The following is a 72,089-nucleotide window of genomic DNA, read 5'->3' as shown; positions in this document are numbered from 1 at the left end:
CAACTAGCCTTGTTGTGGAAAAATGAACCATCCTTGTTAAGATTTTTCCTGTACACCCATTTTGTACCTATAATAAATTTTGAAAGCAGTCTTAGAACTAAACTTCAGACATTGTTATGAGTAAACTGATTTAACTCTTTTTGCATAGCATTTACCCAACTGGTATCAGCTAGAGCTTCATCAGTTTTCTTAGGTTCTAATTGAGATATAAAACTAGATTGTACAAATAAAATAAACATCTGTTTTCTAGTATCTACCGGATCGGATTGATTACCTATTACAAATCATGTGGAATATTTTTGCTCCATCTGTATTTTTTATTTGTTAAATTTTTCTGCGAAATTGGTTTATTAAACAACTGACCAGTTTCTTCTGCTTCAGTTGGAATGACTTCAGTTTGGGATTGGATATCATCTTGATGTTCCACAAACTGATCATCAGGAACTGCGTCTAGTCCAACTGATCGATCTACCACTTCGGGTTCTGGTGTTTGAAGGAAGTTTCTGACATCAAGAACTTCATCATCACTGTCATCCTCCAAACTGATATCTGTTAAGCGATTGGTTAGCTCAACTGAATTAGTTGACTTATCAGTTAGTATAGTTTCATAAAAAACATATATTGATTCTTCAACATTGAATGTTCGCTTATTAAATACTCTATAATCTTTACTAATTGATTAATAACCGAGAAATATTCATTTTTTTCTGATTTAACATCAAAGGTAGTTTGACAGGATCGATTTTGGGCACCTTCCAGGGTGCTTCAAACACAAAATTCTCAAGAGCTCCAATAGCTCGTGTTCTATGAATGTACACACCGATAAATTAAATCGAGTTTGGTTTTAAGTCAAGCGAAAAATACTCGAATTAATCCCTCGATAATAAATCTGATCTATTTAAAGCTTTTAACTTGTGTGAACTAGGATAACTTAAATAAAGGGGATCGGTTCAAGCTTGTATCAGTTCAGTTATGGTGAAAACTGAATTGATATCAGCTCAAATAATCAAATCAGTTTCAAAGTAATAGGTAAACAGTTAAAGACACAAGATATGTTTATGGATGTTAGGAGACTTCAACTGCTCCTACGTCACCCCTTCTACCACCTCAGGATAGGTTCCACTAGAAGACTTTGATTTATACAACACCTTCTATAAACCCACTCAACTTAGGACTTACGCTACTGCCTAACTGAACTCCTATTCTAGACTGAAGGCAGCACCTTCCAGTCAATACTTGTTTAACGTCTATGTGTTAAAGACTATATACACAAGTTTAATGTCTTTGTGCAAAACTCACTCAGCTATTAAATAGGCTCGATGCTCTATGTCTGTGTGAGTGATGGGGTGTGTGTGAGAGAGAGAGAACTGATCTATGAATACAACACGAAAGTGTTCTCACACACTGAGGAAATTGTGCTTCTAGACTAAGCTGATAACACGTTGAAGTGTTCCTTCAAATCTAGGTTGGTTGCTTCTTGTAAACTGATATGCATTATACATGCCCTATCTTCCTCTCTTTTCTGTTCTTCACACGCTCTTTTTGATGGTCTTGATCTTGTATTTATAGAGGCAATGTGACCATACATCAAAACTCATCACATATGTTTGTTGCAATGTGAATCTGTTCCTCGAAATTTGTGTCTTGTCCTTTTTAACAGCCATTTTGGAACATCTCAACTTTAAGCTATGCTGCAACGTTCATTATTGTCATTTGATCAGACACTTGCTTTTATACCGTTGTGCACAGCTGGATTCCACTTAGATAAGCTTGTCGTGTTCTGCAAACTGATTGGCATCTAACTGATGCTCTGAACTGGTGTTGTGAAATCAGTTGGCTCGTCAGCTGAACTGATTTAACTGTTTCAGTTGAACTGGTCATCTGGGCTCTTCATCAGTTGAACTCTTCATTATCTGACCGGACTTCTGAAGGTCTTCTGCTGAACCATCTATCAGCTGAATGGGTCTTTAATATTTCAATTGGACTAGTTCAGTTTAGGCAATCAGTTGGTACTTTCAGTTTGCGTTTCGATAGCTTTAATTTTGGCTCAATAATTGATCAGTTTCAGCTTTACGCGCACTTAGGTAAACGCGTTAGAAACAATATAACAAGTTTTGTTAAAATCAAATTCAAGATTGCAAACCTGAAATGTTCCAACAAATTTAAGTGGTTTTTATTGTGAATGAAGAAATTACACCCGAATATTTTGAAGTATGAAACCAAAATTTTCTTTCCATGCCAGATCTCATAAGATGTTTTGGAATGATTTTTATTAATAATCGATTTGTTCTGAGTGTAATACACTGTATTAACTGCTTCTGCCCAAAACCTTTGAGAAATACCAGAATCAGCAAGCATAGTTCTATCTGCCTCCTTAAGAGTATGATTTCTTCGTTCAGTTACATCATTTTGTTGTGTTGTTCTTGCAGCTGAAAACTCATGTCTGATTCCCAAATTTTCATTTTTCTAAAATCAAATGATCAAACTCTTTAAAAGACTTTTAAATGAAAAATCAGTCGGGATTGACAGAATAAGAGTCGAGAGAGGAACTGAGTTTGTCAATCAGACTTTGTCTCAATATCTTGAAAATTCATGAATCAAGCATGAGTTCTCGGCTGTAAGAACACCACAACAGAATGGTGTAGCTAAACGGAGAAATCGAACTCTTAAGGAGGCAGTGAGAACAATGCTAATTGATTATGGTATTTCTCAAAGATTTTGGGCAGAGGCAGTTAACACCACGTGTTATACTCAAAACAGATCAATGATTTAAAAAAATCATTTGAAAATGCCATATGAGATCTGAGAACTCATCTTTCAATTTAGATGGTTATTCAGATGCAGACTATGCAGAATGTAAGCTTGATCGAAAAAATACAAGTGGATCATGTTAGTCTCTAGGAGACAGACTGATCTCATGGTTCAGCAAAAAGCAAACATCAATCGCCACTTCCACAACTGAAGTAGATTATTACAACCTGTTGTAATATATCAAAGTCTTATAGTGAAAATCTAATTTCGTTAGAGAATGAATGACGTAGGAGCATTTCAAGTCTCCGAACATCCAGAAACATTTCATGTGTTCATTTCAGTTATCATTTTAGTTTACACCAAGTATTTAATCTATGTTTCAGTCTTATTCCGCACTACTTTCAGTTGACTAATCTATATTGACAAAGAAGATTCTAAGATCAGTTTCTCAAAGAACTGATTCACATTTCAGAAAAGATTACAAAAATCCTAAGTGTTTATTCAACCCTCATCTACACTTCAACTACTTTAATCAATCCTATCATGTACCATAACTGATTTAACAAACTGAATGTATTTTCCTTTGTACTTATTCAGTTCTGGCTTAGTACCGCTTGTTGAGGGTTCACTTTGGCTATTGATGCCTAAACAAGTTTTGTCTCCAACTGATTTTTGTAAAACTTGCATCTCAGTTAACCTGACTGATGACTTATTCCAGACTTGAATCAGCTGAGTTAGTCTAGAGTTCTCGGACTTCAACTAATGAATAATAGATTGGTTCTCATATTTCTTCGCTTTGAAATTCGACGTTTCAACTGATTGTGAACTATTTGTTTCAGTTTTGTCGTTTGTAGGATCAGTTTGCTTTGCTTTAGCTTCCTCAATGGAGAGAGCAAGTTTATGGTCTCATTTACCATGTAATCCAGGGTCGAAATAATTTCTTCACGTGTAAAATCAGTTGAACTTAAATCAAATACCTGCTCACTGTTGGATTCCAGTTCAGCATCATTGTCAATGAGGCATTTCACCTCTTCTTCATCACTAGGGCTGCTTGAGCTCTCATTTTCTGATGCATCGCTGTCGGTTAATGACCATTTAACTTGCTTTCTTCAGCCACCAATTTTTGATGCGTCGCTGTCTGTTACTGATTTCCTGCTGTCCTTATTTGGCTTAGGAGAGTCTGCTATGAAATGACCAGTTTTTCCACAGTTGTAGCACGTGTTCGGTTCTTCCTTTGATTCATTCATGTGGTAATTATTCTGAAATGATCCTTGATTGTTTCTCATAAACCTTCCGAACTTTCTGAAGAACAATGACATCGCGTCATTGCTAAGCTGTTCAGCAGTCTTCTCAGCTGGAACTGTTGGTTATAGTGTCAGTGAAACGTCTACTACTTCGTTTTCTTAAAAAGTACTAGAATTTTTTTTAAAAAAACTTCACATAGCGTTCGGTCGAACCATAAAATATTTTTGACATTATTTTAAAATAAAACACTCAACTAACATTTAAAAATCAAAGGAAATAATTTAGCATAAAATTATCCAACATTTTACTAAACCTAAAAATAACATTTGAAAAGTATAGCACATACTATAACCTCTCAAAAACCACTCATAAATCAATTGTCATAAAAATATCTTTAACATCACTTAAAATCATAAATCATAACTAGTGCGGAAAACTAGCGTCGGTCATCGGGTTATGTGCACCTTCAGTCCAGCAAAGTCAACCATCAAGACCTCCATTAACATTATTATCATAATCATCTACATCAATCACACCTAGTGAGTCTAAAGACTCAACACACCATAATCTTGATAACAAGTAATACATATACAGATCACTTACAACAGTGAAAAATACTCGTACTTAAAATATCGTTTTCGTGAAGATGCATAAACTTTATACAATAACATTTTCGTAAACATTTTCATGATGCATGAACTTTAAACAAAAACATTTTCATAATGATGCATCAACTTTAAACATAGACATTTTCATAAGCTTTTCATAAACATTTTCGTAAATTTTTCATATTATCCTAATCATATTCATATGAACATGCATAACATAAACCTCAACTTTTTCCTTTCCTTTTCCTCAACATGACATGACATTAAACTTTTTTCATGATCATAAACATTTTTCTTTTATTGAATTCAGATCGTTAATTGTGACTTTCCTCAATCCTCAAAAGTCGATGGATCCATCTACATGAAACCACAGTACTGGGCGGCGGTGACATCAGCGACATAAGATCGTCAACTGAGCCTTGGCCTATCCTCAATCATATCCTCATATCCTCATTTGTCGATGGATCTATCTACATGAAACAACAGTACTGAGCGGCGGGGACATCAGCGACATAAGATCGTCAACTGAGCCTTGACGTATCCTCATTGAATGGAAATACGATCGTTGGGGCTCCCTCGGGGGCCTTCTCCCATAGACGGGCTCCCTCTGAGCCCTTTTTCCCATGCATAGGTTCCCTCTGGGGCTTCTCCCGAAAATGGGCCCCTCACGACATCCCCATTCTTATCCTCATATCCTCAATAGTCACAATTACTTCACTTCCTTCAATGTTTTACATTTTCACCACTTTATAAAAATCATGCATTTAATATCCCTTTTCCTTTTAAAAACAAGCATGCAACATATCTTTTAACGTTATCATTTCCTTATAGAAATCCATGAACGTTTTCAAAGAAACCTTTTAACATATAAAAATCTATAAATATTTTAAATTAAAATTTCAACATCATAAACATTTAAAATAACATTTTGACATATTAAATCATAAACATTTAAAATAAACCTTTTGAAATATTAAGTCATAAACATTTAAAATCAACACTTTAACATCATAAAAATTCATAAACATTTAAAATAATTATTTTAACATATAAAATTCCATAAACATCCATAACCATTGAAAATAATCATATTAGAACATAAAATAACATTCAGGGCACTGCCATGACGTTTGCTAATTTCTAGGTGTAAAATGATCGTTTTACCCCTAGCCGTAAAATTTCACGTTTATGACATTTTCTTAATTTCATTGACTCTAACATATCCCAAAAAATTATTTAAGCTTACATGAATTTTCCTCATATTTTTATTTGGCTTAAATCGATGACTTTTAAATTAATCTTTAAATAATACATATCAACGTGTTTTAATCCCGAATTAAACCAAACATTAATATAAAATTCTCAAATTAAAAACTTAGCCTTTTAATAATTATTTGAGCTTAAATATAAATTTCCATAATTTTAGAAAGCTTAAAACTAGGCGTTTCAATTAATTCGTTAATTAATGTTTCGTGCGGCGATAAAATCCCGGATAAATCCAAAACTCGTTATTTTGATCCCAAACTTTAAACATAGCATTTTTATTATTTATTCTACCCTTAGATACCATGAACCACACCCGTGGACCCATGGTTCTAATTTTTGTTCTTAAAATCTCGAAATTGACACACATACGAACATACCGAGCCATCTCCCGATTTACTCGAGCCATGCCCGAGCCACCTTGAGCCAAACCCAAGCCAACCCATCTATGAACCCTATTGACCAGCCCCAAGCCCAAGAACTAGCCCCTAAGTCGCTCAAAAACCTTCTGGAACTTGTCCCAAAAACCTGCATGTGTGCAGGTGTGACTCCTACCCATCACCAAGACTCCTAGCCAACTAGGACACCTCCAGCTGGTTAACCCTCGACCCAACCTGACCCTAACCTTCCCTGGACCACGCCCAGGCCAAGCCCAGACCAGCCCAAGCCCCTAAACTCAAGCAGCGAACCCCTGAAGCTTGACAGCAACCTCACGCACACCCTTGCTGCCATGCACATTTCTCACGTTTTCTGATGCTAGGTTTCTAACCATCGAGCCACCCCTTGAACCAGCCCCTCAAGCACCCTCCTAGGACCCTAAGGACCTAACCTAGCCTAGCCCAGACCCCCTGGCCGAGCCCCTCTGTAATGCCCGAGATATGAGTTGGTAATCAGCAATTATTAATGCATGATTTGATGTATTTATCGAAGGCCAAAGAAGCGACATTGCGATTCGATTTTAGTTGCAAAATATATTGCTGAGACAGCAAAGACAGTGCACCCGCGGTCGTTTATCATGAAATGTTGAAGGTTTACAGTAGGCGTACTGCACCCGCGCCAGAAAAGCCACCGCACCTGCGGTAAATGAACAGAGACCAGACCGCACCCGCGGTAGAAAAGATAGCGCACCTGCGGTCGTCGCTTCTGCAATTTTGGAAGTGTTACAGTATGCTCGGCGCACCCGCGGTGCAATGTGTGCGCACCCGCGGTGGGACGTGCAGAATGAAGAATTAGACACTTGTCCTTGCCATGCATATATCATGTGTTGTCTTCATTCTTCAGCTTGATATGGACGAGAGAAAACCAGAAAAGCTCCAGAATTCCTTCAAGTTTCTTCATAGCTTAGAAATTAGCTTGTACAAGATTTAACCACCCGAATTCCGATCCAACTTCGGTTCCGTACTCCTCTTGTTACCAGCTACAAAAGGATGTAAGTATTTCTACATTTCAACATGTTTTGAAGTTGAGATGTTGGGAGAAATCAGATATGATTACTATTAGATGTTCTTGAGATTATAAGCAACATATATTCGCAACCGGATCGAAGAACGGACATCGTATGATATTGTTATTATTTTCCAGCACATATATGAATGAGATTATACAGATTTTGAGATTATGGAACATATTGGTGATGATTATGAGTTATTGTTATGATTATTGAGGTTTGAGATGACCGGTATCGCGAGATTACGCTATTATGCCGTCAAAGTGTACCGAGATTGAATATTGATACGTATATGTATTGGTTTGATTTGAATGTTGATCTTGTATCTATTCAATATGTCATTTCAGATTGATCTCGACAAGCTTCAACATCGAGACCTCGACATTGCCAAAGACTGAACAACGAAAGGTATAATTCAATGTTTGATTGGGGAGATATAACTCGAATCAGATCCGGTTTGAGTTTCCCACAAATCACATACTAGATTTCTATACCTTGCTATGGTTGTGCTTTATATTGATTTATATACAAGCATTGAGATATGAGAGTCATTGGTAGATATGCCAAGTTCTAGACGTTCGGTGGTATCGAGGCATATGAGAAGATCGACTCCGATTGTAGATATTCGATATAGACAGGGCCGAAGTCTAGGAATAAGACGTACCGCTACCCCAATTGGGAGAGTAGGTGGGAGACTTGTTACGTCTTATTCACACCGGGATCCCTAGATTTAGATACGAGTCGAGTCAAAGATATGAGTTTGATTTAAGTTGCTTGCCTCATATTGATTTCATTCATGATAGTATGTTCATGATTTATATTGTGTATATGCATGTGTACATGTTTTATACTGAGATTTATTCTCACCGGAGTTTCCGGCTGTTGTTGTGTCTGTATGTGTGCATGACAACAAATGGGACAGGATCAGGGTCGAGACCAAGATGAAAGATCGAAATAGTGTGGTGATTACGGGCGTAGAAGATGGACTAGTAATTTTTACATTTGATATGTAATGTGTTTCAAATACTAGTTTATTTAAGTATGAAATGGAACAAGACATGTACTTATGTTTGTTGAAATAAAATAGAGATATCATTTGTGTATGATTCATATACAATTGTTTTGATATTAAAAGCAAAAATTTGACCCACATTTTCTAGCAAAGATCAATTAATCCCAAAGACAATTGAGTTAGAGCCCGGATCCCCACAACAGGTTGTATCAGAGCGATAGATTCTTTAGACTGAGATAGAATAGAATGAGCGTGGGTAGATTGAATTCTCTTCTTTGCTTTTATTGTGCTAGCATGATTTATTGCTTTCACTATTACATGTTATATTGTTATCTGAGTTGATTACAGCATGTAATTGCAAAGACTGAATTCAGAACCGATTCTAGATCAGAGGTATATGATCAGAGGAGGACTGAGATAGATTGTATAGATTGTGTACTAATCTGTTTGATAATCAGATATGCCTCCTCGACGAGTACTGCAACCAGTAGCAGGCCGGGCACCAGAACAGGGCAGTACATCCAATGATCCGATGGATGTGACCGCAACACCGATGGAGACTTTGCTAAAGAGGTTTCAGTCGTTTCGACCACCGACACTGAAGGGTACATAAAATTCAGTTGAGTGTGAAAGTTGGCTAGATGACATCGAGATGCTATTTGAGTCCCTTGACTACACTGACGAGCGACGAGTTAAACTTATTGGGCATCAACTACAAGAAGTTGCAAAGAATTGGTGGCTTACCACGAAGAAAGCATTGGAGCATCGTGGCACAGAAATTACTTGGAAAGTTTTTAAAGCAGAGTTTTATCAACGCTTCTTTCCCGTGTCCTACCGAAAAGACAAATGTGCTGAATTTGCAAATTTGAAACAGGGACAGTTAAACATCGAAGAATATGTGGCAAAATTTTCGACATTGCTCCGATTTGCTCCTCACGTGGCAGAAAATGACGAGGCCATTGCAGATCAGTTTATCAATGGCCTAAATCCGGAAATTTTTACTTTGGTGAATACAGGTAGACCCAACAACTTTACTGATGCATTGAACCGTGCCAAGGGGGCCGAAGCTGGATTGCTTAGGCAACGAAGCACTTCCTATGTCGCTCCGACTCCTAGACCGCCACAACCCTCTATTCAACCCCTTCCCAGATTTGAGAGCTGTGGTAGTAGCAGCGGGAGGAAAGACCAATTGAAATCGAATGGCAAACAGTTCAAGAGATCAGGGAGCAGTTCGTCGAGCTCCAGTGGATCACGACAGAGAGGTCCTGGCCAGAGTACAGAGTATACAGGTATGTATTGCAGTTCTTGTGGAGGCAGACATGCCACAGAGCAGTGTCAGGGTGTGATGGGGCGATGCAATATCTGCAGACAGCAAGGACACTTCGCCAGAGTTTGCCCACAGAAAGGGGTACAGCAAGCTCAGAGTGTATGAGCATCTGGTTCAGTAACTCAGCCTGAGAGGCAAGCTTCATCTGTTCATTCTTTCAGCCAACCCCTACACAGAACCAGCCCCGAGCTAGAGGTAGCCAGACAGTGAGCCAACCTCCCAGACAGCAGGCTCGAGTATTTACGCTGACAGAAGAGCAAGCCCAAGATGCACAAGACGATGTGATAGCAGGTAACTGTTTTCTTTGCGGTTATCCTGCTTATGTATTGATAGATACAGGTGCATCTCATACATTCATTTTTGAGCGCTTTGCATTGATGCATGCTTTACCTGTCGAGTCATTATCTGCTGTAGTATCGATTTCTTCTCCTTTGGGGAGTGGTTTGATATAAGTGACATCGGTTAGACATTGCATGCTACAGTTCGAAGGTCACGAGATTGATTTAGATTGCATTGTGCTTGGGTTATCTGATTTTGATTGTTTTGTCGGTATCGATATGTTAACCAAGTACAGAGCCACTGTAGATTGTTTCCAGAAGATTGTAAGATTCAGACCAGAGATGGCTGATGAGTGGAAATTCTACGGTAAGGGTTCCAGAGCTCGGATTCCCTTAGTATCTGTTTTGACGATGACACGGTTGTTACAGAAGGGAGCAAAGGGGTTCCTTGTATATTCAGTATATCTACTGAAATCGAGCCCAGCATTGGCAGATTTGCCAGTAGTGTGCGAGTTTGCGGATGTATTCTCAGATGAGATTCCAGGGTTACCTCCAGTCCGAGAGGTAGATTTCAGTATTGAGCTCCTACCAGGTACCGTTCCTATATCTCGAGCTCCCTATAGAATGGCACCCATTGAATTGAAAGAATTGAAGGAACAGCTCGAGGATTTATTGGCTAAGGGTTACATTAGACCGAGTGTGTCTCCTTGGGGTGCTCCGGTACTGTTTGTGCGAAAGAAAGACGGTTCGATGAGATTGTGTATTGATTACCGGCAACTGAACAAAGCAACGGTAAAGAACAAATATCCCTTGCCTCGTATCAACGATTTATTTGATCAGTTGCAGGGATCCTCTGTCTATTCCAAGATCGACCTGAGATCTGGATATCACCAGCTGAGAGTTCGAGATGTTGATATATCGAAGACAGCGTTCCGAACCAGGTATGGGCATTATGAGTTTATCGTCATGCCATTTGGTTTAACGAATGTTCCAGCGGTGTTTATGGGATTGATGAACCGTGTCTTTCAGAAGTATCTGGATGAATTTGTTATTGTTTTTATTGATGATATTTTGGTATATTCCAAGAGTATGATTGAGCATGCCGAACACTTAAAAATTGTGTTGCAAACACTGAGAAATGAGAAACTATATGCTAAACTGTCAAAATGTGAGTTTTGGCTGAGACAGGTTATCTTTTTGGGGCATATCATATCTGGAGACGGTATTTCTGTTGATCCAAGTAAAGTTGAAACTGTGATCAGTTAGCCTAGACCGACTTCTGTACCAGAGATACGCAGTTTCATGGGATTGGCAGGGTACTATCGACGATTTATTAAAGATTTCTCCAGTATCGCGAATCCGATTACCCAATTGACACAGAAGAATGCGCCATTTGTGTGGTCTAAAGCCTGTGAGTCTAGCTTCTTGGAGTTAAAGATACGATTGACCAGTGCTCCTGTATTGACTATCCCTTCAGGTACTGGTGATTTCGTTGTATATTGTGATGCATCTCACAGAGGGCTAGGATGTATTCTTATGCAGCGAGGACATGTGATTGCATATGCCTCGAGACAGTTGAAGCCACACGAGACTCGTTACCCAATTCATGATCTTGAATTGGCGGCCATTGTATTTGCACTGAAGATATGGCGACACTACCTCTACGGCGAGAAGTTTGAAATCTATTCTGATCACAAGAGCTTGAAATACCTATTTTCACAGTCAGAGTTGAATATGAGACAGCGTAGATGGCTCGATTTGTTGAAGGATTTCGATTGTGAGATCAAGTACTATCCAGGGAAGTCTAATGCAGCAGCAGATGCCTTGAGTCGAAAGGTATGTGTTTTATCCTTGTCGATGATAGGTATTTCGAATTTGATTGAAGATTGCTGTTTGTCTGGGTTAGTGTTTGAGATAGATCGTAGAGCATTGCGACTTGCTACGATTCAAGTGGAACCAGATTTGATTGTTCGCATTAAAGAAGCATAGAAAAAGGATCAGAATGTTCAGAATTCAATTGAGATGATCAGAACCGGACATCAGTCAGAGTATCAGGTACATGATCATGTTTTGTACGTAAATAACCGTCTTGTATTGCCAGATGTTTCCGAGTTGGAACAACAGATTTTATCAGAAGCGCACTGTAGTCAGTTCAGTATTCATCCTGGTGGCAGAAAGATGTACAACGATCTAAAGATACAATTTTGGTGGAAAAAGATGAAATCAGACATTGCAGAGTTTGTATCTAAATGTTTGAATTGCCAACAGGTGAAGGCCGAGAGGAAGAAACCCGGAGGTTTACTTCAGAGTCTATCTATTCCTGAATGGAAATGGGATCACATTTCCATGGACTTTGTTACGAAGTTACCACGATCATCCCGGGGCTGCGATGCGATTTGGATCGTGATTGACAGATTGACCAAATCAGCATGCTTTATTCCATACCGAATGACGTATCGACATGATCAGATGGCAGAGATATATATCAGAGAAGTGGTCAGATTGCATGGTGTGCCGAAATCTATCGTATCAGATCGGGATCCCCGATACACTTCACATTTCTGACACAGTTTGCAGCAGGCTTTAGGTACGACATTGCACCTGAGTACTGCATATCATCCCCAGACAGACGGACAGTCAGAGCGGACTATCCAGACATTAGAGGATATGCTGAGAGCTGTAGTGCTAGATTTTGGCACTAGTTGGCAAGATTCATTACCTCTTTGTGAATTCTCGTACAACAACAGCTATCAGACGAGGATTGAGATGGCACCGTTTGAAGCATTATATGGCAAGAAATGCAGATCTCCGCTGTATTGGGATGATATATCTGAAGTACCAGAACTTGGACCTGATATGATCCAAGAAATGACTGAAAAAGTTAAACTGATCCAGAAAGGAATGAAGACGGCGCAAGATAGACAAGCCAAATATGCGAACATCAGACGTAGACCGTTAGTGTTTGAGCAGGGAGACAGAGTATTTTTGAAGATTTCTCCATTCAGAGGCGTTGTCAGATTTGGCAAACGTGGAAAATTGTCTCCTAGATACATCGGTCCATACGAGATTCTTGAAAAGATTGGCGATCGTGCATATCGACTTGCTCTTCCTCCTTCCCTATCTGGGATGCTGCGTAGATATATGCCTGATGTTTCTCATGTCATTCAGCCTGATGAAGCCGAACTTGACGACACTCTGAGTTATATTGAACATCCAATCCAGATTCTTGAATTGAAAGAAAAACAGCTCAGAACGAAGATCATTCTGCTAGTGAAAGTCTAGTGGAGTCATCATGGCACTGAAGAAGCAACTTGGGAGACAGAATCAGAGATGAGAAAAAGATATCCAGAGTTATTTCCATGATATGAGTATTTATTCAGCTTTTGATTATATTGCTTCTATTACTTGTTTTGATTGATTGCCTGCGAGTTCGAGGACGAACTCATATCTAAGAGATGGAGAAATGTAATGCCCGAGATGTGAGTTGGTAATCAGCAATTATTAATGCATGATTTGATGTACTTATCGAAGGCCGAAGAAGCGACGTTGCGATTCGATTTTAGCTGCAAAATATATTGCTGAGACAGCAAAGACAGTGCACCCTGCGGTCGTTTATCATGAAATGTTGAAGGTTTACAGTAGGCGTACCGCACCTGCGGTAAATGAACAGAGACCAGACCGCACCCGTGGTAGAGAAGATAGCGCACCTGCGGTCGTCGCTTCTGCAATTTTGGAAGTGTTATAGTATGCTCGGCGCACCCGCGGTGCAATGTGTGCGCACCCGCGGTGGGACGTGCAGAATGAAGAATTAGACACTTGTCTTTGCCATGCATATATCATGTGTTGTCTTCATTCTTCAGCTTGATATGGACGAGAGAAAACCAGAAAAGCTCCAGAATTCCTTCAAGTTTCTTCATAGCTTAGAAATTAGCTTGTACAAGATTTAACCACCCGAATATTGATCCGACTTCAGTTTCGTACTCCTCTTGTTACCAGCTACAAAAGGATGTAGGTATTTCTACATTTCAACATGTTTTGAAGTTGAGATGTTGGGAGAAATCAGATATGATTACTATTAGATGTTCTTGAGATTATAAGCAACATATATTCGCAACCGGATCGAAGAACGGAAATCGTATGATATTGTTATTATTTTCCAGCACATATATGAATGAGATTATACAGATTTTGAGATTATGGAACATATTGGTGATGATTATGAGTTATTGTTATGATTATTGAGGTTTGAGATGACTGGTATCGCGAGATTACGCTGTTATGCCGTCAAAGTATACCGAGATTGAATATTGATACGTATATGTATTGGTTTGAGTAGAATGTTGATCTTGTATCTATTCAATATGTCATTTCAGATTGATCTCGACAAGCTTCAACATCGAGACCTCGACATTGCCAAAGACTGAACAACGAAAGGTATAATTCAATGTTTGATTGGGGAGATATAACTCGAATCAGATCCGGTTTGAGTTTCCCACAAATCACATACTAGATTTCTATACCTTGCTATGGTTGTGCTTTATATTGATTTATATACAAGCATTGAGATAGGAGAGTCATTGGTAGATATGCCAAGTTCTAGACGTTCGGTGGTATCGAGGCATAGGAGAAGATCGACTCCGATTGTAGATATTTGATACAGATAGGGCCGAAGTTTAGGAATAAGACGTACCGCTACCCCGATTGAGAGAGTAGGTGGGAGACTTGTTACGTCTTATTCACACCGGGATCCCTAGATTTAGATACGAGTCGAGTCAAAGATATGAGTTTGATTTAAGTTGCTTGCCTCATATTGATTTCATTCATGATAGTATGTTCATGATTTATATTGTGTATATGCATGTGTACATGTTTTATACTGAGATTTATTCTCACCGGAGTTTCCGGCTGTTGTTGTGTCTGTATGTGTGCATGACAACAAATGGGACAGGATCAGGGTCGAGACCAAGATGAAAGATCGAAATAGCGTGGTGATTACGGGCGTAGAAGATGGACTAGTAGTTTTTACATTTGATATGTAATGTGTTTCAAATACTAGTTTATTTAAGTATGAAATGGAACAAGACATGTACTTATGTTTGTTGAAATAAAATAGAGGTATCATTTGTGTATGATTCATATACAATTGTTTTGATATTCAAAGCGAAAATTTGACCCACATTTTCTAGCAAAGATCCAATTAATCCCAAAGACAATTGAGTTAGAGCCCGGGTCCCCACACCCTCTCTTCCCTACACCAGCAGCAAACCTGCGCTGCTTCCCTTGCAACTCACGGGTTGGAGTCCTAGCTTGCTAGGACTCCTTCCCAGCCTCTTGTCTCGAGTCCTATCGTGGCTAGGACTCTTCCCTTGACCCCTCACGGACCCTAGCCAAACCCTGGTCCAACCAAAGCCTAGCCAAGTCTTCCATCCCAATAAAACCGAGCCCACCCCAAGTCCATGACAGAAAAGTGATTCCAATTTGTGTTGTTTTCGTGTGCAGCGTTTTTAGTGTGTCTAGGACCCTTTAAAACGTGTAAAAACATGCCCCTTTTTAATCATATACATGGCAGCCCCTTTATGCACACTTGTATCATGATTTTGGATCAAAACAATATGCTTTAAAATTCATCTTTGCATAAAAACGAAAATACATCCAAGTGCAACTTATTTTTCATGCAATCCAATTTTAAATAAACACTATGGTGTGAATGATGAGTAAAAAGGAGAATACGACGTGCCTTTACGTTTACGATGAAGAATGGAACAAGACCTTGGCTTGATTCTACCTTGAACCTTCGAATTCCTCCCAAAATAATTGTGTGTGTATCGTGTAAGGGGGTGGGGAGAGTTTCAGAAAGTGGGGCGTGGGAATTGGGGTGAAGAGTGTAGGGTTTGAGGTGTTTTAATATATTATAAATATTAATCAATTCTCTAATCAAGGCTTTAGGCCCATTAAGCATAAGATTAGGTCCATTAGTGCTTGATTAGGATTTAATTAAAATATTAAAATAGTTTGGTAAAAATAAGTTTGTGAATTTAATAGTCGGGTTGCCAAAAAGTTCGTATTTTTGTTGAAAGACCAACACCGATAAAATTTACGTTCCAACGTATAAAATCACCTCAAAACTCCATATTTTCAAAAATAAGAAAAAGTATCACCCTTATTTTAAATAATTTAAAACAATTCTTTAATAAAAACATTTTCTATTTTTTTCAGTCATCGGTCTCCGTTCCTCGATCGCAACTCGAATAACCTTTAAAAATACAGTTTTATGCAACAATGTAGAAAAATATATTTTAAACATATCAATATGCACAACATAATTAATTAATGCAATTAAAACATTTAATTAAAATACACAAAGAATTTAATAACTCGCATGCATGTGGTTCGTGTGGACCTTCGAATTTTCGGGGCGTTACAGTCAGAGCACTGAGGGCAGTTGTGCCTGGTGGAACTAATGGTTCACCCTCTCAAATCTTAGTGGATTGTTGCATGAGATCCCCTAATAATACGAGTCAAAGTAATGAGAGTTCTACATAATTCACAAAAAATATTTCAGTGGAAGTAACAACATTCCGACGTCCCGACCTCCCCAATAATATGAGTCGGACCCTAACTACAGATAGCGTTCATTACACAACCATCATTGATGAAAGAAAATAAAATATTAAACCTTTTATTTTTTTTATGGACTTGATATGAATTTTGAATCTTATAAAATTTGAGGTGTTTTAATTTCAAAAATTTGTCTCATCATTTAATTTTAAAATTGTACCAAGTTTGTTTGTATGTTTTGGGATTCATTCAACTCTTATAATAATAATAATAATAATAATAATGTACATAATGTATTATTTATAATATATCACATGCATTACAAATGATAAATGACGATCGATAACCAAGAGTTATATGATATGTGAAAGCCATACACGGATCCAAGTACCTTGGAAAATGTAGTAATTCAAATGCAATAATACATTTTTTTACCATATAATATCACATATAACATAAAAACATAAAATATCATATATATTATCAACATATTGTCATATATTATCATTAAATCGTGTATCTTGTAAATTCGTCACTAATTGTCATAATTTAAAATAAACTAATAAATTAAATAAACATATTAATTTATTAATAATTAAAATTTCTTGTAAAAGACCATTACTAAAAATTAAAAAAAATTAATTTAATTTATAAGAAAAATCTTGTGGGCTAGGGCTGCCCGAGATGCCCCGCCCTTCCCGAAATCTACTAAATTATTTATTTGTTTAAAATTATTTTGGGCAGATCATTGCCCAAATTTGCAGTGAATGCTTGCAAGAAGCTTTGCTCGTGTGTGCTGTTCGGAACTGTTCTAGGAAGCCGCATACATAAATTACATTTTTTTATTTCAAAAACTTTATGGGCAGTCGCCACTACCCAGATGTGTTGCGACTGCCCGAGGCCATCCGTGTGCCAATTTTTTTTCAAGATCTGATTTTTATGGTTTGCAAGTTATGGAATTTCATAATCAGTTAATAATAATAATACTCTAACACAATTAAAACAATAAACAACAAATCATACAAACTAGAACCTAGAATCATCTTTTATCTAGGACTAGGTGAATTCTCATTGACGAAACTCTTGTGTCGTGTTTTTAACTTGTGATAACACATTATATAATTAAATAACCATTATCTAATACATTTCTAGAATATTTCCATGTACTATTTCCAACTCTTAAAAATAATTAATGTAATTAGATAAAAATTATTTAAATATTTATAAATTTCCCTCGAACCGAAAAATCTACTAATCAACACTTTCATATTTACTAATAAATAATTTTAGAATGGTGGATTTATTATATTCTCAATTAACGATCAAACATACATGATGTGTCGATTGTACAAAACTCATTAATATAATGAAAAATAAAATTTAGAAGTTCAAAATTTTTCACTTTCACTGTTCGGCAGGTGCTTATTTTGGAACTCTTTCACTATAAGTCATGCCAACTTCCACAACTTCTAAATACAGAAACCACTTATAAACTCTTTTATAATATATATGTTTTATCTCTATCAAACTACAGTCGCCAAATCCAAATCATTGAACTCGATTATCTCAAATAAAACATAAAATTAAATATTTGTGCGACCCTCAATATTTCAGGTACACAGCTAACCGTGGAATCATAATTTCATGTGATTCATGACATCATTTATCTTTATTTGGGCTTACCCTAATTAGTATCATTCTATTCATCAACCCCTTAATCAAGAAAGTCAAAACTCAGATTTGATTGTATCTATCGGATAATAGTAACAGCGTTTAGCCCCTCAAGTATCACTGATAGTGCATGCAAAAACCAGAAGGTTATGGTTAGCTTAGAGTATAGTTCATTCAACACATATATTTTGATAGAATCTGCAATCATTAATATATCGAGAGTTACAATTGAATTCAATAATGGTGTGATGTAATGGCATCGTACGTGCAACTAATGAAACATCTTTCAATAATGTACATGTATTACTTTAGCCAGAGATTCCTTGCACCATTAATTTATCGGATCACATAGGATATTATCACCCATAGGTAAACAATGTATTCCCCACTACAATGTATCCGCTCTTACATATGTAAAAAATACACACAGTCTCGTCATCCTATGACTCTCTTGGAGTCGGTAAACAAATAAAATTGCAGTACTAGTACGTATAGTCTCCATGTTGTCCCAAATCAAAAAACCAATGATGTACAGCAATAACCACAGACTAATTCACTCGATAAGTGATAACCACTTTAAAAGTCTGGGGAAGGGTTGTTCAATACATCTTGCATGATTATACATACAAAGTAAAAGTCATAATAAGATAAAATCGTAAAATATTATTAAAATAAATAATTTTTATATAAAAATCAATAGTTAACAAGCCATAAGTTGGCTCCCTGACACATACTCTAAAAAAGTCCACTATATTTTCAAAACCAAGTTTCACGAGAAAATTATTTTAACAAAACCGAAAAAAATAATTAAAATTGCACTCCTGATCAACATATTAGAATACACGGAGTTTTTGCACATCAAGATTTTTAAACCTGTCAGTTTGTGATTCATAGTCCTTAAATCATATTAGAAACAATATTTTTGTGTATCAAGATTTTACCTGCGACTCTTGGCCCTGATTTCGCATTATAAACTGCTTTTCTCATAAGTTCGAGCTCATGGAAGCTCCCTAGATATAACATTTATACTTTCGCTGTGGTTAATAGATAAAGAATCCTTGTGGTACAAATACATGATCTTCTATCATATGAGAATCTGCATAGGTAAAAACCTAATGAAACACAGGAAGATGGATGTAAGCCGAGATCCGATTACAGGAACCGCACAATATCCTAGTATCTTGCCTACTTATAATTACAAGGTGAGTAAATATTTTCTGCATCTCATTACTCGCTATAGAGGCCATCTCTAAGATTCTCCAGCACAACTTTCTTACCTGTTAGGTATTCCACCAGTCCTTCCATAAATGGAGAAAGATAGAGTTGAATTTAGTAAATACTCCACAAACATGAAATTGAGATTCAATAAATGGATTACCCACTAAGCTGAACCAAAAATTGATTTTGGTACACGAGTTGACATGGATTTTTGGTTCAATCTAAGCTGAACCAAAAACCAAAACCTAGGCAAATCACAATGTTTTCAAATGCAAAATTATTATATGGATTACCCACTCAATCCATTTAAAGTCATTCTAAAGAATAGTAAAACATTAAAAGTGATCCAGAGAATCGAAAAACTGCGGGAGAATCGGAAACAATCATGTTTAAAGATTGGAGTATCGACTTCAAAATCTTAACCACGAAGTATATTTCTTCTCTTCAATGAAGCAAAAATACAGAACTTACATTAATCAATTACAAGTAAATAATTCTTGAAAAGTGGTTGACATATTCTTAAATAAATCTTCTCTAATGAAACCTACTTTTAAAATTTATTGTTGCGACTGATGAGAATAAGAACTATAGTTTAGAATATTATGTCAAGAGAAATTCACCTTGGCAATAATCTCGGCAATCATGAAACCCAATCTTTAGCTCAGTCTCCCATCTTTCATTAAATATGAGGGCTCCATCTATAGCATCTACTCTTGAGAATCCAACAAACCAGCATTTTCTCTTCGGAGGTTTCCCAATATTTCTTACTTGTATAACTCCTACCAAAGATTAATTTTGACATATTAGACACAAGCAATAACATGCAAGTACAATAAATAAAGAAACGCCACACCCTTATCATTTTGCTTCGACAAAATAAGATTGAAACAGGAGGCACACCTCAGATTTTGATAGCAATTTATGATATCATTATCAGAAAAGTATCAGCAAGGAAACTAAAGCATAGAAACTAGCAGCGAGAAAGAATTCAGATTTAAATATCAGTGAACGAGAGAGAATTATAGTAGTGCCAACATCATTTTTCAACTTTAGTAATGAAGATAGCCATACATGAGCAAGATGTTCTATTACAATCAGTTATTCAGTTAATTGCTAGATCATTTTGTTAAAGTAGATGTCCGGCGAGCCAACTCATGGCTTGATTTTATTGAATTTTATATAAAAACAATCTTTATTTTAATAATATTTATAATTTTATCTAATTATGACATTTGCTTTATATATATATCCTTATAATTTGCATACATGAAGTCTTTGAAAATATTATGAGTACCATGAGTTCCACTAGTCTAGTGGATCATGAAATTTATTAAGAATATTCTAAATATGTTCCTACTCGATTCAGCTGACTAAAACAATAATAAAGGTCGCTCGAGCTTGAAACTAGCATCTTTGATGAAAATGTCACGTTTCATTGGTAAGGGCATGGAAATGTCCATTCTTAGAAATGAGTTATCATTTGATTAGGCACTGATCAATCATCTCTCGGACATTCCAAGTGGTTATCACTTATCGAGTGGATTAGTCCACGGTTATGGTTATACACTTAGACCTAAGACAACCTGGAGGTTATGCATCGTGGCGTGCATTTTGATATATTTACTGACTACAATGAAGATCATTAAATGAAGAGGTTGGGTGTGGGTGTAGTTTCCAAATATGCAGGGATCAATGATTGTAATCGTGGATTTGCCGCTCACTAACGGGTGAAAACATCCTTTTTGATCTGATGAGTTAATAGTACAAGGAATCCCAATATATTATGTAAGTTTAATATAAATATTAGATTTAGTGAGATATAAAGATTTGAATATGGTGGGCCCGTATGCTCAAGAGTTTTAAAGATCGACGACATGCAAAATATTGTAAGCTAATGTGATATTGCATTTGCATTCCTGCATTTACCTAGGTTTTTTACTTGGATCTATATTTGGCCCATATGGGTCATTTAGTTTTTGGTTATCGATCATACTTTATTATTTATAATGCATGTAATTAGTATGTGCGTTATTATTATAAATAATACATGTAATTAGTATGTGTGTTATTATTAATATAATAACAAGAGTTGGATGAATCCGACAAACATACAAATAAACATAACACTAGAATTTAAAATCGACAGTTCACAAATTTTTAAAATTTTAATCGCTCATTTTGGATAAGATTCCAAATTTATATCAACCCCATGAAAGAAAAATTAAACAGACCTTAAATTTTCCTTGCCTTCTATCAACAGTGTTTGCATGGTGAACGCTACCCACAGTAGTGTCTCGGAAATCTATGACTTCCACTGACATACTTGATGTGAATTACGTGGAACTCCCATGACGTCGTATCATATTATTGGGGGAGATGATGGCGACCATCCTCTAAGGTTCAACATTAATGGGTCGGACTCGACACATTAAGAGAAATGACATCATATTATTGGACTCTCATCAAACATGAGGAAAATTACGTGATGGTTGAAAAAGGTTGCAACTGGGCTCTAACTTCAGGAAATTATGATTGTCTGATATTGTTCGAGATCACAATTTAACATTTGGGTCTTGCGTGCTCACTAAGAAAATTTGTTCTGAATTAGGAGAAAATAACAAACACATTGATATCAGTCTTACTGAACTAGCGAAGCATGCCAGATAGTGGGACCATAGTATGCAAGCTAAAGTGCATTATGCTCGCTTTCTATGTCAAATGAACTGTAGAAACAGTTTGAGGAAATAATGAATGATTATTACATTCGAATGCACATGCAAGAGTTGTATGGTGCTAAACTCATGCAATGATGCACACTGCTTTCAAGGAGCTAATGACTACATAAATTCAAGTTAAGGCCTCGGCCATGAGCATGGTGTATATAATTGACCTTATTAAGAAGGTAATGGGCTAGGAATCGATGATTCTGAATGAGTTGCATGATGACATAATTATCACTCATTCCTCGTTTGATTGTCTCTTCATTAGGAATGAAAAGAGGCGCATCAATATAAACGAAAGAACCGTTAAAGAAAAACAAGAGCAACAAGATGCATGATCCCAAGATTACTTAAAAGGCCACAGAGCCCGATAAGTCGGAACACGTTTGTTTCACTTCAAGAAGTTTGGACATAAGAAAGTATCTGGGCAATAAGTGCTTGGACAATGAAAAGTGAATGTCCAAAGATTTCAACAACAAAAAAAAAAAAGAAATAAGATAGTCTTAATCAAAGCCTATTTCATAGGAAAAGTGGAATGTGCATATAATTCATTGGATTTGATCCGTACAGATGTATGTGGTCCACTGAGTTTTAGTACAATACATGAACATTCTTACTTCATTACCATTACTGATGACTTCTCGAGACATGACTATGTGTATTTGATTACATACAAGTCTGAAGCATTAGAAAGATTCAAAGAATTCAAAGCTGGAGTAGAGAAACAATTAGGAAAAAGTGTTAAAACGCTTTGATTTGATCGAGGTGAAGAATACTTAAATACTGAATTTGAGACTACCTGAAGTAGAATGAGATTATCTCACAGTGGACCTCACCTACCACACCCCAGTTGAATGGTATGTCAGAACGTCATAATTGGACATTCATGGACATCGTTCGATCTATGATGGAGTTCACTGAATTGTCACCATCTTTTTGGGGATTTACGATTGAAATTGCAGCAATTTTGTTGAACCAAGTCCATACAAAAGCAGTGGATAAAACACCATATGAGATATGGATGGCAAAGCCTCTCACATATTTTTTCTTAAAAATATGGAGATGTGTTGCTTATATAAAGCAGACAGTGAGAGACAAATTGGATAATAGAGCCAATTTGTGTTACTTTGTGTGATATCCAAAGAATTTCGTTAGATATTATTTCTATGATCCAAATAAAACAAAAACTTTTGTTTCAAGGAATGTCACGTTTTTGGAGAAGGAGTTTCAATTAAATAGAAATGGTGGGATGATAGAACTCGATGAGATACGAGATCTACCCACTTCTGAAATAAAAGAACCCACACCAACAACTAGTTGAAGAGACATGTAAGGTCTAATGCAATAACGTAATCCAACTGCATGCAAATCTAGGGAAAATGAAAAGCGGCTAATTAAATTATTTTAACTACATTTATTGAATATGATAGGTATGTTTACATGGTTAAAACGTGGTTTCATACTAGAATGGATAAAACTGTGTTTTAAAGGTTATTCGAGTGACCACGAAGGAAAAAATATTTTATTAAATGATTACTTTTAATTATTTAATATATGATATATTTCAAGGAGTATTTTCGAAAATGTGACAACTTTTGACGGAAAAATGGTCGTTTTGGAGGCTCGGTTAATATTTTCAAAAAGAAACCTAAACAAAATATTTTAATTACCATCTAATGGGCCTAATGGGCCTATTATACTAGGTTATTGAACATAGCTTGCTACACAAGTAATTATATCAAATTAAAAGCTATCAAAACCCGAACCCTACTACACTAACACACGCACACCTCACACAAAAGCATTAGGACTCTCCATCAGCACACAAACACACACATCACACGAGTTTGTGAGGAGCACATCACGTGAATAGCGAAGAAATTCATCAAGGTCCTCCCTACGTCGACGTCCCTCGAATTGCAAATCGTTTTTCGTGCATAAAATACGCAAAGGCACGCCTTAATCTTCCTTCAATCATCGTTCATACCACATTATATGTTTTGATACATATTTGCATGAAAAACATGATACACTTCTTTTATTTTCGTTTTTATGGCATAAACATGATAAAACTAGAGTTTTCATCTTTTAAAACTCTTGTTTATGATTCACAATGGGTCTGCCATGGTAGAGTTACTAGAAGGGATGTTTTTCCACATGTTTAAGGGTCTTTAGGGTGCATGTTTAAAGGCTGAAAAGGAGAGGGCAAGAGGATGAATGAAAATTTGGGTTTCTTGAGTCCTAGGGTTTTTGGCTTGGGGTAGCTTGAGGGGGGCGGCTGGGGATAGGTCGTGGTTAAGGGCTGTGTCCAGGGGTCCTGAGAGGGTTGCATCGTGGTCCTAGAGGGGATTAAGGGGGCTGGTACAAGGGATGGGCTGCAACTGTGCGCTTAAGGTGTGCGCACCATGTGGAGGCTACAGGATTAAGGGTGAGGCGTGCAGGGGCTGTGTGACGTGGTCCAGTGGCTTGCCAAGCCTTCGGTCTAGGTCCTAAGATGGTCAGCTAGGGTCTGGTTGGGTCGTCCAGGGGCTAGGGTCGAAAGAAGAAAGGGTTGGTTCAAGCTAGGGTTTCGACCTAGGGCAAGGAAAGTTCAGTGGCTGGTCTAGGCTTGTGCAAGGGTTTAATTGGCTTCATTTGGGATGTATATGGTATGGCTAGGTGGTAATAAGCTATAGTTCAAGTTTGGTAAGGTTTGGTTAAGTTTCAAGTCAATTAGGGATAAAACCGAGGCATAGGTTTAAGTTTTAAAACGAATCGAAAAATTAGTCGAGGAGCTCAAGTTTACGTCCAAGAAACATCTATGGGTATATTTTAAGGTATTATGTTAGGTTTGGATGGATTTGGGTCGTTGTTTTAATGTCTAAGGGTAAATTGGGAAAGTAAGGGTTTCATGGGCAAAACAGTCATTTTATACCTGAAAAATGTTAGACGTCCTGGCACTCTCTGAATGATGTAATGAATGTTAAAATGTTTATTTTGAATGATTATGAAAAACGATAATTCTAAAAGACGTGTTTCATGCTTGACTTAAAACAAAACGATATTATTGAATGTATTTTTACAAGTATTGAAAATAATGAAAGGTTGAAGGAGGTGACTTGATTGCGACATAAAAGTATATGATTGGGGTTATCATGAGGGAAAACCCGTTTAATGAATAAGGCCCCAGAGGGAGCCCGACGATCGTATTTCCATCGAAAAGATATGATGATATGTAAGGCCAAAGCTCAATTGACGGGTGGGAGGGTCGCTGATGTCCCGGCCGTCTGGTACCATGGTTATATGTAGATGGATCCATCGACCTACAGCTAAAACGAAACCACAATTAACGATCTGAATTCAATAAAAAGGAAAACGTATACGTATATGATGAATGAAAAAGGTTTATGATGAAAGGAAAAAAGTTTAAAGCTTGTGCATATTCATGAAAAGCTATTTTTTAAAAAAGTATTTTATTGATGCATGTGATTGGATATGTACTACTTGTTATCGTGATTAAATTTTGCTGAGTCATTAGACTAACTAGGTGTGACCAATGTTCTAAATTGCGGCCTAAGCGCCTGCCTAGGCGCTAGGCAGACGCCGACCGCACCGATAAGGTGCTAGGCGGTCAGCCCAGGCGCTAGGCGGAGGCTAGGCGCCTAGGTGGGCTTGATTTTTTTAAAAAAAAATTTGGGGTTCAAAATTCAATAATCCGATAAGAAGCCCATTTAAAAAATAAAATTTTGGCCCACTAGGTATGCTGCTTTTCTTTCTGGGCTGCTGCATTTCTTTCTTCTCGTCATTTTCCAGAAGCACTCCTCGTTCCAGAAGGCAGAAGCACTCCTCGTTCAAGGTGTTCGTTCCAGAAGCACTCCTCGTTCCAGAAGCACTCCTCGTTCTAGGTATTGGCCGTGCATTTAATTATTGGAATAAGTATTGGCCGTGCATTTGGAATAAATATTGGAATAATTTGGTATAAACACAACTTATTGAGCAAGTTACCTTCTAGATGTTTAGTACAAGATATGCATGCTGTTTGTATTTTTATTTACTTTAATTAATGGGTGGCCATTGTCGAAGAAACTTGATTTTGCTTTTGATAATCGGATGACTCAATAAGTAAAAAATTGAGCTTTGACGGAATGTTCGGAAATTTGTGCAGTTTCTATTAGTGAGGCTTGATTTTCAGTTTGTGTATTTTTGTATTGACCCTTGTGATTTGTGGGCATATCTATATGGTTCATGAAAGTGGAACTTTTGTGAACGTGGGTGTTTGGGATGGCTATTGGTGCAACTTGCAAGAGGTTTATGGTAGAAGCAGTAGGTTGTGAACCTCTGTTGGGAGCTATCGGTGTTTACTCGTATTGTGTGGTGGTCTAGTGTGGCAATTAGAGTTGGTGTATGCAAATGAAGACAACTCTAACAAACTAATTTTTCAGTGTAATCTTATGATGGTTGTTTCATGTTTGTATCTAAATGTACTTAAAAATCTACTGTGACTATATCATTGCTTGCTCAATGTCATTTTTCTTCATGTTTCAAAATATATGGAGTGACTTTGAGCTTTTTAATACTATCATTTGTTTGTGTGGTGTTATCACATCAAATTTTCAGGTCTATTGCTGAAAAGATTTAAGTGTTTCATATTCAACAAGATTTGTGGAGGGTGACAATGGCAAGCAATCCATCGTCGACTGCATCTGTCACTTAGTCTGAATCTGGGATTTTTAAGAGAAATTCGAATGACATCGGATGGGAGTTTGGTATGTTGATTGATCCTAAAAACCTCGACAAAGTTAAATGTAAATTGTATGGGAAAATGATGTATAGTGGAGTGTATAGAATCAAGGAGCACATAGGAAATATACCTGGAAATGTATCTGGGTGTCGAATCGTATCTCAAGAAGATCATAATAAGTGCAAACATGCTATTTTAGAAGGGGGGAACAAAAAGAAAAACAAAATACTGGAAGAAGAAAGTTGTAGAGCGGAGGTGAATATTTCTCTAGACGAAAAAGAAGGTGCTGAAATTGAAGGGATAGATGGAATTAAAAAGCCTCATCTACTTGGCCCCATGGATAGATATGCATCGATGATTGTTCCAGAAAATATAAGTTCAAGTGGGAGTAAAGTCCTTCGCCAAAAAAATATAAATGAGGCTCTTTTCAAAGAGAGAACTCAAATGTTGGGAGATGGGCTTATGAAAATGGAATTTCATTCAATGCTCTTGATAATGATAGCTTCAAGCAACTAATGGACCAGGGTTCAAGCCTCCAACTCAATATCAACTTAGAGAACCACTTTTGAAAGCTGAAGTCGAAAGAACAAAGCAGTTGTTGAAGAGTCACGAAGAAGAATGGGCAAAGAATGAGTGCTCGATTATGACAGATGCATGGAGTGATAGAAAAAGAAGAAGCATATTAAATTTGTGTGTTAATTGTAAGGAGGGTAATGTATTTTTAGAGTCTAAGGAGTCTTCAGACGAGGCACATACAGCTGGACTTATTTTTGAGTATGTTGACAAGTGTGTTGAACAAGTAAGAGCTCATAATGTTGTTCAGATTGTAATAGACAATGCCACCAACAATATGGTTGCGGCTAAATTGATGAAAGAAAAGCGGCCAGGGATATTTTGGAGTTCATGTGCGACTCATACTGTTAATCTCATGCTTGAAAGTATTGGCAAGCTTCCAAGATTTAAAAAGATTATCTACCAAGCAAAGTCTTTTACAATTTTCATTTATGCTCACCATAAGACTTTATCATTGATGAGAAGTTTTACGAAGAAAAGAGACATAGTCCGGCCAGGAGTTACCAGGTTTGCGTCATACTTCCTCACATTGCAAAGTTTGATTGAGAAAAAATCTAGTTTAAGGGCCATGTTTACAAGTGATATGTGGGAGAACTGTAAATGATCAAAGACAAACAAAGGGAAATTGGCTTACTCTACTATGATGAGCATGAGTTTTTAGAATGGTGTCACACTTTGTTTGAAAATATTTGCTCATTTGGTAAGAGTTCTCCGATTGGTTGACGGAGATAGAAAGCCATCCATGGGGTTTCTATATGGGGAGCTTCTTCGAGCTAAAAAAGATATCAAGGTGGCCCTTAACAATGTCGAATCAAATTATCAACCTATCATAGTGATTCTTGAATAAAAAATGAAGGATAAACTTGATATATCATTGCATACCACAGTCTTTTTGTTGAATCTCTACTTCTACTACAAAGATAGTTCTATTGCTCTTTATGGAGAGGTCGCAGCAGGGATTTTTGAATGCATAGAAGTTTCGCATGCCGATGAGTTTGAATTGCAAGATACAATTATTAACAAGGAATTTGCAAAATATAGAAATAAGACTGGGTTATTTGGAAAAGCATTGGCTGCAAAAGCATGTGAAAAAAATGACGATACATTTGATCCATGTACATGGTGGAGTACCTACGGTGCTCACATACCCAACTTGCTAAGAGCGCATTGAGGATTCTTTCATTAATAACAAGTTCATCTGGGTGTGAAAGAAATTGGAGTGCATTTGAAGGAGTAAGTTTAAACTTTAATTAAAATAAATTATTAATTTTTAAAAGTGTGTGTTCATATTCCTAACTATAATAATTACTTTCTCGTTTTTTTTTATTCATACAAAGAAAAAAATAGGTTGGATGTCAATAGGTTGAACAATCTAGTATTTGTCCAATTTAATGCTAGATTGTTTAACAAGCAAAAAAGAGAGAAAGAAAGGAACGTCGACGTCCTTCTTGAAAAAGATGCTTCAAATGCACAAGGTTGGATTGTGGATGGTGGGGAAGAAAATGAAGTTGAACCAGGTTCAGGGCTCACTTGGCAATTAGTTGATGAAGCAACTGGGGCAGATGAAAATCTACAACCCCGAAGAAGCTCTAGAGTTAGAGAGCTTCACGAGGATGATTTTGAATCTGAAGAAGAAGATGATGATCAAATGATGATATTGATTTTGTGTCCGATGAAGAACGAGTTGTTGAAAATTTAGGAGAAGAAGAAGTGGAGTAAATTTGTGACGACACATTAGACTATTTTATTGTGAATTTTGGAATAAATCTGAATTCTTTCTTATTTTATTGAGTTGGGAATATTTTGAACGTATTTTAAATCTGATGTTATTGTATTGAAGTTTTAGTATATGATTTATTATGTTTTGATATCGTAGAATCTGATTAGCGGCGCCTAGTCCCCGCCTAGGCAGCCTAGGCGCTGGGTTGGCACCCGACTAATGCCTAGCGAATTTTATAACCTTGGGTGTGACCGATGTAGGTGAGCATGCATTTTGATGGAAGGCTTGATGGTTGAACTAGCCGGACTGAAGGTGCACAAAACCCGAGCACCGTCGCTAGTTTTCCGCAATTATGTTTATGATTTAAGATTACATCAAAGATTTTATGACATTTTGACTTTTGAGTGGTTTTGAGAGATTTTAGAATTTATGCTTTATTTTGAAAAATACTAGTTTTAGGTATGGTTGACGATTTACAATTTCATGTTTTCAATTGCATTCTTTTGGGATTTTCAAATAATAGGTTGGTTGGTATTTAAATAACAAAAAATTTATATATATATGTACAAGGTTTCGGCCGAAATTATGGATGGAAAAAAAAATTTCTAGCATATTTTTAAAGAAAAACGAGTAATCAACGTTTCAAGACATAAGCTCCCAGGAGATCCGAAAGGATCTCAAAGCCACCTAAGAGGATGATCTTGTTTCTTGAAGAAGGCCAAGATGAGATCATTCATAGATGTGATCCAAGAAACTTCAAAGAAGCATTATCAGACACTGATTCATCCAAATGTTTTGAAGCCATGCAGTCTCAGATAGGCTTCATGTATTCGAACCAAGTATAGTCCTTAGTAAATCCATTTGAGGAATTGTTCCTATAGGATGCAAATAGATTTACAAAAGGAAGCTCGGGACGGATGGGAAAGTAATGACAAACAAAGCAAGATTGATACCAAAAAGATATACCCAAACGCAAGGTATTGACTATGAGGAAACATTTTTCTCCATTCATGATGTTCTAGTCTATTAGGATATTGCTAGCCATATTAGCATGGTATGACTATGAAATATGGTATATGGATGTGAAGACAACATTCCTTAATGGTGAAATTAAGGAAGATATTTACCTGCTCAACCTGAAGAATTCACATCGGTAAGAATTGAGCAAAAATATGAAAAATTCAGAGATCCATCTATCGTCTCAAACATATATCGAGGAGTATGAAACCAAAGATTTGAAAAAACAATAAAAGAGTTTGAATTTGTTAAAAATCCTGAGGAACCGTGTGTATACTAGAAAGTTAGTGGGAGTGAACTAACATTCTTAGTACATTATGTTTATGACATACTAATCATTGAGAATCATGTAGAGATGTTGAAATCAATTAAAGTATGGTTACCTATAAATTCTCCATGAAGGATATGAGTAAAGCATCTTATATATTAGGAATACATATATATAGAGATAGAAGAAAGAAGATGCTAGGCTCACCCCATGCTGAGAAGATTCTATATGGAGAAGTCCAAGCATCCTATGTATTAGGAATACATATGTATAGAGATAGAAACAATTATTCGCATTTCATATGTAGTTTGATAGAGATCAAAAAAATTACTTACAAAGGAGTTTATAAGTGGATTCAATTTATGTTATGGAATTTAGATTAATTGCTAATTGAATAAGGAGATTAAAACTGACTATTTTAGTGAAGGGGTTCACAAAACTGCCAGCCGCCAAAAATGAATCAATGGAAAATTTTGGCCTTCGAAATTTTTATTTGTTATTATATGAACGAGATCTGTACACTCGATACATCGACAATGTCTGATCGTCGATCGGGTTATAATAAATTCACAATTATTTATTTATTAAATTTAGAATATATATTAAATATAAATTATTAATGGTGACTACTATGTATGAGATTCTACATATAAAGATATAGATATATAAATATATGTCATGTACTATCAAGAGTTAAACATGCATGATATTTTCAAGAAACTATCATATGAGAATTTTGAATAATTAAAATATATAATCTTGATAAGGTCTAATCTTAGAAAGATTTGGATATTGTATTTACATATATGATATCAAAAGTTGATAATATACACAACACATATACATACAATAAACATATCAAAAAAATCAAGTAAAGATTTTCTCTTTCACTTGCACAAGAAACTTTCGGCCCCCGTTCCCATTTCGACAAGGCACGGCCAAACCTCCACAACACCGTCGTGCCGCCGCCCCGACGTCGCAACACAACTGCCGGATTTTGGAAATTCGACGAGCTAATCTCGACGTAAATTTCATGTGAATTTCTAGTACAGTCTATAATAGAAACAAAGTTTCTGATAATGGATCTGATTAGGAGACTGAAGAAAGTTCGCAGGGATTTACAATCTAAACACTAGAATAGCTTGAGCCGGCGTTGAACGCGCAAAGATAAATCAATCTAAAGACTCTATGAATGGTTTTAAATCATACGACATCCAAGAATGTTTTGAACGTCAAAACAAAAATTCTAAAACTTGCGCTTCGTCTTGAGTGCGAGAAAACGGTACACCAACAAAAAGATGGAGACGAAGATGTTTTATTTTTATTACATTCAAAATATTTTCTTTGACCTTTTTGGAAGTATAATTTTGGAATAATTCATGTATACTCGCTTAAGAAACAAATACCACAAAGAAAAATAATGACACAGTTTCAGCTATCAATATTTCACGCACATGGGATTGATCTTAGTTCATTAACTTTCATAAAGGGACGTAGGTGCAAATGCAATTAAGATTCATGCATCATTAGTGATCGCAAATTTATATTCAATATTTGGAGCATCGAATAAAAAATTTGGAATTTTTCATAATTATTAGAGTAAACAACTTGCGCTAGATTCACAAGGAAAAAACGGGTTTAGCTGTCAAATTTATGTTCATATTTTCCTGATTACATAATTTGCATTCTGAAAGCCTTCAAATTCACTAGAATTGCCAAGTTCGAAAGATCACATTCAAGGACTATCTAAAGGCGATGCACGTACTTATTTAGAGCGAATCAAGAGCTTAACATTAATATGAATCTTATTTTTTGATGACCCTTCACATATAGATAATTTTTAAAACTTTTTTATTTCAATGTTATTTTGTACATCACACGTTTAGGCCACAAAATTCTAGCTTGATACGCTTATGCGTGTGTATCAAATAATAAATCATCCACTTCATGAAAATAAAGCAGTTTATGCGTTGCTTAATCCCTTAAAAAGCCCAAAGATAAAATCGAAACCAGAAATAGAATAAAAACAATCAAGTAATGCATGAACAAAAAAAAATTGAGACCAGAGGCTCACCAGGAACTTTACAACCGGATACTGCTGCAAGAGCCACTAATATATTTTCAGGATCCTCTGGCTGAAAATCATAAGCCAAAGCCTACAAAACAACAAACAGCTCAGCTAAAATTATGATTTTCATGAATAAGAGAAGGAAATTGATAAAGAATAAGTACCTGATGTGTGGCGGAGGGTTTAATGATAACCACGAAATGCTTCAAATCCCTGAAATTGAGAGAGTACGCAGCCGACATGAGCAATTGGCCTGGGCCTTTCTTCGCTCTCAGCGGCACGGCTGCTACGTACACTTCATCTCCGCCGCCGCTGCCGCCACCAATTATCGATCCTCTACATGAGAAAGTGGTCGTGGCCGTAACCGTGACCATGGCCATAGCCAATTATTAATTATTTTCTTCAAAAACCACCAAAGACAATTTTGAAATTCTGGAAAAACTACAAGGATCTTGTGGCTGTCCTCCACCTACGTAGCTAGTCCGAGTTATTTGTGGTTACCGAGACGGAGGTGAGGTGAAAACTCAATTGGAGCTCGGGGGTGTATTCAATATAGGAGATTTATTGACTTTTAATTACTTTTGTAGATTTTAAAAGTCTAGATGTATTCAATTAAGATTTTTACATACTCTATAGAAGTCTAGTGGTATTCAAAATAGACTTTCATAGAGTTTTAAAAAGTCAAGTAGTATTCAACATTGATATTTAAAAACTCTATAAAAGTCTATAGGTATTCAAATTTTCCATAGACTTTTAATAACTTCATGGAATTCATTAAAATACAAACATTAAAGCCTAAGGTACAACTATAAATTGTAAAAATTGTATTTGGTTCAACCCAAAGATTTGGATGGATTTTTAAATCTTCTAACTCATACACAAGCTATTTATTTTTCTTTCAGTCGCTTCACATCACCTCTCTTCTTATCTTCTCTCCTCTCGTCTATTTTTATTACTCTCTCAAATTTTCGAAGTGTATCTCTATATATATTTTCATCTTTCTTTTTAAAATTTTTCATTTTTTTGCTAATTGTTTAATTTAATAATTTTTTATTTTAATATCACATGAAATTTTGAATTCTAGAATTGATTTTGTGATTTTTAATTTATGATTTATAAAAATTAATGTAATATTCAATAATAATAAAAGATGATCCAAAAAAATATTGCTTAATTCTTAATAATTGAATAGTCTCGTAACAACTATGGTTTTTTAAATTCATTTTAGCATTTTCAATTAATATGTAAGCTATGATATTTTATACAAAATTATATTCACGCAATACTAAATAATATTCTTTTCACATGTATATTATCAATTTAAAAACAAGGTTACATGTTAATCAATTTATGTATTTTAAAAATTTTACAAACATGCATACAAACCCACGTATATAAACATGTAAAGATTCAATGATTTAACTTTTAAATAAGTAAATTTATTTATTAATATAAATATTGAAAATAATTTCAAATTGAATATGTTATATATGTCAATTAATTATTGGTTCAAAGAAATTAATAAAAAATTAATATGATATAATTAATTACAAAATTTATAAAATTCTATAAAAAAAAAAAAAAGTCCACAAAAGTCTATAAAAATCTTGCAAAAAAGTCTACATAAATCCACATAAATCTGTTTATAAATCTGTGAGATTCTGTAAAAGTCAATAAAAATCTATCAAATCCATAAAAGTCTATCATTTGAAAAAGTCATTAAAAGTCATCAAAACTCTGAATTGAATACACCCCGCTTAATTTGACTTGAGTGCATTCGAGTTGAGTAAAAGTAGTTTTACCCTTCACTCTCTAGAGTTTCGAGGTTGCTAACAATATAATATTATTATTAATTTTAATAATTTATTAATAATCATATAAATATAAAATTTAAACATGTTCGTGTTAAAAGAATACTTTTTGCCTCATTACGGTAAGCAAGCACGTTAAATTTTGCCCAATTTAAATAAGCCCAAAAATTGTGACCAACTATATATGAAAAGCCGAAATTTGCTCGACCAGTTGTGAACAATTAACAAGAGCCAGCCCTAACTTGCACGTTCAAAAGTGATGGGGAAGTGAGGATAATGCCTCACGCATCGTAGAAGAAAAAGGAATCAAACAGAAGAAAACAGACAACTCAACTGTCAAAACACTTGCAAAACATTGTAATTTTAGTCAATCTAGGTCAATATATTTTCATCTTTTTATTTTTTTTTAAAAAAAATATTTTACATCTTTTTCTTTCCAGATTTCAGTAAATTTTACTATATTTTTCATTATTGTTTCCTTATGATTCGAATTTATAACCATGACAAAGTTTGTTTCTTCGATTTCTTGGCTACTTTTCTTTGTTTCAAATTAATATTTTTCTTAGAACTTATAATCAAATTTAGTTCTACGTAACTTTAATTCTTAGAAGTTAGATTTTTACTATTTTTATTCAAGTTGTGCATTTTGTTAGAGCAGGTGTGCATCAAGCCAACTTGTAGCTTGAGCATTGTTAATTTTAATGTAAAAACAATATTTATTTTAGTATTATTTTATGATTTTATCCAATTATGACATTTACTTTATCTTTATACACATACAAATTACATAAATAAAGTTTTTGAATATATATTAGCTAGCATGAGGTCTGCATCTCAATGTAAGGTCGTGAAACTCATTAGAAGTCTACCATATATTATAAACAAGTTCCTAGTCGAATCAACGGCCTAAAATAAGAATAAAGGTCGCTTGAACTTGACACTAGCATCTGTGGTGTAAACGATATGTTTCAGTGATAAGGGCATGTAGACGTCACTACAATAAAAATGGCTTTCCGCAGCGCGCAAATTCACTTTCAGCGGCGCGCATTGCACGCTGCACAACTGCATGCTGTTAAAACTTCAAGAATATCAATGGCGTGCGTATGCGCGCCGCGGATACTATTATCAACAGCGATAATAGCATCCGGGGAGTGCCTGCGCACGCCGTTGATAGTATTATCCACGGCGTGACTGCGCACACCGTTGATAGTATTATTCGCGGCATGCGAAAACTGGTATCCGCGGCGTGCATGCGCACTCCGTTGATAGTATTATCCGCGGCGCGCATACGCACGTCGTTGATAATAGTATCGATAGCGCGCGCGAAATATTATCTGCAGCGTGCATCGTACGATGTTAATATTCATATCCGCAGCATGCAAACAAATTCTAAATCGTTCGTTTGCAAGCCGATAAAATCAAATTCATTAAAAAAAATCAATCGAATGGACCCAAGCAATAAACCAAAAGTTTAATCAACACAAAATTGATAAAAGTCATTGTGTTTCAATATATCAAAACAGAAAGTCTGAAAATGCAAAGCAAGATATGAAATCTGTAACAACTAGCTGGTACATATATAACAATGATTAACTTTCAATACACGCAAATCAGTAGAATATGTATCAATCCCACGATACTATAAATTTAGATAACCATGCGACCGTGCTTCCTATCGCGTCCTCGAGAAACTGCATTTCATCATTTGGTCGAATTAGGTCCATTTTCTCCACCAAAACCTTATCAACCCAAACTTTCCAACAAGATCTACCAAGAACAATGTGATGCACTTTTGTGTTTGGAACTGTGGATGCAATTCGACCTTCTGCAACAACTAATTCATCAGCACACCAATGAAGCATGTTACATTTAGTATTAGCACGAGTATCTCCAGGACTCACATTCCTCGAATTTGACTGTAAATAAACAATGAAAAGTTATTGATTCAACCGTGTCTATTTTTGTAACAATTTTGCGGTTTAAAATTACATAATTTAAAGTTAACTACCTGAGAAACATGATAAAAATCACCATTTTTCTTGGCACCAATATCGATATCACCATTGCTACTAACTTTATTCCCGATACCACTACCAACACCACCACTAGCAACCAAATTTTACAATCAAATCGTGTCAAACGATGTAATCATGATAATTTAGAAGCATTTAAGTGTGTATATATACCAAACATATTTTTTATATGTTGTTTTTACTAACATGTTCTTGCTGATTTTGTTTATTTATATTTTGTAAAAACATGGACCTCATTTCTTGCATTTCTAGTTGATTTTGTTGCATTTGTTGTTGAAGGCTTTGTACCATAGTTTGTAGTTGTTGAACAGTTCCATTTTGTTTTACAGAAGCTCCAACTTTCGATGGTGTAACTCCGAAGCCCATTCTGCGCACTCTACCCCGAGCTTCCTTGCCAAACACAATGCTAATTGCATCATCAACAATGTTAGTTGTATTTTGAGAATCAGGTGGACATTCTTGTATTTATTTCTGCAAAAAAAAAAATTTATGAGAATGGAAACCAATAACAAAATATGTAATCTATTTTAGAACAAAAAATGCACATGTTAATTCCATTTTCCCAATAACACATTACCTTAAACAAGAAAAATGATGCAAAGTTAATCTAATTATTACCATTTTCTCTCCAACAGCTTGAGTACTAGGCTCTCCATTTTTTTTCTTGTGACCTTCAATGCAAACTTGGGATCTCGTAATTTTTGTATCTGCCGGGCTTCTCTTTTCCTTTAATATAGAAATATATACAAAATCGTTAGAACATAATTCAAAAGATTTATATATCACTAATTACATAAATTATAAAAAATAAAAATAAATTATCATAATGTGAGTCAAACGAGCATAACCTCTCCGGCTCATTGTGTGAATGTGATCTTGTTTTTTTCCCATCTCTCTAAATCTTTCACTCTTTTCCTGAGATTAGTTAAAATCGCACAATCAAACTGTTCAAAAGATTAAAACTTAGTAGTCACTTGCCCAACCAAAGCAACACACCAAAATGTAGCACAACCATCAACAGAATCTTAATTTTGAAAACATAGAGAATAAAAAATCAAGCAATAGATCTTTTAATATCACTTATACCAAATTATTTTTCCTTCAAAATTGAAGCAAATAAGTCTTGAGATAATGTCATCCAGCCTCAAACATAGATAAATATCAGCACGACAATAAACTAATGGTGCATCTCAAGTAACCAACCGTCAGCAAAAAAAAAATCCAGTGGCATGTCAAATTAAAAGGTTTCTGACAAAGAATTCTCAATATGTGGTGTTGGAATCAACTGTTATTTGGATTTGCTATGTTACGCCATGTGTTCTAGTTTTGCAACTAAATGAAAGAATGCAATATGTCCAAACAACCATTACATCCAAACACACACCTAAACTACTGACAAAGCAGTCTCGTCGGGGCAACAACACAATACATTAACCACAAAGATCTAAATGGCACCAACAAATTGAAAGGTAAAGCAAATGTATTAAGTGACCATAAAAGAGTCCAGAAAAATTCTCACTTGAAAGTTAGGTGATAATGTCCTATATACAAACAATTCTCATTGATTTTGGTCCATAAATTCAGGTTTCAAAAGATTGAGATCTCGTGAAGCCAGTCGAGTTGTATTAGCTTCTCGTACAAGTATTTGAAATTTGGATTTCCTATCACGCCACAATTTAGCCAACTTTCGAAAAATTGATTTCTTCTCACAATCCTCACATTGTAAGTCATATGTACATTAATTAACAAGAAAATATGTCTACATTTTGTTATGAAAATGGAAATGAAAATTTTAGTAACTAAATAAATTACCTGAAGACAGCTTCACATCCTATCCTTCACTTCTTCGCTTATGTAATCCCATCCATCTAATGTATAAGGCACAAACTATTTTATCATGCACCCTAGGAAAGAATCGTACTTCACTGAATTATCTCCAACCGGCTGTCCAAACTCATTACGCTCCAACTCTTTACACTTGTCTTGGCCACTAACCATTTTCAACTTTGATGCACCCCGTCCTTTTTTCTTATCTGTTTTCTCATCATCAATTTGTTTTTTACCATGCAAATCATGTGATGAATTAGCTGAATTGTTAGAGTCCATTCTCGATAACCTATTAGATATATTTTCCTATAAAATGGAAAAAAGATACATTAAAATATACTAGTGTGCTTTAGTAAAATAAAACAAGATTTAAAATAGAGAACAATGTCACCTGAATTTCATCCACAGATCCTTTGCTACGTTTTTTGACCATTTTGCTCATCTTTTGAATGTTATTTAATGACCTGATAAACATGTAATATGACATGATGCATCACTGAAAATAAACAAGCTAACAAATATTTTAAACACTAAATAAATAGTTACGTAACTTTAGCAAAAATGTATCAATCAAAATCAATAACTATAAAATCTATCCCTGAAAATTTCCGTCATGTCTCAATCACATCGATTCCCTCACACTCATTCGTTGAGTATGGTTCTTTCTCAGTAATGTTAATCTCAATTAGGAACACATCAAGAGGTGTTGATGACGTATAAGCATCTTCTTCAAGCACATTCATGTTATTAATACCCCAAAGCGGCTCTTTTAGCAACACATGCCAATTTGTTTCATCATTGTCCCTGGAATAGAATACTTGCTTTGCTTGTGATGCTAAAATGAAAGGATCACTTTCAAAAGTTTTTAGGCCTTGGTGTAAGTTGACAAGTGTAAAACCATCTTCAATTTTGTTACTAGTTCCAGGATTGGCCCAATCACACCTAAAAACAGGCACTTTGAAAGAATAGTAGTCTAGCAAAACAATATCCCTTATAACCCCATAGTATGATAGTCTTCCTATTGTATGTGAATTGTCATTAGCATTAGACTGACAAACAGTATCGGCTTCAATTGAAACACCACTATCTTGTGTCGACCTTTCAACATCAATTGTGTGGAACCGATGTCCATTTACAATATATCCCATATAAGATGTAACGTGCTTTCTTGGACCATGTGCTAGCCATTGAATTCGGTCTGAAGAGTTAACATGATCCTCTTTTGATAACCATTCAGCAAATGTTTCCATATGCTGCTTTTGTAACAATGTTTAGTTACTTAAGAAACGATGATCTGTTTGTTTAAGCTCGTCAATGTGCATCCTAATTAAAATAATTGAATGGAGATGTTAGAATACACAAGATATGTAATAGATCAAGACTAACAGTATGAAGCTAACTACGCTCACTGTAAGTAAGGTTCAACTTCTGCAATATTGAACAACACATATCGATGTGCAGCTTGTAACTCATGATCCTCTAAAATCTTTTCTTTCCCCTTAGAAATTGGACGACCTTCTGATAATCCATATTCCAAATCATCGTTCTTATTAGAACGAACACCAATACTAGAATCATTTTTTATATAAGCACTACAAAATGCCATTTGTTCTTCTGCGAGGTAACACTCGGCTATGCAACCTTCTGGTCTTGCCCGGTTCTTCACATACCCTTTTAGTATTTTCATAAATCTAAATCACAAAGTAAAATTCACATTAAAGAAGTGTTGATAGCATAATCTAAATATTTATATAATATAAAATTTGTCAAAAAGATTATGATTATTTTATACCTTTCAAATGGATACATCCAACGGAATTGGACTGGCCCACACAAGCGAGCCTCTCTTGCTAAATGAATTGTCAAGTGAACCGAGATGGCAAAGAAAGCGGGTGAAAAATACCTTTCCAACATGCATAGAATTTCAGCAATATTCTCCTCGAGTTGTTCTAAACGGTTCCTGTCTAATACTCTTTGACATAATTCATTGTAAAATGCACACAACAGAAATATAGCATTGCGTGGACCTTTCGGTAGAAGATTTCTCAATGCTACTAATAGCAATTGTGGCATCAGAACATGACAATCATGAGATTTCAGCCCAATAAGCTTACGCTCTTCTACAGAAACATTGTGTTAGTTCATAGTGTTAGTTCAGAATATTTCTAACAATTTAGGAACATAAAATAAAAAAATTTGCAAAAGCTAATGGGCAGAGTGCAAAATAACTTACACTTCAATATGGCAAATCGAAAAAAATTGACTTTTTCTTCCACCTTTGAACTGGTTTTTGTACCTATTTTGAACTATCCTACTTCTTCCTCTTTTTTCTCAAAGTGTTGACAGTCTCACCCTTTTTCTTTTTACCCCAGTCATTTTCAATATCTTTCAATGCATCGGTAATTTCTAACCCATTCAAAGGTCTAGGTTTCCCTTTACTCTCTTTTTTTCCATTAAACCATTTCTTTTTCTGACGAAATGGATGATTAGGATCAAGAAATCTCCTGTGTCCTAAGTATGCAAATTTTCTACTATACTTAAGCCACATAGAACATATGTCTTCAGCACATATTGGGCAACCGAGTTTCTCTTTGTGGCACATCCAGCTAGGTTTCCATAAGCTGGAAAATCATTGATTGTCCACATCAAAATTGCCTTCAGATTGAACATTGACTTGCTAAATGCATCATACGCCTCCACACCGGTGTCCCACAACTCCTTCAAATCCTCCACAGGGGGTTCTAAGTATACATCTATATCATTTCTCGGTTGCTTCGGACCTGGAATCAGTAATATCAGCATAAGATTTTCCTTTGTCATGCACAACAATGGAGGAAGGTTATAATTTACCAAAATAACTGGCCAGCAACTATATCTGGAATTAAGGTCACCAAAAGGGTTGAATTCATCTGTTGTAAGACCAAGGCGGAGATTTCTAGGATCTGATGCAAAATCATGCCATTTATGATCTATCGTATCCCAAGCTACTGAATCAACTGGATGACGCATCATATGATCTTGACTTTTGTTTTTGGAGTGCCAAATCATCTCTTCAGCCTTTTGTTTTGATTTAAACATCATTTTCAGTCTTGGTATCACTGGAAAATACCGTAGGACCTTTTCAGGAACTCCTTTACAAACTTTGGTGGTGACTTTGTCTATCTTCCATCTTGAGGATCCACACTTTGGACACGAGTCCAGATCTTGAAGCTCCTTTCTAAATAGACAACAATCATTTGGGCAAGCATGAATCTTCTCATATCCTAAATCAAATGGTTTCAACAACTTTCTCATCGTGTAAACATTTTCTGGAAGTGTGTTGTTTTCTGGAAGCATGTCACATAAGATCTTAAGGAGCTCATTGAAACTATTGTCTGTGTGACCATTAGTAGACTTGTAATTGTATAGTGTGACGACTGCTGACAACTTTGTGTAAGATGTACAACCAGGGAAGAGAGGAGTTTCCATATCTTTTAATAAATCATCAAACTCATAATCTTTTGCCTCAGACATAGTGTGTCCAACCTCTTCTTCGGGCAAAAAAACATCCTTATATAAGTGATATGCCTATCTACTTTCATCCTCTTTCTGAACTCCTCCTGAACTACCTTTAGCTTGAGATTGTGAGTTATAAGTTTCACCATGGAAGACCCAAATAGTGTAAGAAGGATCGAACCCCTTAATAATTAAGTGGTCGTACACTTGGTCAAATTTCATATACTTCTTATTTCTACAACGCTTGCAAGGACATAAGATTACTTCACGTGTTTTTGCATAGTTCCGAGCTTGTGCTATAAATTTTTTTACCCCTTCTTCATACTCGGATACAAGCCTAGAAGGCAGATCCATCCATTCCTTATCCATCTCGTGAACAAACCTTTTTCATTTATATGAACAAAATTATGAGATTTTATCAATACACACACGCATATATATACACGATGATAATTTAATTTATATGATATAATTACTTAGGTGTCAGATCTTATCCCAAATTTTCTGTCCCAAAATATTCCAAACATTTTTATAAGATAACACCACATAATAAATAAAAAAAAACTTAAATACATAAAAAATTATTCATACATCATTATATTTTAAACAAATAAAAATTATGTGTCAAAGTAGTATTTACCAGCTATGTCAAAATAATTACCACAATTAATATTTATACCTTCACACAGATTGAGCACACTTCAGAACTCCAGCAGTGTTAGCTAATCCAAGCAATATCCCCTGTATAAGTAAATGTTCATAGTATTACAAGAATGACAACTCACTGACTATGAATAGTATTGTTCAAGTTAGATCTTGGAATATATTAAAGAAAGATAAAGACAATGAAAACTACTTATACATATAACATCAGGTTCTCTATTTGTACAATAAAAATTGGTGGATTCACACGTCATTGCCACATAAAATGGAAACACATTTGTGGTTATTTAGCTGATCTTTTGCCAAGTTTTTTACTTTTTCTGGTGATCGAGTGGGCCTTCTTAGATTTTTTTTTTTTTTTGGTTTTTTGGATGGCCCTTTTATCGGTGTTCAATAGTTGGTTGGTAAATATTTGTTGTGTAATACCAGGATTTGGATTTAGGTTCGCTTTCAAAGTTTTGATTTATATGGATTTCTCGGAAATTCCTTGGTCAGTTTTAGGTTCTTTTGAGATATTATATTTCACATTACCCTTCTAAAACTGTGTTTTACATTATATGCTGCGAACTTACAACACTTAGGTACAGCGAGGATCAGATTAGGAAAATGGAAGAGTCGAATCAAATCCGAAAGGCATCTGAACCCACAGAGCTTATTAATTTTGTGAGATATAATTTTCAGTTTTGGGAAGTATTTCAGTGTACTTTAGAATGTATTTGGTTCCAGATTGTTGCTTTCTATTGTCATTTTGATGCACTAAATCATTCTTTGGGGTTGAAGGTGACACAATTACAATATTTCTCAAAGAAGAAAGTGTGGTGAAATTGCCCCAGCATTTGAGATGGAAGTTTGTTGATGAGATTCTCTACATAGGTTAAGAAGCCTGGATGCTGCCGCCAATGCAACTGAGCAAAGAGGTGGGTCTACCCTTGCTTTGTGCTGTTCATTTCCAGAAGTTTGTTCTAACAGCTTCTTGTCTCATATTTTTATAAATTTCACCTTGATTAGTATAGAATCAATCTCACTTTATTTTTATTCGAAGTCAGAATCTCAAGTCCTTTTAAAGATTGGAACCTTGTCAGTGACAAAAGTGGTGTGCTAAGAGTTGCCAGTGGAATCTTGTATTCTATTCTCCTAGAAAAAAATACAGAAAAAAGAGCTCCTCCAGTTCTTCCTAATGAGGATATTGAGTTTTATTCCGTTGACTTGTTTTATAATTCTTGTAGTTCTTATCATGATGGAGAGCATTATAATAGTGTGCGTTTGAAGGAGGACACTTGCTCTGGACCAGCTAGGCCAATATTTATCGAGGTGACCTATGTGTTGCTCTTAGTATGTCATTATCCAATGTATAGTATTTTCTACCATAGATTCTGATAATTTCTAGTTTTCTTATAAAGGACAACACAGGTCTTTCAGCGAAATCTAATAAAGCAGATGTAGTTTGCACAGTCCCGGAAAAGGAAGGTGGTGAAAATATATTATAGGAGAAATCCAGTAATATTGTAAATGCTACAAAAGCACAACAGGTGAAAGGTTTACAACAGTTACCACTTGCGTGGATTAATTGGCACACCAACTGACCCCCCACGATAGATGTGGTGAAGAAAACAAATATTGGCTGAAAAGCTCACTGTTTCTTCTTCAATTGGGTTTTGGTCTACTGAAACAGGGGAGTTGCAAATTTTTTCCTAATTATTTTGATGTGATGTAGGCTTTAAATGTGGGAGGTGACATTGTAGCCGAATTGCTTACTCCAGAACAAGAATCTGGAGATCACATATTTGCTGATTTAGTTGTAGATAGTCCTTACGGTAATGACCTTTTAGTATGTTTTACAATTCCTTTGCTGAATGGTCCTTTTGTGTGCTTGCTTTATATGTCGCCTGTGTGATACCCTTATCCCACATCTTAAAAATAAAAAAATTTAAAAAGATTTATAATGGCTTACAATGGACTTCTATAGCAACTTGGGTTAATCATTTTCGTAAAGCGAGGACGAATACGAAGTAGTTGCTATAGGAGCCCATTGTGCAGTCACGCAGCCGCGGGCACGGGCTCGGGACGTGACAGAATGGTATCAGAGCCGGTTACCGGCATGGAACACCGAGAAATAAGTGTTATGCGGGGCAAAGTGCTACGTGCATGTGAGCCACCTCTTGAACCTGCGGGGCGAAGTGCTACATGACGGGAGCCACCTCTTGAACCTGTAGGAGCCACCTCTAGATTCTCGGCGCTGGTGGATCGAGGGGTCAGATCGCGACGAGGACGTCGCGTTCTGAAGGAGGGGTGATTGTGATACCCTTGTCCCACATCTTAAAAATGAAAAAAATTTAAATGAGTTTATAATGGCTTACAATGGACTTCTATAGCAACTTGGGTTAATCATTTTCGTAAAGCGAGGACGAATACGAAGTAGTTGCTATAGGAGTCCATTGTACAGTCACGCAGCCGCGGGCCCGGGCTCGGGGCGTGATTCTGTGAAACCCCGATTTCTCTGGAGATAAAAATTTTTATGATAAGCCTAATTTTGGGATAAACCAAGATCTCATATTTGATAAGATACTGATACCAGATAAAGATATAAGATTTGATATGATATTGATACCAGATAAAGATATAAGATTTGATATGATAATTATCCTAGATTTAAAGTTTGATTCAAATTTCAAACACAAGGATAAAACACGATCAGGATAACAGTCAACCCCTATAAATAGGAGAACCCTCCCATTCAAATTTTACACCTCAATTTTCGAATTTCTCTCCATTATTTTAGAAATTTCCTCCCAAAAATTTTGCACGAGTCATCAAAATTTTGTCCAAGTTCAGAAATTCAGTTCTCTCTCTCGGGTACTCGTAATCTGATCTCCCTTCTTCAGAATGTGCTTCCATATGTTTCGAATAACATATCCAAATTTCGGCCAAATCCGACAGTTATTTTTTCTTTTATAGCCTTTGCAATAAAACTGCTCCGATTCTAGGCGGTAAACAGTATACTTTCGGTTTTTCATCCATAACAAGTTAAAACGACTTCCAAACCCGATCTCCACCGTTCATAATTTAAATAACGTACTTGGTAACGTACTTTAAAAGTTTGAGCCCGATCCAACGGTTCAATAAGGTGCAAGAAATTTTACAAGACGGCTGATTTTTCGGTAGATGTGCTGATGCGTTTTCGAAGCATGATTCTTCTATGGTTTCTGAGTTCTTCACGTTTTCTTCCAGTCTAAGGTAAGTGGGCTTGTTTTAAAATATGTTGCGGACGAATTATTTCGTTTTCGAAAGTTTCGGTCGAGCACCGTCCTTCTGTCTCTACGTTTTTTTATGAAATTTGGTACGTTATGTATTGACACTGTGAGAATTCACTGAAAATGGGTGGGAATCCCAACATATGGTTCTTCACGGTGGGATAGAACCGTTTTATGGCCTCGCCCCCTTAGAGGATTAAAAATAAGGGACTGATATCAGTAAACCATAGAAGGTGAAAAAATCGCAGTGCTGTTATGATATGAATATGATGTTACGTTATGAAAAGCATGATGTGTTTATGTGTTATTTCGAAAATGGTGTAAATATTTTTATGTTGTGCTCGAACGGCCCCCACTTGCTGAGTGACGACCATATCACTCACCCCTTACTCTACCATCCCCAGATAAATAGAAGAAGAAATAGGTAAAGAAGAATCAGACATCAGTTTTAGGATTGATAGTGGACGCATGAAGAATTTTAATTAAGAATATGTTCTTGTGAGTTTTTAATTCAAGGTATAAATGCTTCCGCAGATTTGTAGAGTTACTATTGTAAAGACGAATCCATTTTTATGGCATTTATGATATAAACTGGTTTTGGTTTATATTGTACTACGAGGTTTGTTGTTTAGCAATTATGTGATTGTTGAATAACGCCGGTGTCGACTAACACCGGTCTCGGGGCATGACATTTAAGTGGTATCAGAGCCGCCAGGTTCATAATCCAGTTAGGGAAAATTTTACCAAAAGGAAAAAAAAATCGGCCAGATTTTTGCAAAGAGCCGATCCTGTCTCCTTCGGAACGACCAAATGAGTAATATTCACAAGTTTGTGAGGCATGATTCGTTAACGCAAAATTCTTTCGTTTAGGCATCTGAAATCGCGTATTTTCATTTTAGAAAAGTTTCGTATATTCTATAACTTTCTGAAGAAAACTCCAAATTCGATTATGTCAACTATTCTGAAACCATTTCGACGTATTCTTTCAATCCATATGTTTATATCTAGACTTTTCATTTTTGGAAAATATCTCGAAAAATCTCGTTCAACGCGTTTCTTGTATTGCTTATCGGATTTTTATGAAATTTTATTAAGGAAACAATTAGTATTGACCTAAATTGTTGGGATTGTACTTATCTGAGATAAGTTGACTTAAGTTTCTGACTTAAGGTGAAATATTTGATTTGGGGACAATAAATTATTTATGGAAAGAAAAAACTAGTATGTGAAAATATGAGATAAGAGTTATAATAAGTTTTGGATATTCCAATATAGAAGTTGATTTTGGGCAATAGTTAAATGTGTAAACATTAATTTGGGTTCTTAAGAATGCTAAGCGTTAACTTTAAATATGTATGCTTTTGGAATATCTTGTTTAAAATGAAGTTGGGGGACAATATCTTAAGGTTAAGAAAGTTATATTATTTTGAGATAAATAGTAGATTATGATATTATATGAATAAAATAAGTTATGAGATTATTGCTGGATATTGAGGAAGGTACGACATAATAAGTTTTGAATTTTTTTCGGTACTAAGAAAGATTCAAGGAGAAAGACATTCAATAAAAATAGTTTGTATTAGAGCTCTCTAAGCTCATGGTCTTGAGGAAAGTAAGGTTTAGGCAAGTAAGGTTTAACAAAAAAATTAATTGAGGATTAATTTCATTTATACAAGGTTGAATAAGACTTTATTTTCTGACGACTGAGTTATAATTTTTGGGATTTAAATCAATAGGGTATAGATTGATATTGAATTAAGTTCCAAGATTTTATATGGGTTTTAAGTTTTGAGATAATAATTGTGATAATTTCAAGATAGAATAAAATCAGTATCTATTCGCATATATTCCGTGCCGACTTGATTCCAAGTACTTTGGTAGATTTCGACGTCATTATATGGATGGATTGGTTATCTAAGAGCAGTACAATAGCAGATTGCCGGAGTAAGAATTTCAAACTCCAAACCGCGAACTAAGAAAAAATAAGGTATCATGGCAATGCCAAGAGACAGAAATACATTCTTTCTGCTTCCCAGACTTGGAAAACCATAAAATCAGGCAAAGAAGTTCACCTAGCAATGATGAACGAAGTGCAAGAAGAAATTGAGCTCAAGCTGAAAGATACCCTAATAATGCGAGAATTCTCGAACGTTTTTCAGGAAGAATTCTTGGGATATTATCGGACCACGAGGTTGAGTTAAAATCAATGTGGTTCTCGGTGCTGCACCAAATTCAATAGCATCATACCGAAGGTCGCCAACTGAACTCCACGAGCTAAGAGAACAACTACAAGAATTCCTAGACAAGAACAATTTCAATCGAGTATATCTCCATAAGGAACTCTAGTGCTGTTTGTGAATAAGGAAGACATAAGTATGAGATTGTGTATAAATTATAGAGAACTCAATAAGATCACAATTGAGAATAAATATCTTCTTCCAATGATAGATGATCTTTACGATCAGTTTAAAGAAGCTACAACTTCTCCAAACTCGGCCTGAGAACAGGCTACTACCAATTGAAGGTCAGGGCTAAAGATTTTTCCAAAACAGCTTTCCGAAAAAGGGGTTCAAGCCATTACTTGACAAACTTTTTAGCGGTGTTCACCGAGGAGATCCTCATTTACTCACCAAGTGAAGAATACCATAAAGGACATCTTCATCTCACTTTTCATAGGTCAATGGAGAGAGAATTGTATTCCAGTTCAATAAAAGTGAGTTTCGGCTAAAGAACGTCACTTTCTTAGGTCACATAATATGTGAGGCGTGAGTATTTGCGAATCCTAAGAAAGTAGAGGCATTCAAAGACCGGCCAAGACCAAGGACAATGAAAGAAATTCAGAGCTTCTTAGGATTGACGAGCTATTTTAGGGAATTTGCCCAATATTTTCAATCAATAGCAATACAGCTTACAAAACACACAAAAGAACGCTAAATTCAATTGGAGCAAAGAATGTGAGAAAAATTTTGAAACCTTAAAGATGAAACTTGCAACCACAATGGTGGTAGTGCTGCCTGATGAAGGCAATGATTTTTTTCAATTACATAGATGCGTAAAAGAAAGTTTTAAGATATGTGCTAATGCAAGAAGGAAGAGTAGTTTCCTTTGCATCAAGACAATTGAAACTGTATAAGCAAAACTACCCAACTTGCGACCTTGAGTTAGCCGCAGTTGTTCTTGCATTAATGAATATGGGGCATTACCTTTACGACGCCAAGCGTGAGATCTTCACTGACCATCAGAGTCTCGAGTATTTGTTCACGCGGAAAGAATTGAATATGAGGTAGAGATGATGGATTGAATTATTTTGACGTAACGATAAGCTACCTTCCAGGCAAAGTGAATGAGGTAGCTGACGCTTTAAGTCGAAAAAACATGGGTAAGACGATTCTAGCCTCACTATCGGCACGCCGTGATTTGAGAAATCGTTAAGCAAAACCAGTTTTATGGTCTTGATTGGAAATTAAGATTTGGTATTATAAAAAGAAAAGAAAATTTGAGATTAGAGTTTATGTGAAATGATCAATTGGAATTTTGATTTTTATCTTTTAAGATAATACTTTTGAGGTTTACTTAAGGTTGACCGTATTGGGTTATAGTTTGACTTTTGGGAATTTTACATTACTACAAGCATTTGGATATGAAACAATAAAAATAATTGGGAACTAGTGTTTGCATTACATGGTTGATATAAAAATTAAGAAATGATTTTTGGGATTTATATTGGATTGATTATGAGACTAGTCTTTATATTAAAAGTTCAATGGAAAAGTTGATATTGATTTTTTGGATTTCAGTTAGAGTTACATTATTGGGCTACATTTGGATTCAAAAAGTTTCTATTTGGGTTTTTCTCTCTCATAAGAAAAATAGTTTATCAAATTATGATTATGAGATATGCGACTATTGGGTTATAATAAGTTTTTATAGAACCAATGATTCTAATAATTATGGTTCAATAGAAGTCATATCATTGGATGCAGTATTAGAGGTAATAATAAGAAATTATGATGTTACAAGTATAATTGAAAGTATGAGTAAGTCAACACTTTAGTTATTAAGATGTCTGACAAAAATCATTGGGATATGGTTTAGGAATTTTAGACAATTTTCTAATCATACTGAAAGGAAGCCACGCTGAGATAAAGAATGCGAGAAGAATATTCTTATCTATTCAAAGATCAAGCCAACCCAAGTTTCGAGGACGAAACTTTCCATAAGGTGGGAGGGATGTGAAACCCCGATTTTTCTGGAGATAAGAATTTTTATGATAAGCCTAATTTTGGGATAAACCAAGATCTCAGATTTGATATGATACTGATACCAGATAAAGATATAATATTTGATATGATATTGATATCAGATAAAGATATAAGATTTGATATGATAATTATCCAAGATTTAAAGTTTGATTCAAATTTCAAACACAAAGATAAAACACGATCAGGATAGCATCCAATCCCTATAAATAGGAGGATCCTCCCATTCAAATTTTACCCCTCAATTTTCGAATTTCTCTCCATTATTTTCGAAATTTCCTCCCAAAAATTCTGCACGAGTCATCAAAATTCTGTCCAAGTTCAGAAATTCATTTCTCTCTGTCTCGAGTACTCGTAATCCGATCTTCACCGTTCAGAATGTGCTTCCATATGTTTCGAATAACATATCCAATTTTCGGCCAAATCCGACGGTTATTTTTTCTTTTATAGCATTCGCAAGAAAACTGCTCCGATTCTAGCCGGTAAACAGTATACTTTCGGTTTTTCATCCATGACAGGTTAAAACAACTTCTAAACTCGATCTCCACCGTTCATAATTTAATTAACGTACTGTAAAAGTTTGAGCCCTGATCCAACGGTTCAATAAGGTGCAAGAAATTTTACAAGACGGCTGATTTTTCGGTAGATGTGCTGATGCGTTTTCGAAGCATGATTCTTCTATGGTTTCTGAGTTCTTCACGTTTTCTTCCAGTCTAAGGTAAGTGGGCTTGTTTTAAAATATGTTGCGTACGAATTATTTTGTTTTCGAAAGTTTCGGTCGAGCATCGTCCTTCTGTCTCTACGTTTTTTTATGAAATTTGGTACGTTACGTGTTGGCACTGTGAGGATTCACTGAAAATGGGTGGGAATCCCAACATATGGCCCTTCACGGTGGGATAGAACCATTTTATGGCCTCGCCCTCTTAGAGGATTAAAAATAAGGGACTGATATCAGTAAACCATAGAAGGTGAAAGAATCGCAGTGCTGTTATGATATGAATATGATGTTGCGTTATGAAAAGCATGATGTGTTTATGTGTTATTTTCGAAAATGGTGTAAATATTTTTATGTTGTGCTCGAACGGCCCCTACTTGCTGAGTGACGACCATATCACTCACCCCTTACTCTACCATCCCCAGATAAATCAGAAGAAGAAATAGGGAAAGAAGAATCAGACATCAGTTTTGGGATTGATAGTGGACGCATGAAGAATTTTAATTAAGAATATGTTCTTGTGAGTTTTTAATTCAAGTTATAAATGCTTCCGCAGATTTGTAGAGTTACTATTGTAAAGACGATTCCATTTTTATGGCATTTATGATATAAACTGGTTTTGGTTTATATTGTACTACGAGGTTTGTTGTTTAGCAATTATGTGATTGTTGAATAACGCCGGTGTCGACTAACCCCAGGTCTCGGGGCGTGACAGCCTGAGTATTTAACCTTGCAATGTTATCTTCACTTTTCTATGATGGTTTGTTCTTGTTAAGGTTTTTGCTTTAAACCTAAATTGTTAAATCAAAAGTTCATAAAAACGAAGAGAAAAAACAGAAACGATAAGTAATGTTTCACTTTTACTTAATACTAATTAAGACATACACAATATTCTCAACCCTAAAAAGGAAAACCAAGGGAAATATGACAATAAAAATCTCTCAGGTTGCATTTGGATAAGAGGATTTGGATTTGAGAAAGAATTGTTTGCAATGACTTCGAATGGGATTTGAAATCCTCTACAATAATTCAAAAATAACTAGCTGATGATTTAAAATTCATTATCAAATGGATTAAACAAACAAATCAATGAACTTGTTATTAAGAATTTGAAATTTCTACCTTCTAACCAAATCACTTCAAATGCAACCTTAAAGTTAGGGATAGTATAAAGCTAATAGAATCAATCTACCGAATGTGGTAGATGACAAATCATTGAACACACATGAGAATAGTACTACAGACAGGATAAGAAAACATACAATTGCGATCCCGATTGTGTAAAACATGGGTAGAAATGTGAGGGCACATATGTATGATTGCTGGCCTCAAATTCTAATTCACATTCAAAAACCACAACTTTATCTGGGTATACCATGAATTAGCAATAGCCCATTCTGTTTTTCATTTGACATCGCAGCTAAAAAATTAGAACTTGAAAAGTAATGTTCTAGTTCCAAGCAATTCGCAGAAATACAATCACAAAACATATAATCAAACAAAAAAACCATAAGAACACGGAGGAAAAAATCACGAGTAAGAAATTCACAGAAATACACATAAGCAATTCCCAGAAATACAATCCGATGAACTGCCCAAATAGATGAGCACCTACTTCAATGATTAACTTCAATGAAACCAAAGATACATCAAAGTCAAGACCTACATTTACAGAGCAATCATAACTCAATTAACGATTATTTATCAAAACCAGTGATTGTTCCTAAATATTATAGAATCGTGCGAAGGTCCCTTACCTTTCAGATTAGGGCATCTGATGACTGAAATCAACAATAACGACACAGGCGGCGCCGGTTAGGAGGACGTGGCGGCGAAGATGACGGATACGTAGAGGCGGTGACAAGGATTTTGCAACGAAGAAATCGGTGCACAGGAAAGAGAGAAGAAATTGGGGCTTGCGGGAATGAAATCTGAGCGCGCTTAGAAAAATAACGTGCGCACTTTTTTCTTCCACAGCATGCACATAAAAAGCACGCTGTTAATAATAATATTGACGACGTACTTTAAATGTGTGCTGTTAATATATAAAAACGATTTAAAAAAATTAATATTATTAACAACGTACATTTTAATGCGAGCTGTTAATAAATAGACACGATTTTTTTTAAAAAAATTTAACACTATTAACAACGCACTTAAAAAGCACGCTGTTAATAATTATATTAACAACGTGCTTTTAATGTGTGCTGTTAATAAATAGACACGATATTTCTTTAAAAAAATTAATAACATTAACAGCGCACATAAATATGCACGCTGTTAATAATAATATTAACGACGTGTTTTTAATTTGCGCTGTTAATAGTGCAATATTAACGACGTGCTTTTAATGTGCGCTGTTAATAGTGCACACGATTTTTTTTAAAAAAATTAATACTATTAATAGCGCACATAAAAATGCACGCTGTTAATAATAATATTAATGGCGTGCTTTTAATGTGCGCTGTTAATAGTGCGCTGCGGAAAGCCATTTTTGTTGTAGTGTGTCCATTTATACAGATGAGTGATCATTTGATAATTCACTGAACAAACTATCCCTTGAACTGTCGAAGTGGTTGTAACTTATCGTAAAACATCTACTATAATTATTTTTTTTAAAAATGAAACGTCTACTCGTTTTAAATGCGGAAATATTTTTTTTCTTTAAAAGCTCGCAATAACATAATAACATTTAAAATGATCGTATTTAATTGACAACGAAATGATCCTAGTTAAATATAACCAACATCAACATAAACGTAGATGAGTAAAAATCATGAAATCCTCAACGTAAATAAAATGTTTAACTCCTCTCCAAAATCATAACTCAAAATGCAGGAAAAACGTGCGGTCCTCGGGTTATGTCACCGCACCAGGGCTGCCTACTCAGAGTTCATCACCTCCTGCCTCCTGCTCAGAATGCTCACCTGTATCACAAACGTCTAGTGAGTCTAATGACTCAACACACCTGTACCAGTAATAACAAATACATATACGCAGCACACAGCAGTGAAAAATAACATAATGAAAATACATTTCATGTCGGCAGTAAAATCGTATACATAAACGTGTCCTGTCAAAGCATGGTAAAAATCATAGCATGTATAATCGTATCAGCATATACGTGTTAAATTTCTTAACTTGAATTCCGTTTATTAGCTGTGACTTCCGTATCATCATGTCATCATGTCAGTCGATGGATCTATCTATGTGTAACAGTGGTACCCGACGGCAAGGATCATCAGCGACGGAATTACCCGCCCACTGAGTCCGGGCCTTACATGTCATTATGTCATCGTGTTAGTCACAACTAAATCACTTCCTTCAAAACGTGACAATATATTCATCACTTAATAAAAGCATGCGTATCCGAAATTTTTCCTTTAAACCACATGTATCATAATTATCATAATATCGTAAAAATCGTAAACATGATGCAAAATCATTTAAAATATCATATTTTGTGCTCAGGGCGCTGCCAGGACCAAAATCTCACCCCGGGTGCCAAATGACCGTTTTGCCCCTGGTAACCCAAAAGTATCATTTCAACCCTGGACCTCTAAAATTGACCAGAAGCTTACCAAACTCCTTAAAATGTTCCAAAACATTTTTTAAATCAATCCTAGACATAAATTCGAGCAAAATTCACAACTTACCCGATTCGTCTCAAAACTTGAACCGTGGTCCGGTTTTAACCCGAATCGGCTCGAAACTCAATCAAACTTCTCCCAACTTTTTACCATATCTAAAAAAAATACTAAAAGGTCCCTAATACTATAATACCACCCCAAAAACCTTCGGTTGAAACATCCAAAAGGGACAACACTCTCGGCCAACCCCTATCCTACATTAACCTTACAACACATGGCCTCCAACTCATAACCTTTCGGTCCCCTCTAATCCCACCACCTGTCCAGCCTTTAAATCTCATTCATAAAGCCGTAAGGGATCTCCTAAACTAAGCCAAACCAACGCGAGAAGCTGATGTACGAATCATACAAAAAAAAAGCCCGAGCAAGCTTTCGCACCTTCTCTCTATCGAGCTACATCTCCAAGATCCGAACTTCTCCCTCGTCCCAATGCTTATGGTGCACTCCTAGTATCCTACCAGACATAACAAAGTTTGAGACATGGCTGGGTTCGAGCCCATGTGTTAGGTAAGGTGGGGCCCACGTCAAAATAAAATATTCAGAAATTGAAATCCCACATCGAATTTATTTCAATTTTGGCTTCAGAATTCTGTTATAAATTGAGTCTTCTTTGTTTGCTTTTAGTATCCCATAATTAAAAGCTTTTCAGCTTTGATAAAAAGAGAGTGCATAGAAAAAAAGAGTGTATTTTTTTCTTGAGTGCGAGAATTCTCTTGTGTGAGTTAGAGAAATTATTTTCTCGGTATACTCTGGTTTGAGAGTGTGAGAAGTATTGAGTGTATTGGTGTATATACTTGTTGTAATATTTCTTCCGGTTATAAAAGTTGCAGTGCTCCGTGGACGTAGCCTATATTGGGTGAACCACGTAAATCTTTGTGTTCTTGTTGGTTATTTTATTCCTCATTTTTGGGTACTATTATCATCGTGATCGGCATTGCTTCGGGGTAATCTCCCAACAACTGGTATCAGAGCCTTGTTGTGAAAATTCTTAAGAATTCTGAGTATGCTCTGTGGTTGCAGCTTTGTCTGATCTTCCACAGCAGAAAAGATTTTTTAGATTTTTTTGCTAAGGCTAGAGAAGTGATGGCCGGAGATGATGGATCGGGACCGGGAATCAACAAGTTCGACGGAACAGATTTTTCGTTCTGGCGGTTACAGATAAGAGATTATCTGTATAGTAAGAAGCTACATCAACCTCTATCAGGAAAGAAACCAGAAAAGATGGAGGATGATGATTGGGAGCTTCTTGACCGACAGGTTTTTAGGTGTCATGCGATTGACCCTAACAAAGAACGTGGCGCATAATGTGGCGGAGGCCAAAACCACGGAGGAGATGATGACCATTCTGTCAGACGTATACGAGAAGCCATCAGCAAACAACAAAGTACATCTCATGAAGAAGTTATTCAACTTGAAGATGGGAGAAGGTGCTTCGGTGGCAAAACACATAAATGAATTCAACACAATCGTCTCTCAGCTGACACCGGTGGATATCAAATTTGATGATGAGATTCGGGCACTTATTCTTCTGGCGTCTTTACCAGACAATTGGGAACCGATGCGGGCAGTGGTTAGCAACTCTGTTGGAAAAGGGAAACTACAACTCAATGATGTTAGAGATCAAATCCTTGCTAAAGAAATTCGCAGGAAAGACTCGGGTGAAGCAACATCATCGAGATCTGCTCTAAATCTTGATAACAGAGGAAGAGGCAGGAGTGGTGAAAGGAGTTCCAACCGATGGCGCGGTAGATCCAAATCAAGAAATGGAAAAGACAAAAACATCCTTGAAAAGAATATGAAGTGCTGGAGCTGTGGTGAGACTGGTCACATGAAAAAGAACTGCAGATCAATGAAGAATAATGCCAATACTGTCACTGAGAAAGTACATGATGCTCTGCTATTATCCATGGAAAGCCCTGTTGATTCTTGGGTTATAGACTCGGGAGCTTCGTTTCATACCACTGGTGACCGCGATGTATTTGATAATTACATCGCTGGCGATTACGGAGAAGCTTTCCTGGCTGATGGAAAACCCTTGGAAATTGTTGGTATGGGTGATGTACGGATGAAGATGTCAAATGGATCTGTCTGGAAAATCAACAAAGTCAGGCATGTACCAAAATTGACAGGTAATCTGATCTCGGTGGGACGGCTCGATGATGAAGGCCACAATGTGACTTTCGGTGATGGTTCCTGGAAAGTGAACAAAGGAGCCATGATTGTTGCTCGAGGAAAGAAAACTGGAACATTGTATATGACTTCCAGTTGCAGAGACACATTAGCAGCTGTGGATGCTGGAGCCAATTCAAGTCTATGACATTATAGACTTGGACATATAAGTGAGAAGGGAATGAAGATGTTGGTGTCAAAAGGAAAGCTACCAGGATTAAAGACTGTTGAACGCCAACTATGTGAAAGCTGTATCTTTGGAAAGCAAAAGAAGGTGAGTTTTTCAAAAGGCGGTAGAGAACCGAAAGCTGCAAAGTTGGAGCTGGTTCATACTGATGTATGGGGACCATCTCCTGTGACATCCCTTGGAGGCTCAAGATACTATGTTACATTCATTGACGATTCGAGTAGAAAAGTTCGGGTTTATTTTCTGAAAAATAAATCTGATGTTTACGAGACCTTTAAAAGGTGAAAAACCATGTTGGAAAATGAGACCAACTTGAAGGTGAAGTGCTTACGGTCTGACAATGGTGGAGAATATAAAGATGATGAGTTCAAGAAATATTGTGCAGAGAACGGGATCAAGATGGATAAAACCATTCCTGGTACACCTCAACAGAATGGTGTAGCTGAAAGGATGGACAGGACCCTGAATGAATGCGCAAGGAGCATGAGATTGCATTCTGGATTGCCAAAATCATTCTGGGCTGATGCTGTTAACACTGCAGCATATCTGATCAATAGAGGACCTTCGATACCGATTGACTGCAAAATACCCGAAGAGGTTTGGAGCGGCAAAGAAATAAACCTTTCTTTCTTAAAAGTGTTTGGATGTCTATCCTATATTCATATTGATTCAGCAAGCAGAACAAAACTTGATCCGAAATCAAAGAAGTGCTTCTTTATTGGTTATGGAGATAATGAGTTTGGTTATCATTTCTGGGATGACCAAAATCGGAAGATCATTCGGAGCAGGGATGTAATCTTTAATCAGCAACTTTTGTACAAGGACAAGTCAGACATTGGAGCTGGAGATGAATGTCCTGAAGTCAAGAAGATTGATGAAGTGCCATTGACACATATTCCTGTGAATGAATCGAAAATCAGTAACCATGAAGATGAAGAAGAAACTGCACAAGATGATGATCCACAAACTCTGGTGATTGAACTCAGGAGATCTTTGAGAACCATTAGACCATCTGAAAGATACTCCCCCGCACTTCACTATATTTTGCTCACAGAAAAAAGTGAACCGGAGACCTATGAAGAGGCAATGCAAAATGATGATTCAACCAAGTGGGAGTTGGCCATGGAAGATGAGATGGATTCACTGTCATCCAATCAGACGTGGGAGTTGACAGAACTTCCGCAAAGCAAAAAGACGTTACATAACAAGTGGGTGTACAGGTTAAAAGAAGAGCATGATGGTAGCAAGAGGTACAAGGCAAGACTTGTTGTAAAAGCTTCCAACAACTGGAAGGAATTGATTACACTGAGATTTTCTCTCCGGTGGTTAAATTAACCACTATCAGGACTGTACTTGGACTAGTGGCTAAGGAAGACTTACAGTTGGAGTAGTTGGATGTAAAGACTGCGTTTCTTCATGGTGATCTAGATGAAGAAATTTATATGAAGCAGCCACAGGGCTTTGAAGTACGGGGAAAAGAGAAAATGGTGTGTAAACTTCAGAAGAGCTTGTATGGTCTCAAACAAGCTCCAAGACAGTGGTATAAGAAGTTTGATGGATTCATGAGTAATAATAGTTTCCTAAGGTGTCAAGCTGATCATTGCTGTTATGTGAAAAAGTTTGACGGTTCTTATATCATACTACTGCTATATGTAGATGATATGCTGATAGCTGGAGCTTGTCTGGAAGAAATTGATAAACTCTAAAAAGATTTATCAAAGGAATTTGCCATGAAGGATTTGGGTGCTGCAAAGCAAATCCTTGGAATGAGGATCTTTAGAAACCGGGTGAATGGATTCTTGAAGTTATCTCAAGAAGAGTACGTGAAAAAGATGGTTAGCAGATTTAATATGGATGAAGCTAAATCTGTGAGTACTCCTTTGGCTAGTCATTTCAAACTAACCAAAGCACAATCACCATCGACGGAGCAGGAGCAGGCTTATATGAATAAGGTTCCTTATGCTTTTGCTGTCGGAAGCCTCATGTATGCAATGGTGTGTACAAGACCAGACATAGCACATGCAGTGGGAGTTGTGAGCAGGTTTATGAGTAATCCAGGAAAGCAACACTGGGAAGCAGTTAAGCGGATTCTCATGTATTTGAAAGGTACTGCTAGCTGTTCTTTATGCTTCAGGAGGTCAAAATTGGGCTTACAGGGTTTTGTCAATGCCGATATGGGTGGTGACCTGGATGGCAGGAAAAGTACTACTGGATATGTGTTCACATTAGGTGGTACAGTTGTAAGCTGGGTATCTAAGTTGCAAAAGATAGTTGCGCTTTCTTCTACTGAAGCTGAATACGTAGCAGTTACAGAAGCTAGCAAGGAGATGATATGGTTGAGATCCTTTCTGGAAGAATGGGGTCAGAAGCTTGAAGATAGCACGTCACACTGTGATAGTCAGAGTGCTATTCATTTAGCAAAAAATCCTATTTATCATGTTAGGACAAAGCATATACAGGTTAGGTACCATTTCATCAGATCAGTGCTGGAAGATGGAATCTTGATGCTGGAGAAGATTCCTGGATGTAAGAATCCAGCCGATATGCTCACAAAGACAGTAACCATTGACAAACTGAAGTTGTGTTCAACTTCAGTCGGACTGCAAGTATAAATGGAGATATATGAGCTGCTGCAATAATGGGGTGAAGACATGATTGAAATCAAGTCTTCAAGTGGGAGAAATGTAAGGTAAGATGGGGCCCACATCAAAATAAAATATTCAGAAATTGAAATCCCACATCGAATTTCTTTCAATTTTGGCTTCAGAATTCTGTTATAAATTGAGTCTTCTTTGTTTGCTTTTAGTATCCCAAAATCAAAAGCTTTTCAGCTTTGATAAAAAGAGAGTACATAGAAAAAAAGAGTGTATTTTTTTCTTGAGTGCGGGAATTCTCTTGTGTGAGTTAGAGAAATTATTTTCTCGGTATACTCGGGTTTGGTAGTGTGAGAAATATTGAGTGAATTGGTGTATACACTTGTTGTAATATTTCTTCCGGTTATAAAAGTTGCAGTGCTCCGTGGACATAGCCTATATTGGGTGAGCCACGTAAATCTTTGTGTTCTTGTTGGTTATTTTATTCCGTATTTTTGGGTACTATTATCATCGTGATCGGCATTGCTTCAGGTGTAATCTCCCAACACCATGCACTGCCGCAGCCCTTGCCCGACAGCCTTCGAACCAACCCAAACCCCAAACTCTCGATATCTCCTCCTACAGCAACGCCAAACCATTTTCCTTCCAAGACTTCATCACGACACCACCATCTTACTCAGGAGAGTCCTAAGCCACAGCCCCTTGCACTTTATAAAGAAAAACGTGAGTGACATTTAAAAGAGTGCATGGTATGAACAACACCCGTAAATCCTTCATGATTACGATCGGATCGAGAATTCTATGCAACCAAACACACAAATCAGCAAATATTTAACATGTATGATGCAGAATAAAAGATACATGCGTGCCTTAAGAGTTTGAATGTCAAGCACGAAAAGGGTGAGGCTTCCTTTGCAAGAACAAGAGGCCACCGAAGTTTTTCATGAAGAATAGCACTGAATCCGAGAGAAAAAGCAGCTAGGGGAGGAGGGTGTCGGCTGTTATGAATTTAGGTTTAGGTTAAATTGTGTTTAGTAGCTTAATTATATAATAAAAAATTAGTTAATGGATCCTAAAATGTTTAGTTAAAAGCCAGGAAGAATTTTAGGCCCAAAAAACTTAAAAGTGGGACCAATAAATCCAAACACACTCTCAAAAAATATTTCGTGTTGGAAAGATTTTGAAAATATTAGCCGAACCCTTAAAAAGTCAACCGATTCAATAAAATTACCGTTAAAAGTAAAATCATGCTGGTAAAAATACCCCAATAAAATCTCATTTTTGAAAAATACACTTAAAAATGTTTTAAATTAATTTATAAAAATAAATCGTGTAATAACGTAATTTTCCTGAAAATTCTCCGGTCTACGTTCCTCGTTCGAGCGCGAAAAGCACCTAGAAACATTAATGCATGAACCTTAAAAATTTTCATGTGTAAAATCCTAATAATTATGCATAAAATGCATACAAATAAGTACACATATTTAAAAATAAAAATCCTAAATTACATGTAGTCAGGTAACGTGAATTAAATTTATGGACCTTACAAAAAAAAAAGAAGCTAAATTTCAAAATAAACATTTACAAATGTGCATGCAATATCTGCTATTAAACACACATTTTTAAAATAAAGAGATTTTAATACTGCTAAAATAATACTGCAGTTAAAAATATGCCAAAAATCATGTCGATTCAATCAACATATAAAATAAACAGAGTATTAAAATATCTATGAACTCTCCTAACTCATAAACATGATGTGCGGAAAAATAAGGTCATCGGGTTAGCGCGCGCACATCCAGCCCCGCCTACTCAGTCTTCGGCGCCTCCAGTCTCCTCATCAATATGCTCACCTGCAACATTCACACCTGGTGAGTCTAAAGACTCAACACACAATAATCGTTATAACAAGCACATATACATAACATGCAATAGTGAAAAGTACCGCAATCAACATACATTTTATGATCTTAAAAGCATGAACTTAAATATATCGTGTCAAACCATAACGTGTCCAAAAAATGTATCACATATAAACATATACGTTTTCATTTTCTTTATTCAAATTTCGTTCATTAGTTGTGACTTTCGTATCATCGTATTAGTCGATGGATCCATCTACGTATAACCGCGGTACCCAACGACGAGGACATCAGTGGCACTATTACCCATCCACTGAGCCTTGGCCTTACATATTATCGTATTATCGTATTCGTATTAGTCACAACCAACTCCCATCCTTCAAAACATGTCATCATATTCATCACTTGTAAAACTGAAGCATATACATAATTTTTTCTTAAAATCAAACATGCAACGTATTTTTCATCTCCATAAAAATTCATGTTCATGATAGCATATGCATTAAAAATGTGTAATTTTGTGATCAGGTCACTGCATGAATGCTAACTTGACCCTGGTGTAAAATAACTATTTTGTCCTGGAAATCCTAATTGACCATTTTACTCATGGACCTCAAAATGTTGACCCGAAGACAACCACGCCTAAATCATAATTCAAAGATTCCTAATCAAGCCTCGTACGACCTAATCTAACCCTCACTAACCTAGGTCATAACGACGTATCAATACCAAAACGAGACAATAGTTCTAAAACTAAAGCCCCTCATACTCTAAACTAGCGCCTAGGCGCTGACAGTGTGGCGCTGTGGCGCTTGGTTAGCGCCTAAGCGCCCGGCATCAGTGCTCCCAACTTCAAAGACCAGGCGCTGCAGCGCCTAAAAGGCAGGTGCCGCGGCGCTAATCTTGCAGCAGAAAAGTATCCAAAACACTTCGAAGTCATCTTCTACCCTACTCTCAACCGCCTCGAACCAGCCTCGAACCAACCACTCCTAGCTCACCACTGGACCCTCCTGGACCAACCTAGTCAAGGACTCAACCCCCATGCACGCTGTTGAGCTAGTTTTACCCGAATGCCATCGAAACAAGCCCAACTGAGACCCTCAACTTAACTCCCTCGACCGGTCCTATGACCACGACCAACAGCGTTTGAGCCATCCTAGGCCACGACTCAGACTCACCAGTGTATGGTCGAAGGCTTGGAACGGACCTTGCATGCCGGCTTCCTCATTTCTTTCGATCTAACCACAACCGTGCCATTAGACCAAGACGTACGAATGGCCCTTACAAAACGCGACTACCTTAAGACTCCAGCAGTTAGACACCTTAGCCCTCGACATTAACAACCCCCTAGCATAAAAAATTGGCAGCCCCTTACACGACAACAATGAAAACGTGAGTTACATATTAGACAATGCATATTTCATGTCAAAACTATGAAAAACGATACCGCATAATAAATCATAGAATTCCTCATGAATCAACACAAAAAACAACGTATTATGATGTTAATGAAGAGAAAAATAATATTTTTTTGCGTGTCTTTGCGTTTAAATGCTCAAAAGCTTAGATATCTACGCGTAGGACGAGCACCGGAGAGACAGGGAAGGAGTTTTCTTGAAAACCTTGAAGAATTTCGAGTGGCTGCTGAAGTTTGAATGAAAAGCTGCTACTGCTATGGGAGGGGCAGCCATGGGGTTTAGAGTAGGGTTAGGGTTAGATAATGGAGTTTGTAGGTTAATATAATTATACACTAATGGGCCAATAATAATAATTAAAGGAGTTAAAAGGGTTTTAGGTCTATTAAGTAATAAAATAATCTCTACAAGCCCAATAACACTCTCGAAAAATATTTCATTTAGGTACGTTTTTGAAAATATTGCCCGAACCCTCAAAAGGTCCCCCGATTCGCTAAATTTTGCGTACCGATTAAAAATAGGACCCGGCGAGTAAAAATAGCCCGGCGAGACCCATTTTCAAAAATCATATTTAAATGCACCATATGTTTAATAATTTAAAATAATTATTTAATAAAAACATTTTTCCTGATTATCTCTAGTCTACGTTACTCGTTCGAGCACGAAATGCAACTTAAAGCCATAATGCATGAAACCTTAAATAAACCATGAACTAACACGCATACTCATGCATTAAACATGCATTCAATGCATTAAAATAATTAAACACATAATGTAGTAAAAACCCTATATTGCATGCAATCAGGTTACGTAGTTTGAATTTCCTAAACCTTACGATTCTCCCACCCTTAAATTGAATTTCGTCCTCGAAATTTAAAATGTACCGAATAAATCCGGGTAGCGACTCCTCATCTCGGTCTCAGTATCCCAAATATCCTCCTCCTCGGAATGATTCAGACATTTGACCTTGATCATGTGGATCACCTTGTTCCGGAGCCTCCTCTCCTGCGTATCCAATAACTGAGTGGGTCTTTCCTCAAAAGACATGTTCAACGTCAGCTAAAGTGGCTCATAATTCAGTACATGTGAAGGGTTCGACATGTACTTTGGCAGCATCGTGACGTGGAACACATTATGAACTCTCGCCAGATTCACCGGTAATGCAACTGTGTATGCGAGCGTCCTAACTCTCTATAGGATCTCGAATGGTCCTATGAATCTAGGATTGAGCTTGTCCTTTTTCCCGAATCTCATCACGCCCTTCATCAGTGCGACTATCTCGAATAAATGATTCCCTACTACAAATTCAATATCTCTGCGCCACTGATCTGCATAATTCTTATGTCAGCTATGAGCGGCCTTCATCATGTCCTGAATCTTAACCACTAACTGCAGTCTGACTGACAATATTTGGTCCCAACTCTGCTCTGTCTCCTACCTCATCCCAATAAACTGGCGACCTACACTTCCTCCCATACAATGCCTCATATGGAGCCATGCCAGTGGATGCCTGATAGCTGTTGTTGTACGTGAACTCTACGAGAGGTAACTTCGGCTCCCAGCTGCCCTAGAAGTCGACCATGCAAGCTCTAAGTAGGTCTTCTAATATCTGAATCATCCTTTTTGATTGAAAGTCGATCTGAGGATGGAAGGAAATATTGAATAGTATCTTAATAACCAATACCTGATGCAGACTCTTCTAGAATGTTGACGTGTATGGTGACTTAGTGAGCTGATCAACTATCACCCAGATGGCATTATATCCTCCAATCATCCTCGAAAGCCCTGTCACGAAATCCATGGTAATGTTCTCCCATTTCCAATTGGGAATAGGGAGTGATCTCAACTTCCCTGCAGGTCTCTGATACTCGGCCATAACCTGCTGACACGTCAAACACTCGGAAACGAAACACAAAATATCACGCTTCATGCTCGGCCACCAATAAAGAGTCTATAGATGCCTATACATCTTCGTACTCCCTGTATGGATGGAGTACGGGGTGCTATGATCCTCACTCATGATATTTGCTCTCAGGTAATAGCTGCTAGGAACCCATATTCGGTCATGATATCTGACTATGACGTCCTCAATTGTATACAATATCAAGCCTTTTGACTCATCCCTATGTCTCCACTTCATTAATTGCTCGTCTGAAGCATGCCCCACTCGAATCTTGTCTCTTAGTGTCGACTGTACTGTCAGGTTAGAAAGACTAGGGGCATCGCCCCTGGCATAAACTGCAAGCTCAAACCTCTGAATCTCTGCCTGCACGGGTCTCTGTACCGACAACTGAGTGATCACTGTATTCTTCCTGCTCAGGGAATCTGCAACCACATTAGCTTTACTCGAAGTACCTATAGATGTAGTGGAAAATGAATAGTGATGACGAAGAGATGATAAGGTAGGGTAGACTGGTATTATGGTTATATGATACGAAAAGAAAGAAGTGTAACATTCTTCGGGAATGTACAAAGATAAGTTGAATTATATTGGGAATGTACCTATCAGATATAAGTTGACTTATATTTTTGGGAATACACTTATCTGATATAAGTTGACTTACATTTTTGGGAATTTACCTATCGAAGATGAGCTTCCGACTTAAGATGAAATGTTTGACTCGGGGATAATAAATAATTAATGAAAATATGAGATAAGAATTATATAAGTTTTGATATTCGGATATAGAAGTTAATTTTTTTGTCCATAATTAACGGTATGAACATTAAATTGGGATGTTAAGTGATAAATTTAATTATTTAGGATTTTGAAATATTTAATGAAGATAAGAAACAATAAATTAGGTCGTTACCTTAGGTAAATAAAGAGAGTTATGAGATATCGGTGGACATTGAGGAAAGTGTAACATGCATAATAAATTCCGACTCTTCTTATAGTACAAAAAAAAAAGATTTGAGGATAAAGACATCAAACGAAACTTGTTCGTGTTAAAGCATGCTAGGCTCATAGTCTTGATTAAAGAAAGATTTAGTAAAAGAAGAATTGTTTGAGGAATTAGTTTCTTCCGTGTAAGGTTGAAAGAAATTTTAGCTAGGTTATAATTATTGGGACTTAAGTCAATAGGCTGATAATGAGTTATATTCGAAGATTCTATATTGGTTTTAAGTTTTGAAATAGTAATCATGATAATTTTAAGATAGAATAAAATAAGTATGGATATGCATATATTCAGTGCTGATTTCATTCAGTGTACTATGAGAATTGATTGATTGGAAAAGAATCATGCAATGGTTGATTGTCGAGGTAAGAATGTCAAACTCCAATTGAAGAATAAATCGTATTTCATCGCAATGATAAGGAAAAAATAAATCCTTCCTTTATGCTTCTTAGACTTAGAATACCATGGAGTATGGCTAAGAAGTCTATCTAGCGATAATGAGAGAAGCAAAAGAAGGAATTGAGCATCTACCTCTAATAGAGTTCACATACAATAACAGCTACCACAGTAGCATAGAGATGACCCCATATGAAGCACTATATGGAAGAAAATGTAGATCACCCCTGTATTGGGACGAAGTCGGAGAGAAAGCCATCACCGGGCCTGAACTAGTACAGATCACGGTTGAGAAGGTAGCTATCATTAGGGAGAAACTCAAAGCGGCTCAGGACCGACAAAAGAGCTGGGCTGACTTGAAGAGAAGGCCGTTTGAGTTTGAAGTCGGAGAGAAGACCGATATCAATGTTTCTCCTATGAAGAGAGTGATCCGCTTCAGCAAATCGGGAAAATTGGACCCAAGATATGTCAGACCCTTTGAAATTCTGGAAAAAATCAGAACCCTAGCTTATCGGCTAGACTTGCTGCCTGACATGTCAAGAATCCATAACGTCATCCACATTTCGCAACTAAGAAGATAAATTCCCGACTCGAGTCATATTCTCGAGGTTACACCACTGCTACTAGACGGCAACTTGAATGAAGAATTGAAATATGAAGAAGTCCCTATCCGTATAGTGGACACCAAAGAACAAGTGCTACGTTACCGCACCATCCCGTACGTGAAAATACAATGGTCAAACCATACTGAACGAGAATCAAAATGGGAGCCAGAAGAGAAGATGCACCCCTTTTATCCCTACCTTTTTTAATGACCAAGCTAATTCATGTTTCGAGGACAAAACATTAAACAAGGAGGGAAGGATGTGAAGACCCAAAATTTTACTATACAAAGAGACAAAGTACCAAGTTGATTTTAATTTTTTCATTGAAGATGAATTATGTCATAGAGGAAAATAAATTACATGCAACCTTTGGTATGGAGGAGGAATGCCTTAAGTCACATTGATAATTAATGCCATAAACCATGCAACCTTTGGTATGGAGGGGGCATGTCTAAAGTCACATTGGTGATTAATGCCATAAACCGTGCAACCTTTGGTATGGAGGAGGAAGGCCTAAAGTCATATGGGTGAATATAGATAGTGGCAAAGGAATGAGTGAAATCACATCAAAACATCAAAAGTTCACTCCAAAAGTTGTAATTTTCGAGTACCAAAAATTTTGCCCAATTTCAGAAAGTTTTGCTCATTGTTTTACACGTCTAAATCCAATCTCACCATTCAAAATATACCTACATGTTTTTGGAGCAACATAACCAAAATTCAGATCGATCCAACGGTTCAATTAAGCGCAAACATTTTTGCAAGGTGACTGGTTTTTCAGTGTCAAACTCCAACTTGTTCATTCCAAGATTTTTGGAACAATCTTCAGGTAAGTGGGTTTATATGTTTTAAAGTTATGTATGTTTTAAAATTCGATCGTCTACTGCATGTTGTGTATAAGTGATTATTTTGAAATTCTAAGTTACTTCAAAATCGTTTCGTTCCGTCCGTTGTTCGTTCATGCCCTCCTCTTCGTTCTGTCTTGGTGTAGCTCAATTCGTCTCTTAATGATAAGTTATAAGTCTGGATCTTATAATGATGCATCGGGAAAGCCTGTGAGGGAAAAGACCCAGAGGGAGCCTGTCTATGGGAGAATGCCTAAGAGGGAGCCCGAATGTGGGAAAAGGCCCTAGAGGGAGCTCATTTACAGGAGAAGTCCCAGAGGGAGCCCAAGATCAAGGATAGCTCATGATAATTATAATCTCTTTGTCTGATAAGTTTTGATAAGTTCTTTTTTGAAATGTTCTGATTCGAATTTTTGATTTGTTCTAAGTATGATTTATGTTCATCCAACTCTGAAGCTCTTATTTGTTCAATGTTTGACTTCTGTTCATTCAACTCTGATATATTATGCTATGTAAAAAGAAGAAGGTTTAAAAAATATTATGTATCAAATGTTTTCTGGTATTCGATCGGCCCCACTTGCTGAGTGTTTCCCAAAACACTCACCCCTCTTACGTCCCTCTCCAGATGAGAATGAAGAACATGTAGAACATAAGGAGCAAGAGCAGTTCTGGGGCTGGTAAAGAATTAGAAGGAATGAAATCATGTTCTGGATGTTCAAGTCCATTAGTGTTCCTTTGTCTTTCTTAGTAATGTTTGTATTTTTCCCTTCCGCAACCTCTGTATTTTTCCTTTCATGTAAAGACAATGAAATTTTATGAAATAGACTGGTATTTGGCTATTTTCTACGAGGCTTATTGTTATTTGATTAACAATGCCAGATGTCACCGACGTCTCGGTCTCGGGGCATGACAGAAGAGGACAATAAGGATGATATTAGAGGACCTGGGGTATCAGACAGACTTGACCCCTCAGAAGTCAAGCATAGAGAAGCCAACAACTCTTGAGCTCAAGCCATTACCTCCACATCTGAAATACGCCTATCTAGGTGAGAATAATAAACTTCCTGTGATTATTTCTTCTTATTTGGCTGATGTGATGGAGGTCAAACTGCTGAAAATCTTGAATGTGCACAAGGGTACATTTGTGTGGAAGGTGGCAGATATCAAAAAGATTAATCCATCAGTCTGCATGCACAAGATTTTGATGGAAGACAAGTACTCAACTCTTGTGCAACCTCAGAGAAGATTGAATCCAAAGATGCAATAGGTAGTAAAAGCAGAAACTATCAAACTCCTTGACCCAGGTATTATCTATCCAATTTCTGCTAGTGCATGGGTGAGTCCTGTTCAATGTGTGCCGAAATAGGGTGGGATTACTGTTATCACAAATAAACAAAATGAATTAATACCCACTAGGACAGTTACGAGATGGCGTGTGTGCATCGATTATAGGAAATTGAATATTGCCACCCGTAAAGATCACTTTTCGCTTCCCTTCATTGATCAAATGCTTGAGAGATTAGCGGGTCATGAGTTTTATTGTTTTTTGTATGGGTATCCAGAGTATAACCAAATCATGATTGCACCTGAGGACCAAGAGAAAACCACTTCACCTGTCCTTATGGCACCTTTGGTTTTAGACGGATGCCCTTTGGTTTGTGTAATGCACCTGCCACTTTTCAACGATGCATGGCCGCTATATTTCATGACATGATAGAAACTTTCCTTGAAATATTTATGGATGACTTCTCGATCTTTGGCTCTTCTTTTGATGACTGTTTGCAGAATCTTAAGGTGATTTTGATGAGATGTGAGGAGACAAATTTGGTGCTGAATTGGGAAAAATGTCATTTCATGGTACAAGAAGGCATAGTCTTGGGGCACAAAATATCGGAGCATGGAATAGAGGTGGATAAGGTGAAAGTGGAAGTTATCAGGAACTTACCACCTCCGGCATCCATAAAGGGAGTTAGAAGTTTTCTAGGCCACGCCGGTTTTTATCGGCGTTTTATTTAGAATTTTTCTAAAATTGACAAGCCTCTATCTTCTTTACTTATGAAATATGTGCCATTTTATTTTAATTATGACTGTCTGCAGGCATACGAGGATTTAAAGGAGCGCTTGGTGACGGATCCTGTTTTGGTGACACCGGATTGGGATCTACCCTTCAAGGTCATGTGCGATGTCAGTGATACTGCGGTTGGTGCCGTTCTTGGTTAGCGGAAAAACAAGGTATTTCATACAATTTACTACACAAGTAAAACCCTAAATGATGCTCAATTAAATTATGCAACCACTGAAAAGGAATTACTTGCAGTATTATTCGCGCTTGACAAATTTCATTCATATCTTGTTTTGTCCAAAGTCATTGTTTACACAAACCATTCTGCACTGAAATATTTACTTGCTAAGAAAGATGCAAAGCCACACCTACTTAGGTTGATTTTTTTGTTACAAGAGTTTGATTTAGAAATAAAGGATAAGACGGGTGTGGAGAATGTGGTGGCTGATCACTTGTCTAGATTGGAGCTTATTAGTAATGACTGTGTAGATCATGCCATTAATGATTGGTTTCCTGATGAGCGGCTATTTGAGGTGAAACACTGTCCTTGGTATGAAAATTTTGCTAACTTTCTTGTCACAGGCACACCACCACCCAATCTGTCGTTTCACCAACGAAAGAAATTCTTTTATGATGTGAAGCATTATTTTTGAGAGGAACCATTTTTGTTTAAGATTTTTGCAGATTCCATGATAAGAAGTTGTGTTGCAGAGGAAGAGTTTGGTCAAATTCTCGACCATTGCCATGATCGTGAGATAGGTGGTCACTCAACAAGGACGACATCTAAGGTACTCGAATGTGGCTTCTATTGGCCGAGTCTATTTAAAGATGCTCGTTCTTATGTGCTTGCCTGATAAATGCCAGCGGACAGGTAACATCTCTAACCGTCATGAAATGCCTTTAAACAATATCATTGAGTTTGAGGTTTTTGATGTGTAGGGGATAGACTTCATGAGACCGTTTCCTAGTTCGTTCACGACAAAATATATTTTGGTTGCATTTGACTATGTGTCTAAGTGGGTAGAGGCAGAAGCATATGCCACTAGTGATGCCCAAGTGGTCCTGAAATTTTTAAAGAAAAATACTTTTAATAGATTTGGAACACCACGAGCAATCATTAGTGACAGTGGCACCCATTTTTACAACAAACTATTTGAATTTTTTTTAGCAAATATGGTGTCACGCATGAGATCTCTACCGCCTATCACCCCCAAACGAGTGGTCAAGTGGAAGTGTATAACCGAGAGATCAAGCGAATTTTGGAAATAGTTGTAGGTGTAAGTCAGAAAGACTGGTCTGTGAGGTTAGATGATGCTCTTTGGGCATATAAGACTGCTTTTAAAACACCTAAAGGCACTACACCATATATGTTACTGTTTGGTAAAGCATGCCATTTAACTGTAGAGTTAGAGCATCGAGCATATTGGGCAACAAAAAGCACTGAACTTTAATTTTACTGATGCAGGTGAACGATGTCGACTTCAATTGGATCAGGTTGGAGGAATTCCGGAATCTATTATATGATCTCGCACTGTCATACAAGGAGAAGACAAAGAGGGCTCATGACAAGCAAATCATCGAAAGGGGATTCAAGGAAGGTGAAAACGTCCTACTCTACAACTCCCGGTTGCGACTGTTTCCCGGAAAATTAAAGTCACGATGGTCTGGTCCATTCGTGATTTCTAAAGTATACCCATCAGGAACTGTAGAACTGCACGATGGAAAGGATGGGAAGTTTACGGTCAATGCCCAGCGACTGAAGCACTACAAAAGTGGCACAATTGAGCCACAACTTGGAATCACCTGGTTCCAAGACAGTCTGAACTGAAACTGACTGACAGTCAAGCTCTCGACTATAAATTGAGAACTACCTCTCTTCCCCTTATCTTGTACTTAGTTGGATTTTATTATTTAAGTTTATTTATTTTACTTATTTATATGTTTTATTTTTAAAAAAGTGTGAGCAGCACACGAGGTCCTCCTGGGCCAACCCTTTGGTCCGCCCGGGCGAACTGGGGTGAAATTTTTTATCTAAAATCTGTGCGGCTTCCACCCAGGCACACATTTTTATCCGCCCGGGCGCACATCTTTTGCAATTGAAAGCCGCAAGACATCCGCCCGGGCGAACACTTATGTCCGCCCAGGCGGCTAGCGGAATTTTTTAAGTTGAAGACTCCTCCTTTTCTCCCCCCATTCGAACCCTACCTTCTTCCTTTTCAATTTTTGCCGCCTACACTCTCATTCTCACTCACGTGACCTTTTTTATGCCGTTTTCAGGTCCAATTTTGTGTCACCATCTTCACCTAGCACCACGGCGTGATTCTTCCGACGTCCCCCTTAACTTTTCTTGTTGCCATTGCAAATCTCAGGCCACCACTGAGTTTCCGGCCACATCTTCTCTTTTGCTCCGGCGGCGTCATCTCCCTTCCCTCTCTTACCAGTCAGCCTTGGTCTTGCAAGAGTTTCCCCAAGCACAAGCTTCTCCGACGCTTCTCTTTTCGGATTCCGGCGAGCCATTCAAATTCCGACAACATACCTCCTATCCTGGGTTCCTTGTTCACAAGTCATCCACGATGCCTCCGAAGAAAGCACAGATAAGTCACGATGTTTCTTCATCATCCTCTCTTATTTCCCGTTCGTTTGTTAATGAAGCCGCTATAGAACACTATGAACATGCCAAATTACATCGATCTCCAATTCGAGAGCGTGGTTTTCAACTTGTGGCCCAAATTTCAAATCTAAATCACATTTCAAATCAAGGATGGGACAATTTTTGTGCCCAACCGCAAGCCTCGGTGGCACCGGTAGTTCGAGAATTTTATGCTAATACGGCTGAGCGAGACGATAATAAAGAATTTGTGTGGGGAAAACTGGTGGATTATAGTT

The 72,089-nt window shown here is 36.6% G+C and overlaps 2 protein-coding genes and 2 long non-coding RNA genes across 7 annotated transcripts; 1 reads left to right on the top strand and 3 right to left on the bottom strand.

Moving 5' to 3' along the window:
* Positions 1-18,927: 18,927 nt before the first annotated feature.
* On the bottom strand, positions 18,928-32,994 carry LOC142522885 (uncharacterized). Of its 3 annotated transcripts, XM_075626460.1 has the most exons (5): positions 32,629-32,994; positions 32,471-32,552; positions 19,999-20,157; positions 19,102-19,458; positions 18,928-19,033 (listed from the first exon to the last, which is right to left on the bottom strand). In XM_075626460.1, the coding sequence occupies exons 1-4, from the start codon at positions 32,842-32,844 to the stop codon at positions 19,388-19,390; spliced, it is 528 nt and encodes a 175-aa protein (XP_075482575.1). In that variant the 5' UTR covers positions 32,845-32,994; the 3' UTR covers positions 18,928-19,033; positions 19,102-19,387. The 3 variants fall into 3 exon arrangements, with proteins under 3 accessions (XP_075482575.1, XP_075482576.1, XP_075482577.1); XM_075626461.1 differs by lacking the exon at positions 18,928-19,033 and having other exon boundaries at positions 19,172-19,437; XM_075626462.1 differs by lacking the exons at positions 18,928-19,033; positions 19,102-19,458; positions 19,999-20,157 and adding an exon at positions 25,234-25,406.
* A 2,828-nt stretch (positions 32,995-35,822) lies between these two features.
* Positions 35,823-52,417, bottom strand: LOC142523479 (uncharacterized). Of its 2 annotated transcripts, XR_012814674.1 has the most exons (6): positions 52,276-52,417; positions 42,310-42,371; positions 37,157-37,223; positions 36,927-37,034; positions 36,284-36,779; positions 35,823-36,191 (listed from the first exon to the last, which is right to left on the bottom strand). It is a non-coding gene; the product is annotated as an uncharacterized LOC142523479 (long non-coding RNA). The 2 variants fall into 2 exon arrangements; XR_012814673.1 differs by lacking the exons at positions 35,823-36,191; positions 36,284-36,779; positions 36,927-37,034; positions 37,157-37,223 and adding exons at positions 38,066-38,441; positions 38,527-38,599.
* On the bottom strand, positions 38,868-40,229 carry LOC142523395 (uncharacterized). Its single transcript, XM_075627177.1, has 3 exons — positions 39,928-40,229; positions 39,545-39,826; positions 38,868-39,458 (listed from the first exon to the last, which is right to left on the bottom strand). Exons 1-3 carry the CDS (start codon positions 40,206-40,208, stop codon positions 39,407-39,409), a joined length of 615 nt encoding a protein of 204 aa, XP_075483292.1. The 5' UTR covers positions 40,209-40,229; the 3' UTR covers positions 38,868-39,406.
* On the top strand, positions 42,635-44,098 carry LOC142522938 (uncharacterized). Its single transcript, XR_012814551.1, has 5 exons — positions 42,635-42,783; positions 42,875-43,210; positions 43,520-43,604; positions 43,694-43,822; positions 44,008-44,098. It is a non-coding gene; the product is annotated as an uncharacterized LOC142522938 (long non-coding RNA).
* Positions 52,418-72,089: the final 19,672 nt, after the last annotated feature.

This window comes from Primulina tabacum, chromosome 13, assembly GCF_025594145.1.
Source record: "Primulina tabacum isolate GXHZ01 chromosome 13, ASM2559414v2, whole genome shotgun sequence".
Lineage (NCBI taxonomy): Eukaryota > Viridiplantae > Streptophyta > Magnoliopsida > Lamiales > Gesneriaceae > Primulina > Primulina tabacum.
Note: the sequence above shows the minus strand (reverse complement) of the source record. Positions and strands in the feature narration are given on the sequence as shown.

Bases quoted from the DNA above. Each gene is read 5' to 3' on its own strand.
- LOC142523395 (XM_075627177.1), bottom strand. From the start codon at position 40,208: ATGCCACAATTGCTATTAGTAGCATTGAGAAATCTTCTACCGAAAGGT. The intron at 39,827-39,927 runs GTATAAAATAAT...TTTGTGATTTAG, and splicing joins TGGATGTATCCATTTGAAAG to ATTTATGAAAATACTAAAAG. The intron at 39,459-39,544 runs GTGAGCGTAGTT...TATTTTAATTAG, and splicing joins GAAGTTGAACCTTACTTACA to GATGCACATTGACGAGCTTA.
- LOC142522885 (XM_075626460.1), bottom strand. From the start codon at position 32,844: ATGGCCATGGTCACGGTTACGGCCACGACCACTTTCTCATGTAGAGGA. The intron at 32,553-32,628 runs GTACTTATTCTT...GTTGTTTTGTAG, and splicing joins AACCCTCCGCCACACATCAG to GCTTTGGCTTATGATTTTCA. The intron at 19,459-19,998 runs GTGAATTTCTCT...CATTTATGGAAG, and splicing joins TTGCCGAGATTATTGCCAAG to GACTGGTGGAATACCTAACA.